The 66,567-nt window shown below is 41.5% G+C and overlaps 2 protein-coding genes across 2 annotated transcripts in view; both read right to left on the bottom strand.

Moving 5' to 3' along the window:
* Positions 1-6,114: 6,114 nt before the first annotated feature.
* LOC108697373 (carbohydrate sulfotransferase 15) lies at positions 6,115-41,946 on the bottom strand. The gene is made up of 8 exons (XM_018227346.2): positions 41,801-41,946; positions 18,591-19,142; positions 17,320-17,653; positions 15,403-15,549; positions 15,119-15,275; positions 13,550-13,706; positions 10,671-10,818; positions 6,115-6,574 (listed from the first exon to the last, which is right to left on the bottom strand). Exons 2-8 carry the CDS (start codon positions 18,888-18,890, stop codon positions 6,375-6,377), a joined length of 1,443 nt encoding a protein of 480 aa, XP_018082835.1. The 5' UTR covers positions 18,891-19,142; positions 41,801-41,946; the 3' UTR covers positions 6,115-6,374.
* A 13,296-nt stretch (positions 41,947-55,242) lies between these two features.
* Positions 55,243-66,567, bottom strand: part of oat.S (ornithine aminotransferase S homeolog) — an 18,656-nt gene continuing 7,331 nt past the window's right edge. The window contains 9 exon segments of the mRNA NM_001093221.1: positions 55,243-55,903; positions 57,280-57,424; positions 57,946-58,059; positions 58,504-58,632; positions 61,083-61,205; positions 62,372-62,499; positions 62,780-62,875; positions 64,025-64,249; positions 66,363-66,567. The exon segment at positions 66,363-66,567 is cut by the window's right edge and continues 24 nt beyond it. Coding sequence (NP_001086690.1) covers positions 55,743-55,903; positions 57,280-57,424; positions 57,946-58,059; positions 58,504-58,632; positions 61,083-61,205; positions 62,372-62,499; positions 62,780-62,875; positions 64,025-64,249; positions 66,363-66,561 — 1,320 coding nt within the window. The 5' untranslated portion in view covers positions 66,562-66,567 and the 3' untranslated portion in view covers positions 55,243-55,742.

Here is a 66,567-nt window from a genome sequence, read left to right as displayed (position 1 = left end):
CTGACAAAAGATAACAGCTGCCTGGTAGATCTTAGAACAGCACTCAATAGTAAAATCCAGGTCCCACTGAGACACATTCAGTTACATTGAGTAGGAGAAACAACAGCCTGCCAGAAAGCAGTTCCATCCTAAAGTGCTGGCTCTTTCTGAAAGCACCTGACCAGGCAAAATAACCTGAGATGCACCTACACACCAATATTACAACTAAAAAAAAATACACTTGCTGGTTCAGGAATTACATTTTATATCGTAGAGTGAATTATTTGCAGTGTAAACAGTGTAATTTAGAAATAAAAACGACATCATAAAAATTATAACAGAATCCCTTTAAGAATTCAGTTTTTTTTTTTTTGCTTTACCTGCAACGTGTTTTATTTCAAGGTTGAAACTCCCAAATGGTCAACCTTTTTATTGGCCACCACTGGGATCACCTGCCTGTAGCTGGGAATACATTACTCCTAGCAACCATACATTGATTTGAATGAGAGACTGGAATATGAATAGGAGAGGCCCCAAATAGAAAGAGGGGTAATGAAAAGTAGCAGTAACAATACAGTAACGGAGCCAATTTCCTAATGTACTGGGAAAAGTGATCCAACAACAGACAATGGGATTTCCTATGACATTCATTGAGAGCTGCTGCTTTGCTCAGTGTTGCCGGTATCTGAATGAATACAGAGACATCTAGTGGGCATATAATGAACTGCAGCAACTAGGAAAAAAACCCCATCTGATAGTTGTGCAATTCTACTAATTAAAACGAGTATCCCACTTCTTCAAGTGGTCTTAACACCTACACCAAATTTTTCCCCAGCGAGCAGCACGCTAATAATGTACAGGCCCATAAAATGATGGCAGTTTCCAGTTACACCGGTGGAAAACAAGTGAATGTCATTAATAAACGGCGGTACTTACTGGGAATAATGGCGAGGAACAGGAAAAATAAAACCCATCGAAATTCCCTTTACATTAGATTTCATGAAAATAACATTCTGTGACATCACATTCAGGGGCTGATTTATCAGAACTATAAAACTCTTCTGGATTTTTTCTCTGAAAATCTTGTGCGGGAGATGATGTTTTTCAGGTATGAACAGGTACTGCCCCACACCTGGGCATTTTGTTGTGTTACAGTCTGGATTTAATTGTGATTTTGTAACATTCAGAAAGGTGAGCTAACAGAACAAATGTAACTATTTGAAAGTGTGAAATAGTTATGTCAATAAAACAAACAAACCCCCCAGACATTTTTTTTGTTTGTTTTGGGGTAAGTACATACCAGCTTTGCACACTTTTCTACCACTTCTTCACCTTCATTTTCAAGGGGTGCCCCAGATTTTCGGCTGCATTGAGATCAGGCAACCAGTGCAAGGATTGACACAGGGCTAATGGGCAATGGGTATTGATTAGGGATGCACCGAATCCAGGATTCGGTTCGGGATTCGGCCAGGATTCGGCCTTTTTCAGCAGGATTCGGATTCGGCCGAATCCTTCTGCCCGGACGAACTGAATCCGAATCCTAATTTGCATATGCAAATTAGGGGCGGGGAGGGAAATCTCGTGACTTTTTGTCACAAAACAAGGAAGTAAAAAATATTTTCCCCTTTCAACCCCTAATTTGCATATGCAAATTAGGGTTCGGATTCGGTATTCAGCCGAATCTTTCACGAAGGATTCGGGGGTTCGGCCGAATCCAAAATAGTAGATTCGGTGCATCCCTAGTATTGATGTCCACCAGCCGTCTCCATTATTGTGAAGTTGTCTCTCCTACCAGGCCACTTACCTATACTTGATATTCCACTGCTGACTTTTGCCTGGTTTCTACCACTCAAGTCATGTTGCCTGCCCTGAACCATGTCCTGAAATTATATAATTCCTTGATTTCTGACTATATCTCGTCTCCTGTTTGTACTTTACTTGGCTCTCCTGCCATTCCTCCCCAACTCTGTATCATCTTCAGGTATCTGTCTAGCAAGTCCAGACTGAGAATTAAAATAGGCCCTGGCATTTCAGGTACACAGAGGCCCAATCAGCCCACAAAGAGGCCCAAACAGCTCCCACCAGCCCACTAAATACTGACTTTCTATATGGGACCTTATAGCAGCCCCTCTGGCATTTGCCAGAACCCACAGATTGCCAGTCTGGGCCTGGTGTCTAGTGCAGGAACCTTTTTACCTGTGAGCCACATTCAAATGTTAAAAAAAAGTTGGAGAGCGACACAAGCATGAAAAAAGTTCCTGGAGGAGCCAAATAAGGGCTGTGATTGGCTATTAGGCCCTATGTGGACTGGCAGCCTACGGGAGGTTCTATTTGGCAGTACACATGGTTTTTATGCAACTAAAGCTTTCCTTCTAATCAGGAATTAAAAAATAATCACCTGCTTTGAGACCAATGGGGGCAACACCCAAGGGGTTGGTGAGAAACATGTTGCTTAGGAGTCACTGGTTGAGGATCACTGGTCTTGTGGGAGGTGTAGGGGAAGTTAATGTTCTTCATGTGACTCCATCCAGCCTCCTTATAATGCCATTTACCTTTTTGTTCCTTAACTAACCAAGAGTTAATGAATCAGGTTTCCTCGCAGTATTTCTCTGTATTTTGCCCTATCCCTACTTCCTTCTGTAATAACAAAATGCCCAGGCACAGAAGATGTGGTATTTTTGTTTAGGTGTGGGTAGTACATTTGCACTACACATATTGCTTTTAACTGGAATGTGAATGTGTTAAAGGAGGGCTAAAGCCTGATTATGGCTAGTTACCCTGTATTTTCTATATAGGTATGGGATCTGTAACCCAGAAATGTCCGAATTACAGAAAGGCGTATAGACTCCAAATAATCCAATTTTTTAAAAATGATTTCCATTTTCTCTGTAAACGTAAAACAGTAGCTTGATCCATTATCCAGAAAACTCCAGGTCCCAGGCATTCTGGATAACAGGTCCCATATCTGTATTGAACTTCACTATACCAGCCCAGAGGTTCAATCGCCCAACAATAGTAATGATCCAGACCTTCAAATCTGTCCACAGCAGCTTCCCATTTTGGATCTTGCTAAACCACCTTTTGAGTGTCAGTGGCACTGCACATGCTCAGTTTGGTCTGAGCTGTTGTTGAGAAGCTAAGCTTAGGGGATGTTGGAAATCATCAAGCAGAAACTGTGGTTCATCTCTCATAGAAGCTGATGCTGCAGGGATGATTCTTAATCAATTCTGGTGCAGAATGTATTGGTTTTGGAGCTTACATATAATACAAATCTGAATTAATTACTAATCAGCCTTGTTTTGTGACATTTAAATTCTGTATTTACAGTATATTGTGAGTGGGTCCCTAAGCTCAGTAAGTGACAGCAGCACAGAGCATGTGCAGTGAATCAGGAGAAAAGAAGATGGGGAGCTACTGGGGCATCTTTGGAGACACAGATCTTTACTGCTAAAGGGCTGTGGTTGCCTTGGGCTGGTACAGAAACACAAAACATAATGTACAACATTTCTAGCTACTTCTTTAATAAGATTTAGTTTTCCTTTACGTATGTTGTTAAAGGGCATGTAAAGGCAAAAAAATAAAATCCCATTTTTACTTTCTTTAATGAAAAAGAAACCTATCTCCAATATACTTTAATTAAAAAATGTGCATTGTTTTTATAAGAAACCTGACTGTATGCAGTGAAATTCTCTCTTCATTTACTGCTGTGGATAGTCAGACGGTCCCTAACCGCTGAGAAGGGAAACAATCATACTTATGAACAGCAGGGGGAGCCCCCGCCTTACTTCCCAGCCATGCAGAACTCAAGCAGCTTTGTTTATGACGATCCCTAAGCAGCCCAGACCACACTGAGCATGTGCACAGTCTTAGTCTTGCAAAGATGTTTAACAAAGTTACAAGATGGTGACCCCCTGAAGCCAACTTTGAAAGCATAAATTATTTGTTTGATTAGGCTTGTGGTGCAGTAAGTTCATGTTTATATTTAGTATACAAAATACAGCATTTCTAGCCTTATTCTATTTTAGACTTTACATGCCCTTTAAATTAAATTGTAAAAATCCCAATTAAATCCATTTTACTTCCAAGTTGCAACAAAACTTGGAAATATCCAATCGAAAAAAAATACCCAAGCCAGGGGCAAATATTTATGCGTTTGCCTCATGGGTGAAGGAGGTTAATTTTTTCCCCTCAAATTGCACAAGGCTCCCATAGACGTTAATGATAAAAGGCAGTAAGTGGAATGATAAAAGATTTCCATTCACACACACTCTGATGTGTCCATTCATTTAAATGACGCTCAACAAAACTGAGCTAATTCATTCGCTGAGGAAACACTGGTAAGGTTCATGAAAAATTGATAAACAGCTACAAAAAAAAATATTGATCTGGAGGAAAAAGACAATGAAAATAATTTTTCATCTTGCTCTTTGATAAGTCTGTTCTTTAAATTTGAATGACGAGCCACTAATCAGCCAGGGCAAGGTCACTTCTATGTCTGCAGTCAATACTGTGGGCTCAATTCCAAGAAAGATGATTGGTGGGCAGCTCCTGGTTCCACTGTAAGCAGGTTACTGTGGTGTAGTTAATGTAGTGGAGCTGTTAAAGGAGAAACAAACCCTTAACATAAAAAAACCCTACCCTCTGTTTACCCCCCTCCCTCCTTCCCCCAGCATAGGTTGTACCCGGGGCAAATGTCCCTAACTTTTTACTTACCCCTTGGTGCAGATTCTGTCCCCCGCAGTTCACAGCAGCCATCTCCTTTTTATTCATTAAACTTTGGAAGCAGACCTTCGTTTCCGGCTTATGCGCAGTTGGAGTCATTTTCCAGTCCCAAACTAATTTTCGTGACTTTCGGCACATGCACTGTCGTTCGGGACAAGTAAATTACTCAAACTGCACATGCGCAGAAAGTCCCCAAAATTTGTTCGGGACCAGAAAATTACTCCAACTGCGCATGCGCCAAAAGTCACGAAAATTTGTTCGGGACCGGAAAATTACTCCAACTGCGCATGCGCCGAAAGTCACGAAAATTTCTTCAGGACTGGAAAATTACTCCAACTGCGCATACGCTGAAAGTCACGAAAATTTGTTGGGGACCAGAAAATTACTCCAACTGCGCATGCGCCAAAAGTCACAAAGATTTTTTCAGGACTGGAAAATGACTCCAACTGCGCATGTGCCGAAAACAAATCTGCTTCCGAAGTTTAACGAAGAAAAGAAGATGGCTGCCTTGAACTGCGGGGGACAGAATCTGCACCAAGGGATAAGTAAAAAGTTAGGGGCATTGGTCCCGGGTACCACCTAGGCTGGGGGGGGGAGGAGGATCTGCACAGGGTAGGGTTTTTTTCATGTTATGGGTTTGTTTCTCCTTTAAGGGAGCAGCACAGAGATGGAGAGTTTTATGGCAGAAGAAAACAGTGGGTGTGACAAGCATAACCGTGAAACAGTCAGCTGTGTGTTCATATCCTTACTATTACCCTAAATGTGCCCTATGATTGGTTGAATTATCCCAACTTTCTACTCCCCACCTTCTCTCCTGAGAGGCAATTCCATGCAACTCTGACATTTTCTGCTGTAAAGTAATACTTCCTCCTGTCCTGAGAAATGCCTTCACTTTACATATTACTAACTGAGGCGGCAGAATATTTATTTCCCTGGGCACTGCAAAACAGCAATTTCCAGGCCGAAAACCCTTCCTTGGCTTGCTGCTCTGTTCTGCACTAAATTTGTTAATTACCCCTTTGGCTTCTGTCTCCCAATTAGATCAGCAGGTGACAATAAATATATTTTAGCTGCTGTGCGACTCTAAATCAGTCCTTAAAGGGGAACTATCAGGAAAATTAAAATGTAATATAAGCTTCAGCATACTGAAATAAGAAACTTTCTAAATACAATCAATTAAAAATTCTGTACTGTTTCTGAAATAATCAAGTTTATCTTCACTATCCCTCTCTCAGCATCTGTTTCTCCTCATTGTGTCTTCATTTGGGTGTCAGATATTGATTGACAGTTAGACCCAATATATCTTATAGGGGGGCTCCTTTTGCCTAGAAGATGTATTAGAGTTCACTCTATTAATATCACCAGACATCATGTCTCTCTACATGCAGGATTTGTGCAAAAGGCAGTTATTTTGTTAGATTTTGTTTGTACTGGAATCAGTTATTTGAGTGAGCTCTGATATATCTGCTAGGAAAGGAGCCCCCCTATAAGATATATTGGATCATTCATCTGACGCCCAAGAAAGTTTCTTATCTCAGTAAGAGGAAGCTTATAATAAATTCTAATTTTCGCCATAGTTCCTCGTTAATGTTGGTTCTCAGCTTTTACAGTGCTTGCCCACTAGATGTCAGCACTCTCATTCAGTGCATTTTATCATGCAAAACTGATATTGGTTAGACAGCTGATTGTGGCTCCCATAGAAAGGCATCATCCCTCAGTAAGTGGGAAAGTCTTTGGTTGAAGGGACGGTAAAAATCCCTAAGAAGCCGTTGGGTTTGAGGGTTCATGGGTCCAAGGCTGCAGTCTTCAGGGCGACGGCTGTTGGAAGCTGGGCTTTGTGTTATTGTTGCCTCCTGCTCAACACTCAAAGGCTCTGCAAATAAAATGGTATCCAAAGTTAGTGTACAGTCGGCAGGGTTGCCGTTAGAAATCACGGGGTCCCGTACAACAAAATTTTTGGGGCCCACCCCAACCCCAGATCCCGCCCACCCCAGCCCCAGATCCCGCCCACTCCACATCAGCGCTAAAAAGGTAACCTCCCCCCGCACATACAAGTTATAAAAAGCTATTGGGGACCAGGGACCCCCTATAAGTTAAAAAAAAATATTGCCGCCAGGGGCCCCATAAAAGTTATTTTTTAAAAAGCATTGGTGTCAGAGCCCCCCTTACAAGTTAAAAAAAATTGGGGCCCCAAAGAACATTTTTTTAAAAAAACTTTGGTGCCAGGGCCGCCTTACAAGTTAAAAAAAAATTGGGACCGCCAAAGAACATTTTTTGAAAAAACATTGGCGCCAGGGGACCCCTTACAAGTTTAAAAAAAATTGGGGCCCCAAAAAATATTTTTCTTCGGGTCTTTTCGGGACTTCCGCATTTCGGCTGTTCGGGACTTCGAAAGGAGACGGCACGGCTTCAGCGCTGTCAAGGGGGGCCCAGCTCTTTCAAAAAGTTCAGCACTGCCGACCCCCCTCCATGCCTGGGCCTGGTACACTTGTACCCCCTGTGCCCCCCCTGATGGCGGCCCTGAAGGTCAGTGGCAAATGCAGACTGATAGTCTGTGTCTCTGGCCCTTCAGTTCTCCACAAATAGGCCCTGGCATTTTAAGTACACAAAGGCTCAAGCAACATCCATACAGACCCCATATAAAGCACCAGTCTATGGCAGATAACAGAAGGGATTTGACAGTTTTCAGAGTGCCAGACCAGATCTGCAGTTGGGTTTCATCCGTAGCTGAACTAAACCCCATTGGACGGATTATGGTCGTCTGCAGGTCAGGAAATTTCCAAACTGCTCAACGACTGTGCGTGTGATGTAACAGGAATTCCCAGGCACCAGCTGTAAAGGTCTATGGTGAATAGGGGGTGTCAGTGAATTGTTTAAAATACTCCCAATATACTTAATTCCTCTAGGGCATGGTGGGAAGGTATCACTGCTGATAAGTCCCGTTAAAGGAACAGTAATCCCAAAAAAATTAAGTATTCTAAATTAATGAAAATATAACGTACTGTTGTGCTGCACTGGGAAAACTGATGTGTTTGCTTCAGAAACACTACTATAGTTTATATAAACAAGCCACTGTGTAGCCATGGGGGCAGCCATTCAAGCACAGGATACACAGTAGATAACAGATAAGTACTACTATAGTTTATATAAACAAGCTGCTGTGTAGCCATGGGGGCAGCCATTCAAGCACAGGATACACAGTAGATAACAGATAAGTACTACTATAGTTTATATAAACAAGCTGCTGTGTAGCCATGGGGGCAGCCATTCAAGCACAGGATACACAGTAGATAACAGATAAGTACTACTATAGTTTATATAAACAAGCTGCTGTGTAGCCATGGGGGCAGCCATTCAAGCACAGGATACACAGTAGATAACAGATAAGTACTACTATAGTTTATATAAACAAGCTGCTGTGTAGCCATGGGGGCAGCCATTCAAGCACAGGATACACAGTAGATAACAGATAAGTACTACTATAGTTTATATAAACAAGCTGCTGTGTAGCCATGGGGGCAGCCATTCAAGCACAGGATACACAGTAGATAACAGATAAGTACTACTATAGTTTATATAAACAAGCTGCTGTGTAGCCATGGGGGCAGCCATTCAAGCACAGGATACACAGTAGATAACAGATAAGTACTACTATAGTTTATATAAACAAGCTGCTGTGTAGCCATGGGGGCAGCCATTCAAGCACAGGATACACAGTAGATAACAGATAAGTACTACTATAGTTTATATAAACAAGCTGCTGTGTAGCCACGGGGGCAGCCATTCAAGCACAGGATACACAGTAGATAACAGATAAGTACTACTATAGTTTATATAAACAAGCTGCTGTGCAGCCATGGGGGCAACCATTCAAGCACAGGATACACAGTAGATAACAGATAAGTACATTTCTGTTATCTGCTGTGAGGGGGGTGACATAATCTTGCCATCATAAAACAGACGTTTATATAATTTACTTTCAAAGGACTGGAACATAATCCAGCTCATTTGTGAACATGGGGCAAATTTGCCCTTTATTAGCATAAAAAAACCTTGTCCTTGAAGTAACAAGACTCTCTGTTTGTAACGTACGATTTCAGCTCTCGTTTGCTGATCACATGGGTGCAGGACGCACAGCGTTAGCACTAGAATGCAATGTCTCTTTCAGTCTATAATCAGAACCTGCAACTCACACATCCACCTAAAAACAATGTAAACTGTGAAGATGCAGAATAGATGCAATTGCATCTTGCTGGAAGCGCAAAATGTGAATCTAAACACAATTATCATTAATACAGACTCAGCGTGAAGTCCATTTTAGTGAGCCACTACTTGGAGTTTCAAAATGAAGCTTCTTAGGCAGCTTTTTCACTGGTTTGGCACAGCAGTTCTGTCGGCAGCCCAGGGGGTGGTACCCACACTGCTTCCCCAATAAGAAAGTCAGAAAAAACCAGATGTGAATTCTTCCCACAGCCACAAAATGACAGAGGGAAAAGTGCTGAACATGCACAGTGGCCTCCAAGTGATTATTAACCCCCAACTTGCTGCCAATGTGCTTTATGGCAGCAACATAACCGAATGAAGACTTTGGGGCAGATTCCTTAAAGGGCAAAGTGACTAACGCTGGCAAAAATTCACCAGCTTGACGTCATTTTGGAACTTCGCCGATTTCCTAACGGGCGCAGGCGTCACTTTGCTAGCGAAGGAGACAGACGCTAGCGTTGCTTTGCCCTCTAACGCCAGGCGACTTTTCCCTCTGGCGAACGGACGTAACTCTGCAAATTCACTAAGATGCAGATTTTACTGAACGTTACCTCATTCACCAGACTTGCCTTTGCCAGCTCAGACCAGGCCAAGTGCAATGGAGGGCATAGGACTTCCTCAATTCTTAGTGCAAAAAAGTCCCAAAAAACGCTGGCGTCTTTTCCTTTTTTCAGAGTGATAGCCTGCAAAGGTCCGTAAAAATGTTTTTTGGTAACTGGGTTCCCCCCTCCATTTTCTAACATATGGAACATAAACTATACCAGGGGTTTACCTGTAAACCACATTCAAATATAAAAAGAGTTGGGGAGCAACACAAACATGAAAAAGTCCCTTGGGATACCAAATAAGGGCTGTGATTGGCAATTTGGTAGCCCCTATGTGGACTGGCAGCCTACAGGAGACTCTACTTGGCACTATACTTCGTTTTTATTCAATTAAAACTTGCTTCCAAGCCTGGAATTCAAAAATAGGCATCTGCTTTGAGTACCCCAAGAGCAACATCCAAGGTTGGAGAGCAACATGTTGCTCATGAGCTACTGGTTGGGGATCACTGAACTATACACTGGGCTCATGTGTAGGGCATTATATTATATTCCCTGGTAGAGTCCTGCGCGGAACCAATTTCTAAGACCTGGAACCGACCCGAACCGAAACCCGCATATTTACACACTTTGATCCGCTACCCAACCCGGACCTGCAACTGCCTTATCCGCAACCCAACCCGCCGACCACCATCAAACAGGAAGTGATGGTGCTGCAACCCGGAAGTGGTCATTAAAAGTGGGCGGGACAGAAACAAGTTTTGTAAAACTTTAAAAGAAGTAAAATATAGACTATATTACATAAGATAAGAAATTTAGATGAGATCCGCGGGTATACCTGCACAGGGTGCCTGCTTTTTTTGCGGGTAACCCGAGGGTACCCGACCTGCTGCAGGACTTGTGTAATGTAATGTATTTGCTGCAACATATACGTCCATTCAACTTTATCATTTCCCGCCTTATGCAAATTAGGCAACGCTAGCGCATCTTCGCTTTGATTGCCGAAGTAACGATAGCGAAAATTTGTCAGCGTTCGGCACCCTGGACGCAACTTCGCACTTTAGGGAATTGGCGTTGTCCTAGCAAATTTACCCTATGCCCCCTTGTTTCTCTCATCAATAACTCACAGACGTGCCCCCCAGACGCAGCCCAGTCTGCACATACCCAGCTCCAGGAAGCTGAAGACCCTCCTCATGCTTTGCAAGACCCTAACAGAGTAATCTTCCAGTCTCAGAATGAGAAACTCTTCCATCTTGTAGAGTGACAGCCAGTCCCACAAGAAAACCACATAGAGCCCCACTTGTAGTCGCACCTGAAAAAACAACCCAGGAATATGTGATTTATTCATTGAACCCACATAGTGATAACATTGCATTTCCCTGAAGCAAACTCGCCCTCCGGTTTTGCCTTGTCTGAGGTTTGCAGAAAGAATGTGCAAAAATATAAATAGGAACTACAATCCATCATTAACTTCTATTTCTATTTTGTTCTGGGCAAATGTTTTTCTCTTTCATGATTTCATGTTTTTGTTGGTTGCTCTATTATGCCCTGGGAGAGGCCTAAAGCCAGCGTTTTGGCTGGATAATCACAGCTGAGTTTCCCTGTGGGCTCCCACTTATTTATATCACATGGAAATTGCCTGGAAATTCATGGCCTATCTTGACAAACAGAAGACATGTAAGTTATTGTCTGCTTATTTGTTATTATCAGCCATCTGATTATGTTCATTAGCTGTACAAGTTGGATGCCAGAACAGCAAATTGAATGAAATACAGGTATGGGATCCGTTATCCGGAAACCCCTTATCCAGAAAGCTTAGCATAACAGAAAGTCTGTCTCCCATAGACTCCATTATAATCAAATAAGCCAAAATTTCCTTTTTCTCTGTAATAATAAAACAGTAGCTTGTACTTGATCCAAACTAAGATATAATTAATCCTTATTGGAAACAAAACCAGCCTATTGGGTTTATTTAATGTTCACATGATTTTCTAGTAGACTTAAGGTATGAAGATCCAAATTACAGAAAGATCTGTTTTCCAGAAAACCCAAGGTCCCGAGCATTCTGGATAACAGGTCCCATTCCTGTATAACATTGATTTTATGACTTTCTGCTGTGCCCTCAACAAAGACTCCTTTTATTAGTGGATGCCTGAGTCCCCTACAAAGACCACTTTATGGACATGATGGGCTTTAGTTTTGAAGTTCAAGTTTCACTTGTAGTATTGAAGACTTCAATAATTGGGTTTCAAAGAGAGCCCAGTGTTCTGTGGTTTATGTACAGTTAAGTCTGTTCCAAGCATCTGACTTTCTGCACCAAAACCCCTATTTTGGGATTTGGCCAAATCCTTGCTCTTTCATAAAGGATTCGGCCGCATCAATAACCAATTGTAACCCTAATTTGCATATGCAAATATTTATATGTAAATTAGGGCAAAGAAGGGTTAAAGGAACAGTTCAGTGTAAAAATAAAAACTGGGTAAATAGTATAAATTAGGCTGTGCAAAACATAATGTTTCTAATATAGTTAACCAAAAATGTAAACTATAAAAGCTGGAGTGACTGGATGTGTAACATAATAGCCAGAACACTACTTCCTGCTTTTCAGCTCTCTAACTCTGAGTTAGTCAGTGACTATAAGGGGGGCCACATAGGAAATAACTGTTCAGTGAGTTTGCAATTGATCCTCAGCATTCAGCTCAGATTCAAAATCAACAGTTATGACCCATGTGGCCCCCCTCCAGTCACTGATTGGTTACTGCCTGGTAACCAATCAGTGGAAACGAAGAGAGTTGAAGAGCAGGAAGTAGTGTTCTGGCTATTATGTTACACATCCAGTCACGCCAGCCTTTATACATTACATTTTTGCCTAACTAACTATATAAGAAAACATGTTTTATATTGCACAGCCTATTTACCCAGTTTTTATTTTTACACTAAACAATTCCTTTAAAAAAACTGTGTGCACAAGAATCACAGCTTTCCTGTTTGTGTGACGAAAAGACACATGATTTTAAGGATTAGGCCAGAATAAAAAAGTTGAATCCAGTGTAAAGGAGCCATAATAGCACTTTGTAGTGCTTTCTCACAGTACTTTTGTAAGGCTCTATCACTCTCACATTCATACCTGTGTTCCCCTAGTAAATCTTTCGTAAATTGAACCACAAGAAAAAGCAGGAAGAAGTGCAGCCCATTCTTCTGGACCACAGGTACATGTGAGTTGCATACAAGCACTGAGTACAGGTGGAACGCAAATTGATATAGGGGAATGCAGGCTGAAACGCACATGTAAGAACCCTTAGCTACAGCACAGCTTGTGAGTTTCACCAGATTAGATATATACAGATCACAGCATCATACTAAAAGCAATTTGGGGAGATTAGTCGCCCGGCGACAAATCTACTCTTCTTCGGGGCGACTAATCTCCCTGAACTGCCAGAATGAAAATCACTGGCGGGATGGCACTGTGTGTGATTTGTTTTCTGAAGTCGCCCGAAGTTGCCTCACTTCGGACGACTTCGGTAAAAGAAGTGATTCGAGTGCCATCTAGCCGGAGATTTTCATTAGGGATACACCAAATCTACTATTTTGGATTCGGCCAAACCCCTGAATACTTCATGAAAGATTTGGCCGAATACCGAACCAAATCCAAATTTGCATATGTAAATTAAGGGATGGGAAGGGAAAACATTTTTTACTTCCTTTTTTGTTACAAAAAGTCATGTGATTTCCCTCCACACCCCTAATTTACATATGCAAATTAGGATTCGGTTCGGCCAGGCACAAGGATTCGGCCGAATCCGAAACCTGCTGAAAAAGGCCGACTCCTGGCCGAATCCCGAACTGAATCCTGGATTCGGTGCATCCCCAATTTTCATTCTAGCCGGTGGGAAGGCAGGGGAGGCAGTTCGGGGAGATTAGTCGCCCCGAAGAAGAGGACATTTGTTGCCAAGCGACTAATCTCCCCGAAACGCATCATGTGTGACTGTGGGAAGTGCAGAATGTTTGTATGCTAGTTCCCATTCCCTGTTTATTATACTTACTGTCAGGAGGTTGTTTAACGTTGTGTTGTAGACACAGGAACGCAGAGTAAAAGTTTGCAGGCAGCTGTTGAACATCTGCAGAGACTCATTCACCTTGTCATGGAACTCCTCCACCGACTTGTTGGCGATGGCGAAGTATAAGTAGTCAGAGTACAGTCTGGGAGAAATACAATGTTATACAATGTGAGTAAGGCCGACACTTATTTGTCACGATAGATGCTCACCAGTTCCTTCAGGGACTTTGTATTCTTTGCTTCAGGGTCACAAAAAAATCAATGGGCGATATAATATGTCTCTAATAGAAATTTTATTATAGAACACTACATTGCACTGCAAATTACTGAGGGAAAGGACTAAAAAGGAGATTGTCCTATGATTTTAAAAAATCCCTAAAATGTCTACAGTAGTACCCTGCAGGGCTCACCTCTCTCAAGATAAAACTCACTGGAGAATGCAGCAGGTGGCATCTCCAGAGTCATTCTGGGAACAGTAGTTCTTGTGCCAACCAGAATGGTGACATGCAGCAATAGAATGATGCTTTGTAGTAACAGCCAGTGTGAGGGAGTCTTCCTGAAATGAATACTACCAAAACCTGTTGCTTCTTCCTCCACAATATAGCCAAGATACGGCAGTTTCTTTCACAAACAACAGCCAAAACACTAATCCATGCCCTTATCTTATCCATATACTGCAATCTCCTACTAACCGGTCTTCCTAACTCCAATCCTTCTCCCCTCCAATCAATCTTTAACTCTGCTACCAGGATCCTTCTGCTTTTTCTTAAAAGGGAACCTGCTCAACCCCATCTAAAATCCTGGCTGCCTGTAAAGCAAAGGATAGAATATAAACTCCTTCTATTAACATTCAAAGCCATTCACTCCTCTGCTCCTCACTACATTTCTTCTCATGTCTCACTGTATGTTCTTGGTCATCTTCTCCGCTCCTCTTGACACCATCCACATCCACTGCCACCTCTCCTCTCAAACCCTTCGATCTTGCTGCTCCTTACCTCTGGAATTCCATCCCTGAATTTCTCATATATATACATACAAACACTTCTGGGTACTGGGACATTATAGCGGCTTGCCAACTAGTGCTGTTCATGTCTCCACGGGGCCTACATGTCACCAACAGTTACATTCTATGTTGACCGGCTGAAAGTAGTTCATAAGAACTAGGTTGTGTTAACAAACTGTTCTCAGACTTCATCGTATCATAGTTGTCTAAGAAAACCTAGTCTACCCATATCACCCACCATCACCTATAAAGATCATGCCCTCCGTCCTGCTTCTCTTACCAGCCACTAGCTTGGTCCCTGGACCTTTGTAGAGCTCAGGAACCACACTAATAACTGGCAAGGGGAGCAGAAGGGACTATAATTTAGCCAGGTCATGCAATATCCAACTAATTAATATTTTGATCCAGAAGAATTCAAAGATACCTTACCCCTCACGCCCATTCCCAGACAAAAAATGGCTTTGAGAAAATGCCACATGATTGTATCTATTAACTCATAACCTCAAGCATCACTTGTTGCTGAAATGCCAGCCCCCCTTATTTTCCACTTACCTCTCCACAGGATCCCGGAGCATTACAATAAATTTGGCATTAGGCTGAAAGGTGCGGATGAAGTCCTGGGTCAGGTGTGGAGGCTCTGTGTTGGTTGTGTTATCATAGACATACATCCAAGAGTTGTTGTCCCACATTGTTGACGCACTGGCTTCTCCTAGCGCAAACCGGCAAAAGACTTTACTTTCTGGTAGCCCATATACCATATAAAGGGACTTTTAGATCCCCCAATAAGAGATAATCTGTATGGCTTTTCGGCTGAGTTGGTAGACTGGTTTACTTACCTATAACCAGAGGGCTGGTAACCGTATCTTCTGTATCTTTGGCTGCGTTGTACAGAGCCTGGATCTCTTGTGCAGTCGAGTCAAATAAATCCAAGTAATCCTCGACCGGGAAGGGACTCTGCAGCGCTTCTTTTAGCCTCATGATTCCTTAAGAATACAAGAGAATAAATAGAAGATATTTATCAATATCGGTGCTTACTTCCTGTTTTATAAATACTGAAAGAGCTGAGAACCGGGCAAAGCTTTAAGGATAACAAGGAGTGCCAAGCTGGGTAACATTGTGAATATTGACTGTTTATTGGGAAGTATTGGGAAGGATTCCCTGCCCCAATGACATTTCACACAATAAAAGATATTTATTCACATATTCAAGCATTCAGACAACATGCCACTATTTGTCAGAGACAGAGCTGGCAATGACCAAAGGCACTTGTTAGTGACTATATTTATAGAGAGAGAATGTTCCATTGATTCCTATGAAATGTTTCCCAAGAATAATAATACAGCATTCACTCCATTCCAGAACTGCTTCAATTATGTCTGGATAAACATGGGCTGGTGCAATGCGGGAATGTGCCCGTGCCTAGAGGAATATAAAAGGACAATTCTGCACACAATGTGGGAGACTGGAAACACAGCTACTGAACATTCCACAGTTAATGGGCAGATTAATGTTGCACAGTAAATGGTCACAATCAGGTTCAGAGAGCCAGGTACCCACAGCCGCTAAATGAGCTCCACCTGACTCCTCTCTGGACTGACTTTTATTTATATATACTGTATGTATATGCATAAAGGCTCTGCCCCTCTGGCTCTTAAAATAAATGTCTGACTCCTAAAAATATATGCCTGGGTCTTAGGTTTTCATACATTATGCTGCCCCTGGTCATAAAAACAAAGGCTATTTATAGGATAAATAGGGTACATCGGGCCAGTTACTGAGCTAGTACTTTAGCCAATTTGCTACACTGCAGTCAATGTTTTTCTTTCTTTGATACTGTGCTGCAACTCATGCAATGCACACTGTCTATGATCCCAATGGAATGCAAAGTGACTTACTGCAGAGCGTGAAGTCTATTCTACTATAAAGTCGCAGCTAAAAAAAAATAAAGCTTAAAAGTGTATTTGTGCCAACAGGCTGCTGTACAAATTCAAGGATGCAACAGTCCTTCGTGGTTTATGAGGCTATATCATTACATTTCAGACTAATATCATGACTGTACCTGGCTCTGTATTACTGGCACCTGCTGGGCTGGAGTAAACAAAAAAGTAAAGGCAAAACCAGTATAAGAGCATGCTAAGTATCTAAATAGCATTATTAGTCTGTCTAATCTGCCTCTAGGTGGGCCATGGAGTGGAAATGATTAGTATAATAGAACTGCTGGCTAAGATCTAAGAATCAGTGATACCAGCCCTAACACTATCACTACCTTCTCTAGATAATCACTTGGAAGTCACTGCAGACTCTTTAGGGTCAGGGCACACGCTCAGATTCGGAGGGATTCGTCACCCAGCAACAAATCTCCTCTTCTTCAGGGCGACTAATCTCCCGAACTGCCTCCTGCCGGCTAGAATGTAAATCACCGGCAGGATGGAACTCGGAACGCTTCATTTCCGAAGTTGTGTCACGGAAAAACTTTGGCTACTTCGGAAAACGAAGATAGTGGTCCCCAGCAAAACCTAAGATCTCCACAGACCATTATATAACATCACTCTGATATACTATTAACACAGTGAAGTCAAAAATGTTTGGCCAGATATTCGTCGGACAGCTCCATTGGTGGGTTCCATATACAGGCCAATAAACTGTCTGAATCAGCTCCCTTTATAGGCCCAAGTACCTTTACATTTTTCACTATTACAACATAAGCCATAAGGAAGCTCCTTATTATCAGTAAAATATCACTAGACACATACCAAATCTTTTCCTTGTCCACCACTGTGGTTCTTTGTTGGCCGAGAATCGAACACTAGGATGAAGGCGCATACGGTTGTATAAATCAGTGGTGCCGCATTTGGGCTGCCCAATGATGTAGAAGTATGGGAGGCAGCGCAATCGGTATCGAGAGTCCCCTTTAACCAGCAGCCTCTTCCAGAAATTCTGGCGCATCTCTTCGAAGACAGCACGAAACCGCTTGGAATACAGGACATATGCATTGCCGCTGTATGGGTCTTTCTTTTCCTCATACTTCTGGTACCAGCAGGGGCTTCGGCTGATGGAGAGGAACTTTTGTGGAATCACGGCAAACAGCTAGGGATTGTCAGAAAATATGTTACTAGATAAATAACTAAACAGACACGTGGAGGCACATTAATCAAAGGTCAAATTTCAAATTCACGTGAGTTTTTAAAACCTCCCATGAACTTGAAATTTATATATAAAATCGAATTTCGTCAACTCAGATGAATAGAATCGACCCGAAAAATGTTTTCCAAAAAAAAAAAACTAGAATGTCAGGAAGCCTGCAAACAACTCCAAATTGATCCCAGGATATTTGCCATTGACTAAAACAGCAATTCAGCAGGTTTTAGTTAAATTTGAGTTCTTAAAGGGCCAGAGTATGATAAATCCCGAAAATCTCATTCAAACTTTTTTAAAAAAAACCTCAAATTTAAACAATTTCCTAGTCGAATTGGACAGTTTTGGCCATACAAAAATTTGAAAATTCGAATTTTCAATTCCACCCTTGATAAATCTGCCCCATAAAGATGTAAGAGTTACTCTATGATCACATATAAAAAAAAAAAACTGGTGCAGAACCAGTAACATACTTCATTTCAATCACTATATACCATAATTAAATGGGATTTTGGGACACAGCATAGGTCGTGACTAGTGATGGGAAAATCTGACTCAATTAGGTTTTCTGAAAACTTTCTGTGCTTTAGGAGGCAACTGCAGAACCCTCAAGATGCTTAGTCAAGGAGCAAAATGGTGCAATATAAGAATGGACTTCACTGCTATCTATGTCCACTGAAGGACACTGGAGTTTCTGGAAGTCTATGGTTCTAGTGACCATGTCATAGCAGAGTTGCAAGGTACCAATTTGGAACTACTTGCTTTTAAGACATTACATGCAACATTATTTTATAATCCAACTGCTACTGAATAGTAGGAATCTGTTATCTGAGAGTGTCCAATGGGAAAATTCACTTCATTATAGTGGTGCACCTTGGGCGTTACTCACGTGTGGTTCATACTGCTTCAGTTCCTCAATGTCAGGGATTCTGCGGTCAGTTAGCCGAACTACTGAATAATCTGAAAGTCTAATGTCCTTCTGTCTCCTGCCTTCTGACTGGTTGTAACTTGAGGAATAGTCTCTTGAATCAGGAGGGAATGGCTGGAACAGATGGTCTTGCTTGCCTCCAGCGAGCATGTAAGATGCCACCACCAAAGATGCGATCACCAAAGCAAACACTAAGCTGCATAGTATTCTCCTGCCAAGGCCTTTGCTGAAACCTAGGCTGGAGCCCTGTAATATTGTCATTCCTAAGAAAGGCACAGGCCGCCTTTGACCAACTTGGGATAGGATGGTGCCCCCTTGACATCAGGTTAAAGGCGACTGTAGATCTACTCAGGAATCCAAGTTGAAACAAATACCATCTTGCAGCTTCCAAAAGCCCATTTGTTGTTATAGATTTTAAAGAATGGTGAAGTTAAGATGAATTCATGCATTCATGGATCATGCATCTGAACCTATGCATTCTGTATCCACCAAGTAGAAAGAATGTGCTGCTGCCTACAAATAAATTAAAGAAGGGTTCTGTTTAAATGATCAAACTTGATGAAGCAAGTTAGTGAGATTCCAGAATCACCAATAACAACAATGCAGTGGAAATGTAAACCTTGAAAACAATTTTTTTTTCTAATTTTCAAGATATTACTAGATGGTACACTGCTAATATAATGAATTTGAAGCAACAGTGCAGTCTTGTTGCCCTAGCGATTGTGAGGAGATACGATGCTAAATATTTGGAAGGGGATTTTTGAAAGTGAGAGCTGTGAAGATGTGGAATTCTCTCCCTGAGTCAGTTGTACTGGCTGATACATTGGAAAGCTTTAAGAAGGAGTTGAATGGCTTTTTAGCAAGGGACGGAATACAGGGTTATGGGAGATAGCTCATAGTACAAGTTGATCCAGGGACTAGTTTGAAGTTTTGGAGTCAGGAAGGAATTTCCCCCCCTCTGAGGCAAATTGGAGAGGCTTCAGATGGGTTTTTTGCTTTCCTCTGGATCAACTGGCAGTTAGGCAGGTTAAAAAAAAAGTTAAAAGGTTGAACTTGATGGAGGTGTGTCTTTTTTTCAACCTAACTTACTATGTTACTATGTATGCTGCTGTTTAGTTTAAACTAGTTGCTGGCAGCTTTCAAACCTTTAATTAAACCAAGTTAATTCGAGGTATACCAGCTTAGGTTGTGCTGAAAAGATTCCATGCTGGAGGGGGTGATGGGATCATAAAAAACAAAACCAAAAAGAGTTAAAATGACAGGACTGAAAGGGCCCTTATTGATAACTGGGGAAGCCTTGCGACTCTCATTTCATACAGGTTTTACTGTGTAACCTCATCCTATTCATTACTTGAAGCAAGTAACAGGTGTGGCTTGAATATAGAGCTCATTTTTTCATTTACTTTGGAACACTGTTGGCAACAAAGTGGTGGCAATTGAGATCGGGGCATGCATAACCCCAGCCAAAAGCCTCTGCCCCTGCTGTTTATTGAATAGGAGGGTCATTACTTAGTCTAAATCAATTCTTAATCAACTGTACTCCTGTGCAATCTATTTTAGTAAACTAGTACTCCCCTCTACACCCAGCTGGGCAGAAGTAAAATGAATGTATGGTACAGATCTCGCCACAGTGGTTGACCATGATGTGTTCAAATATATTAGCTACTGGGTACAGTATGTATGCCTCAATAAATACCTTCTGCTTGCCTATAAGGCTCCTACATTTCCTATCTCTTTAATTCCCTGGCGTGCACTTTGGCCTTCTTCTTCTTCTTCTTAGCCTCGATCCATTTCTGCTAACCCGAGGCTTGTTTTTGACCATTCTCCTGCATTTTTATTAGGTTGTTCCATTCTCGTTGGTGCTACTCTCTACACTGAACATTTGCAAAGTTGCTTGACTTTACAGGAGTGTGCTATATCAGGATACCTAGGATTTCCTTGGATTTGGCTAAACAAGCATGGGACCAATGAGCATTCTGATACAAACGTACAATAAACGAGTGGGTAAGGAGGTCCTCAAAAGATTTAGCATTTTATGGGCCAGAAAGAACTGATTTTTGAGCTTTATATTTTTATGACAATTATAAAATGCTTACCTATCTCCCCCGGGCCTCATCCTTAAGGAGTTCTAAAGCTGGCCATAGACGCAAAGATCCGATCTTACGAAATATCACACGATCGGACTTACCCATCTCCCGACCTGCCACTAACTATTCCGATCAAATAAAGTAGAAAAGAACAGATCAGCCGATGTTCTGCCCCTGACAGGGGCAGTTATGTCCGACAAAAGCTGGTGACAGTCTCCCACTGAAAATCGTACGATCGGCAATACACGCAGAAATATTATCAGCAGCCGACAGAAATCTTTTAACCTGTCCGATCGACCAAACGACCGATCTCCGCCAGAAGAAAAATGTTGTGACTTTCCACACACAGTCCAAAAATCGTACGAATCCTCGATTTGTACAATCAGATTTTTGCGTCTATGGCCAGCTTTAGACCGTTTAGACTGACTATAAGTCGGATTGAAAGTCCAAAGCAAATGTCTGGCTGATAGAGTAAAGTAGTAGTTGCACCAGAGCTTTTCGGTAATCGGAAATGGTTCTGTTTGGGAAAGAATATGAGTGGGTACTATTCAGCCACTTTACTTCTCATGCTTAGTGTCTAGCTAACTAACTGATTTATGGGAATTCATTAGGGAGGAATTTACAAGGTTCTGTTTCAGTTTAAAAGACAACAAAAAGAGTTTTATGTTGTGTGCAGACAGGAGTCCTGGGGTTCAGATGAACTGAAGGCATAATTGCTAGTAGCTGTGTCAGATTGCTTTGTGTGTGTTGCAGTTACTAGTGATGATGAGTAAAAAAATGCAACCAAACCCTAACCCATTAACAGCCCTAAATGAACTGTATGGTACAACCATTTTTCTGACCTCAAACAACTCAGTGATATCACTGGTAAGCTTTAGCAGAAGCAGAAACCATTTCTGCTAACCCAAGTCCACTCTTGTTTTGACCATTCTCCTGCTTCTCATTTTGGTTCCATTCTCATTAGAGCTTCAATCTACATCGGATTTATGCTTGACGTTGAATAGCTTATAGTCAGACTCAAGAACATATGGCTCAGTTATACACAGGAGAGTGTGTTATGTCAGGGTATCTAGAATGTCTCCGGATAAATATATTTACATGATTTTGACATGAGATCCTCAGCCTTAAGACGTTTATTAAAAATGTTTAATAACAATGCAATGAATGCAATGTCCAATGTTGACTCTGGGAAGCAAAATGAGAGAGTTAAGTAGCAGATGAACAAATGCTTTTTGGGAATCTGAAAGGTTTATGTCCAGCAGGCGCTTATGTCTTCCCGCTACACGGGTCAAAAGTGCGACATTCCCCAAACTGATCTGAGATAAAACTTGTATTCCCAGGCCCCAGCCAAAAAGATGAGAGTGAGTAGGAGCAGAAAATATGAGTGGGCCGGAGTCGATAAAATTCAGCTGCTATCCTTCAGTGTCTCATTTGGTTTAATTAACAGATCCTGGCAGGGTGCAGAAGCAAGTAAATGTTTCTATTATCACTCATTAATTAACGCTGACAGTCCAGCCACTGAATGCTATCTTAGATTAAATTAACTAATTTATGGGAATTCATCAGAGAGGATTTTATAAGGTTCTGTTTCAGTTTAAGGGACAACAAAAACAGTTTTATGGTGTGTGCAGATAGGCATTCTGTGGTCCAGAAGAAGTGAAGCGTATTTGGGACAGGCTTAACAAGAAGAAGGTATAAATGCTAGTAGCTGTGTCAGATACAGGCCGATTTGATTGCTCCGTGTGTGCTGCAGATGCAAAAAAATGCAACCAACCCCTACTGAACTTAAAGCCACAGCCATTTTTCTAATCCAAACACACTCAATGAATTCACAGAAGCTGAACCCATGGAGATGCACAATGGTTAAAGTAGTACTTTTCAGACCCTGTCTGTGGTCCGACATTTGGTCAGGGCCCCCAATCTGTCACGTTACAGATACTGTTTATGAAATACTGTAATATTGGTCTCCCTGCGATTTTATCATATACCATGGACAAAACAAGAACAGAAAAGTATGCAAATTGCAATTCTGGATTCCATGTTTCCCACCATAATTCCAGCATCATTATGGTTGCCGGCAGAGTGTTCCAGAAGTAGTTGCAGCCGATGTGTCAGAATTCCAGCAGTTGATTCCAAGCACTCTGCTTCCCAAGTGATTTCCAGGTTGGTGGAAGAGCAATGTTGTGATTAGACGCCACTTCGTTCACTTTAATGGAGGTGCACTTGCGGGTCAGACGTTTACATGCTTAATGCCAAGTTATATAGTGATAATTCCCTAATCAGCGATAATCACCTGAAATGCTTAAGGTGGCCATACGCGAGGTCACCAAACAAGCGGATCTTTCCCTGGTATGCCCACCAACGGCAGGGTGATATTGGATTACAAAAAAGAGAATGGGCCCTGACGGGATAAGGATTGCATCAACTGCACGATGTGGTCCTCCATTGCCTTTTTTGGCCAGATATCGATCAGGGAGACCTGTCGGAAGCCCCATACTTGATCTAAAGGACCTATATCGGCAGCTTTAATCTGCCTGTGTATGGCCACCTTTAGGCAGCAACGTTTGCGACTCTCCCCATGTGCGACTGCCCTTAAAGCAAAAAAACCTGATTGGCTGCAAAGGTTGCAATTATCAGCAACAGACAATGAAGACACAACATTTTTCAACCTGTGACCCTCCAATTGAAGTCAAACTTGACTCCTTGAATTCGCAGTCATTCAAAGATCTGCAAAGGATGATGGAAATGAATTCCTTTATCTTTGTTCTAGAGGTGTTCCTCAGAAATTGTAAATCATAATCTTGTAGATAAATCTAAAAATCCTTTTCTCCCCTAACTTGAGATGTTCTAAACAAAGGAGGTCAATCCTACATAGCCAAGTTGTAGCAATGGAAGGTATCCCATTATATCCCTCTATATTAGTACAGCATATATTAGTCTTACTACATAAGAGCACATTATAGACTGGTAGCAGGGGATCTTTTTTCCCATAGAAAATACTGACAAACCAAACTTCATGAACAAGCATACTATTCTAGGCTATTTTGATCTTAAAGGGATACTGTCTCAGGTTTCAAAACTGTTCTGACTCCAGCAGCAGCGTCAGTGACCTCAGATCATTTCCTTTTTTAATTCCCACCACAGGGAAATAAACAAATCCGCCCAGTGGGAAAACGCGAAAAAAAAAATACACTTGTAATTACTTTAATGCCATGGCTCATTTGTTCCCAGGGAGGGTGAGGGAACTCCACAGGGGCAGTTTAATGGACCAAAACTGGTCTATTAAAGGATGGTTCAGAGCAAAACTTATGGCATGGGAGCCCAATGTCTCTCTAGAGGAAGGCGGTGAGACTCGTTGGCACAGAAGTTGCCTAATATCCTCTGCAAGCTGGGTTTAATTATTTACATGTTCCTCTGGAACTGTGATGTGTTGACGGTTTATTTATAACCGACTTCTGGGCGTAAAACCACAACAAATTTAACAAGAAAGTGTACCGGTCCATTCATTAAAGACAGATATTTACTATTGCTTGGTTTATTCTGCATCATTATTACTTGGTTCTGGTTGCCATGTTGCGGAATTTAATAAACAGACTTCTAATGTTGATATTTTTCCATAGGTTTGAAAGGCTACGTCACATCAGCAGAAAGTGTTCAGTAAACTCTAGTAATAATGCGAGTTATTCCTGGAGGTTAAAAAGGCATGTTTAGTTAACCCTAAATTAACATCAGCTTTTATAATAAGTACCAGGTAAAAGCGGTCCAGAAAAAGGCCTCAAGTCAGATGCTGCCCTCCTTGAGATTCTTATGGCCCCCCAAAAATGTACTTCTAACAGTATTTGCATGCGCCTATATAATAATGTGGATTGGTCAAGACCTGGACAGACACTAGGGGGAAGATGTATGAAGGGTCGAATATCGAGGGTTAATTAACCCTCGATATTCGACTAGGAACTAAAATCCTTCGACTTCGAATATCGAAGTCGAAGGATTTAGCGCAAATCCTACGACCTAGGATTATTCCTTCGATCGAACGATTAAATCCTTCGAATCGAACGATTCGAAGGATTTTAATTCAACGATCGAAGGAATATCCTTCGATCAAAAAAACTTAGGCAAGCCTATGGGGACCTTCCCCATAGGCTAACATTGAGTTCGGTAGCTTTTAGCTGCCGAACTAGGGGGTCGAAGTTTTTTTTAAAGAGACAGTACTTCGACTATCGAATGGTCGAATAGTCGAACGATTTATAGTTCGATTCGTAGTCGTAGTCGAAGGTCGAAGTAGCCCATTCGATGGTCGAAGTAGCCCAAAAAACACTTAGAAATTCGAAGTTTTTTTAATTCGAATCCTTCACTCGAGCTTCATGAATCGGCCCCTAGAAGTAGCGAGAAACGTATCCCCAGTCCTGTCTTTACTTTGGTTTCATGGGAGTATAAAGTTTCTAGCACCCACGGGGGAAATGTATGCATTCCCCCCCACGGTCAGCAGAATGGCTTAAATTTGCCCCTGTTTAGAAACCAGTGCAGTCTGCAGAATGCATTTGCGAGATTACTATTCAGCTTAAAGGGCATGTAAATCTAAAATAGAATAAGGCTAGAAATGCTGTATTTTGTATACTAAACATAAACATGAACTTTCAATAAAGAAAGTAAAAACGGGATTTTATTTTTTTTGCCCTTACATGCCCTTTAAAATCTTGTGTATCACTATCACCCAATCGATATTTGACCAGGCCACAGAGTGGATCCTAAAGGTGGCCATACATGGGCCGATAAAAGCTGCTGACAGATGTCGGAAGCTTATTGGCCTGTGTATAGGGCCAATGGGCATCCCTACTGATATCTGGCCAAAAATTGGGCAGATATCAATCGGACAGGTCTAAAATGAATGAGGACCTCCTTTATTCTAGTCATTGAGAACTGATCACTGGGCTCTAGGGCCAACGATTGGATCAGCCCAATATCGCCCACCTCAAGATGAACATATCAGGAATATCACTGCTTGTTGGTGACCTTGTGTGAATTGCCATTTTTATACTCAGACCTGTTGGAAAAGGAATGTATCAACGCAATGCAGTCCTTACCTAAATGATTTTTGGAACCTGCTCAACTAGATATCGGTCAGGAAGGCTGTCTAGAAGTCCCTAATCACAGTCCAATATACTGCTGACTTGGTCTGACAGGGCCAAGCTAGCATCTTTTATTGACATGTGTATGGACAAATTCAGAGGTTTGTTATTTGACAATAGCCCAAGGTCTTCTTTTTAGCACATGGAGTTATAGTTATAAAGCAGCTGAGCTTTATCTCCTAATTACACCCCTTGTATCAGAAAAATGGCTGCTGTCCAACTACAACCCAATGTCACAAGATGATCAGAGTTATAGTTCAATAGCCGAGAGAAAGCAGATATCCCTGCTGTAAACATAAGGACATGAGAAAATGCTCTTTTGTATGCAGACATTTATCTATAGCATTTAGCTGAAATGTTCCATATGGAACTCATTCTGTATGTTCAGGGAAATGAGCAGAGAATATTAAGGCAGGGAGGGAAGTAGAAAAGAGTGGAAGAAAGGAAAAATGTGATCAGGCTCTGTGGGGACATCCTTGGCACTGACATGTGGATATTACTGTCCCAGCCATAAGTGGAATGATTATATGGTATGTGCTTGGAAAGCAGAGACACAGTCAGGTTAAACCATCACAGCAATGGAATGTGAGGGGCCTTCAGTATACAAACTGGGCTTTCCCAAGCAAAACTCTGCTCAAACAGACTGTCTCTATTCCGCTAGTGAGATAGTTCTCAACCCGGTATCAAGAAATACCACAGCTGTATGTAAACCAACTGTCATGGTGAAGTTTATTTTGTGCCAACAGTTCTGTGTAAACGCCACAGGGAGAAGAGCAAACGAGAGCCCATCCGACTGATCTTGTGACCTTTGTTGCCTGTAGGACACCACCTTTCCCACGGCTGACAAAATACCTTTTTTAATGCGCATGAATTTATATTGCTGCACATACAGCAAAACAGTTCACATACAGAAAACTGTCATAATCGCATGAAGATGCAAACTAGGGGGATACTAGGGAATCCTTCTCCAAAAAATGAGTCTACTGAAACAAGGTTGATCTGCCCAACACATAAGTGTAGGGGCCCACGTGACCAGAAAATCCTATAGTTCAGTAAGAAATTAGCTGAAGTTTATGCAGTCACCTATGCCAATACATTTCCATATGGTCTCTCTTACTGAATATAATACTTTCAGTATTGGCCATATGCTTGGCCAAACAGGCACAAAATCCTATTTTACCACATTAGTCAAGCAAAATGAACTTTAATTACACTATATAAATTATTTGAATCTTGTTTCCTTCAGTCTGGGAATTTATAATTATAACAAGCAGGCAGGAGCCATTTTTGTGGACACCGTTATTAAGACAAGTCTTGTATCATCTTAGAATTTTATTTGTGCACCAGAATGGGGGACCTGATGTCCATCCCCATGTCCTGGCTACACAATTAAATGGTGAAGAGAGAGGGGAACGTGGGGAGAGCAGTGACATTTAAGCTGGCCATAGACGCAAAGATCCGATCGTACAAATCGAGAATTCATACGATTTTCAGTCCCAACATTTTTCGTCCGGCAGAGATCGTTCGTTTGGTCGATCGGACAGGTTTAAAGATTTCTGTCGGCTGCTGATAATATATCTGCGTGTATTGCCGATCGGACGATTTTCAGTGGGAGACTGTCACCAGCTTTTGTCGGACATAACTTTCGTACGATTGCTGTCAGGGGCAGAACATCGGCTGATCTGTTCTTTTTCTTCTTTATTTGATCGGAATGGTCATTGGCAGGTCGGGAGATGGGGACGTCCGATCATACGAGGATTGGAACGATCAGATCTTTGCATCTATGGCCAGCTTTAGGAAGTGCTGAATGGAAAGTGAAAGTAATTGTCTGACCCGCCTCTATGCCTAGGCATAGAGGCGGGGCAGACAATATTTGATTGACAGCTGAGAATTTTAAATGAGTTTACAACAGCTATGAATGCTTTAATAAAAAATAGAAATTGGATTTCATGTTTAATTTGAAAAGGACTTTTATTATACAGATTTTTGTGTCTGGGTGACGGGTCCACTTTAATGCTATGGCAGTCTGGGCAATAGGTGCTATAAAACTAAGCAAGATTATGCCAAATGCTCCTGGTTGTGCCAATTTTGTTACATGTGCATTTTTACAGGTCTGGTAACCTATTAGGGTGATGGCATGCAGAGCTCTTTGTCATGGTGGTAAATTGTGCTCCCTGTGGGCACAAAACCCCCGAACATAACTTTTCATAGCACGGAAGTGAAACCGCCTTATAAGACATTTTTGTGCAATTACACAAAGTAAATGTTTAACCCATGGTCATTCTTGTTTACTGTCACAAAAAGGCAAAAAAAGCAGAAGAGCAATTTGCCATGGGACCCTGGGCTATTAACCTAAGGGATGCACAGAATCTGTTTTTTTTTTTTTTGTTTACATTCGCCTGAATACCAAATATGTATCTCAATTTGCAAATGCAAATGATTTAAATCACAAAATAAAAAACCAGTGCGCGAAGGCACTACATTTGTCCAGGAGCAGTAACCAATAGCAACCAATAACATTTTTGCTTTTAAATGGGTGACCAGTAAATGTTTACTGCTGATTGGTTGCTATAGGTTACTGCACCTGGGCAAACTCAGTGCCTTTTATTACATAGCCGCAATGATGATTAAAAAAGTACAAGCATCTGTATCAAGTAATGTATTTATAGTAGTGTTGTTTGGGTCCACAAAAGAAAAATTGCCCTCTGTCAACCTGACCTTTTGTTGGCACTTGTATACTCACCGTGACCACCCTTCTCAGACATCACCAGAGGGAGCAAGGCAGGGGCAAGTATATAAATAAGTATAACTAGAAATAAGTATTACTAGAAAATTGCCATTTTGAGAAATAATTACCGCCCCTGGGATCCTACGACTCAAATGGGCCAATTAACAGACAGAGTTCTGTCTTTTGCTTCTACATTACTTCCTGTTACAATTAGAGTTGCAGTATTTCTGGTCAGGTGATCTCTGAGGCAGCACACAGACCATCATTAAATGGTGGTTCAAGGCAAAAGATGTAAAAGGGCAAGATTTACTTCAATATATATGTATATATATATATATATTCTTTAATATGCCACTTAATTTGATAATCTGTTGCTTTAGAATGCATTGGTGATCGTCACCTCAGATACCTTACCCGTCTGCTGCGCTCCTTCAGCGGGTAGTATTATAGTGTCAGAAGATGGGTAGGTTTAGCCTGCCATGGAATAGGGGAGCGTTTAGACCCAGAATAGATACAAGGGTGACAGACAGTGCATACAGGTAACACATCTGGAGGGAGCAGGGCTGAACCCGAAGACCTATGGCATGAAACAAGTCAGGCAGAATATGGAAGCACTGATGATTCACCCAGTTGATGATGAGATACTGGGTATTTAGATTGGCATGTGAAGACCATATCCATTAATTGTATGTCCAGTTAGTGCAGGAGAAGGAGAAGAAGCTGCTGCCCAGGCAGGACAAACTAAAACTGAGGAAGTGGTGGAGACAGCAGGAAGGAGATTCAGAAGGATCAATAAGTTTGATTAAGGGTGGTGGCAGACAGGGAGATTAGTTGCCAAGCGACAAATCTTCTATACTGCGGGCGAATAATCTCCCCGAAATGTCTTCCTGCCGGCAAGAATACGATTCGCCGGCGGGATGGCAACATCGGAAATCCGATGAGCTTCTTATGCCATCGATTCATATTCTTGCTGGCAGGAAGGCATTTTGGGGAGATTAGTCACCTGAAGTAGAGAAGATGTGTCTGCCACCTCCCTTAGAATGACTGAGCAACCCCAGTCGTCCTGCACTGACGGGTAGGACCGTATGTAGAAAATATAAATCTACGGCATCACAAGTATTACAGGTACTAAAAACAGGAGAAGTCTATCATGGAAGGGGGTGGAATGTAAACCCCCCAGGCCCCCAAATCCCCAGCCCTGTTAATAAAAGATCTAAAGCAGAGTAAATAGGAACAACAGCTTAGTTGATAAATCCTGTTACGCCACTAAGTACAAACAAGGTTTCAACTAAGCCTCCTGTGTATTTTATTTCCTTAATAACGGATCCTATCATTTGTTTTGATTATAACAGGAATGAGACCATCCTAATGAAAAACCCTAAGCCCAATAGATACCAGGGATAAAAGTGCAGAGCAGGCTTTATTTCCTCGGAATATGAGAATCCACAGCGCCAATGAATCACGCAACCCAAAATTAGATGCATCAGTTCTCACAGAACACAAGGAAATACGACGAATAAAAGAACTGGCATTGGTAAGAAAAATAAGGGGAATATCCAGTATACAGGTCAGTCTTTAGAGTGCTCTAATTAGAGTCCTGCGCGGAACCAATTTGTTAAACCCATAACCGACCAGCGACCTGCACCTGCAACCCGCATACTTACCCGCTTGGACCTACTACCGGACCCGCAAATACCTTATCAGCAACCCGATCCACTGACCATCGAGAAACAGGACGTGCTGTCATTGTAAACCGGAAGTGACATCATTAAAAGTAGGAGAGATCAGAAAAAAAGGAGGAAAACTCGCTATTGAGAAGACCTGCAACCTGACCAGCGACCCCGGAGAACCGCGACCCGCGTCTATATCCGCTCCCGAAACTTCTACCTGCAACCCGCAAGGTACCGCAGGTTTTTGCAGGAAATTGCGGGTACCCGACCTGCTGCAGGACTCTAGCTCTGATTCCTCCTCTTTCTGTCCTTGCTCCCTTCTCTGGTAACCACAGGTTGGTTGGGTTTATAAGTAATAACACCCCAAGTTGGGTTGAGAGAAGTGTCGTTGTCACAAAAATTCTACCGTTGCCTCATGGCAGAAGCGACCTTGGTTGGGAGGGGGCAGTTTAGGGGCTGGTGCATAAACTCACAGTGGCACAGAGTTTCCTTTGATAGATCTCTAGGACAGCTAATTTTTCCAAAAAGTAGCACCATGTAAGATGAAAGACTATTAAAGGGGGTCGTGAAGACCGCCCCAAACAACACGGGTTCTACTTGCATCATTTTAGGCACAGATAAATAATACATAAACCACATTTTTGAGTACATTGTAAAAACCTACCTGTCCCAATCCCTCAGTAATGCCAACCCCTCATTTTAACCAGCCGACATATCTAAAAATAAATTGGTCAATTTTCATTAAATTTCCCTTGTAAGTGATAACACAGCCACCTTTAATGGAATCACTCTGAATTACTCAGCTTTTAACATGAATCCTTTAATAAAATGACAGTTAATAGGAGCAGCTGAATTACCATTTCTCTCTCTAGCAGATATTTATCTTGCAAAGTTCTCCCATGAGAATAATCACATAATAATTTCTGAATATATTTTGGAAACCAGAATGTATATATTGTTTATATACATTCTAAATGTATATACCGTACAACCCCCATTTTGTGTTTTTCAAGGGATCAGAAAACATGTTTTAAAATCCACGAAAATGTAAAATCAGGCAAATGTGTTATGTATTATATATTGGTGGGACCACAAAAACCCATGTAAAATGAGGGAAAATGAGGGATGCTGTGGCTGCTGACTATAAGAGTTTCTGTATGAAGATCGAAAAGGGCAAATTCACTAAAGAGCGAATTATCACCAGCGAAGGCTTTGGCACACTTTGCGTCACTTCAACAGGTGTAAATTCATTACAACTACGCTAATTCACTAAAATTCAAAGTTGCATCTCTGTAGCCGAATGCTGGAGTAGTTTCGTTAGCATAAATTTTGTCAGCGCAAGCATTTAATAGCGATTTTTTGCTAGCGTTCATTTCTGCCTAGCAAAACGTCGTTAGTACTCTTACACTTAGGTCTATTTGAATAGGATGGGTACATATAGGTCATATAGACGTCTTTATTAGAGATGTTAGGGCAAATGCTTAAAGGGATACTGTCATGGGAAAAAAACATTTTTTCAAAATGAATCAGTTAATAGTGCTGCTCCAGCAGAATTCTGCACTGAAATCCATTTCTCAAAAGAGCAAACAGATTTTTTTATATTCAATTTTGAAATCTGACATGGGGCTAGACATTTTGTCAATTTCCCAGATGCCCCTGGTCATGTGACTTGTGCCTGCACTTTAGGAGAGAAATGCTTTCTGGCAGGCTGCTGTTTTTCCTTCTCAATGTAACTGAATGTATCTGTCAGGATCAGCCCGGGACTTGAACTCTGGTGGTGCTGTTCAATTTGCAATTTGCAGCACTTACCTCATGAGCCACTGGGGGCTCTCGGGACTGGTTCTGAACTCTTGTGTTTAGTGTTTCTGTTATCTGCTTGTTCACTGTATGTTTTCCACCCACCTCGTTTACCCTAATGTGTTTCCCATTCCTAATCACCTTCCCTTTATAAACCCCGTCCTGAGCTTTGCTTTGTGTTCTGACAATAAACCTACTATTACTTTCATCATCATCATCATGTCTTTGCCTCCAATCACCTATGGCTACACCCCTGGGCTCCCACCATATCCACTCCCCTTGGAGTGGCTATCCTCGGTTACAGCGGTTCCTCGCTGTGAACGTTACAGTGTCTCAGTGAGACATGGGTTTTTACTATTGAGTGTTGTTCTTAGATCTACCAGGCAGCTGTTATCTTGTGTTAGGGAGCTGTTATCTGGTTACCTTCCCATTGTTCTTTTGTTTGGCTGCTGGGGGGGAAAAGGGAGGGGGTGATATCACTCCGACTTGCAATACAGCAGTAAAGAGTGATTGAAGTTTATTAGAGCACAAGTCACATGACTTGGGGCAGCTGGGAAATTGACAATATGTCTAGCCCCATGTCAGATTTCAAAATTGAATATAAAAAAATCTGTTTGCTCTTTTGAGAATTGGATTTCAGTGCAGAATTCTGCTGGAGTAGCACTATTAACGGATTCATTTTATTATTTTATTTATTATATTAACTGATGCGTTTTGAAAAAAACATGTTTTCCGATGACAGGATCCCTTTAAGGAAAAAACATGCAGAGAGTCAACTGAGGGCTTGTTCATGCTGGGATATAAAAATAACTGGACATAGCTCCAACCAGGTGAAGGAAAATAATCCAGTTGCGGTAACAAGAAATGCCTTTGATAGCCAAAGAGCCAGGGTGCTATGGAATTTGTTCATGTAGGAAAGAGTTATGACAAATTCACTAATGGAATTTTACTTTCTTGGAAACCAGGCCAAGACAAACAGACTTTACAGAAATCCTCTGACACCACCCATTGCAATGTGCTTCGGTCATTAATTTAATGGCTGCAGATTTTAGTGCTTGTGTCATGTTGCGAGCCATTAACCAATGTCCATGGTTAAATAATAAGTAAAACTGAATTACGACTAAATGAACCCAAATCCAGTTTATGCAAAACAGCCCTCTCCCCCAGAAAGACAAACAGAACCTCCCCACTTTAAGGTGCCATCCCAAAACCGCTACTGAGTTCACAAGCAAATACCTTTAAGTTGTTAGGAACTCCCCGAGGTTCATAGAGATTACCTGATAAACTGGGCCAGTGCTCCTGTTAGCAGAAACCAGTATGGGGTACTTCTGTAGGAATACCACTGAGCGATTTTATTCTTAGGCTTTTTCTTTCTTTTGTTGCCCCAGGCCAGTGCATGTGCAGTGCAGTGAAAAAGTCACCCTTTTGCTTAAAGGGATACTGTCATGGGAAAACATTTTTTTTCCAAAACACATAAGTTAATAGTGTTGTTCCAGCAGAATTCTGCACTGAAACTAGACATATTGTCAGTTTCCCAGCTGCCCCCAGTCATGTGACTTGTGCTCTGATAAACTTCAGTCACTCTTCACTGCTGCACTGCAAGTTGGAATGATATCACTATCCCCCCACCAGCAGCCTAAAGATGGCCATACACGGGCCGATAAAAGCTGCCGACAGACCAAGTCGGCAGCTTATTGGCCCATGTATGGGGCCCCCCGACGGGCTTCCCCGATCGAGATCTGGCCGAAAGTTGGATGGGACAAAAAATCCTGTCGGATCACGGCCGCTGTTCGTTGTTGCGGTCCCGCGATCCGATACCCATTCCCATTCGTTAGGATCTGATCGTTGGGCCCTAGGGCCCACGATCGGATCAGCCCGATATTGCCCACCTCAAGGTGAGCGATGTCGCCAAACGAGCGGATCTCTCCCTGTATGGCCACCTTAACAAAACAACAATGGGAAGGTAACCAGATAGCAGCTCCCTAACACAAGATAATAGCTCCCTAAGAACAGCACTTAATAGTAAAAGCCAAGTCCCACTGAGACTAATTCAGTTACATTAAAGTGATACTCACACTAAAAAACTACTTTTTAAAATATGAATGTACATGTAGGGGCTGATTCACTAAGGGTCGAATATCGAGGGTTAATTAATCCTCGATATTCGACTAGGAATTAAAATCCTTCGACTTAGAATATCGAAGTCGAAGGATTTAGCACAAATACTGCGATCGTACGATCGAAGGATTATTCCTTAGATCGAACGATTAAATCCTTCGAATCGATTTTAATCCAATGATTGCAGGAATATCCTTCGATCAAAAAAACTTCGACGAACTAGGGGGTCGAAGTTTTTTTTTAAAGAGACAGTACTTCTACTATCGAATGGTCGAATAGTCAAACGATTTTTAGTTCGAATCCTTCGATTCGAAGTCGTAGTCGAAGGTCGAAGTAGCCCATTCGATGGTCGAAGTAGCCCAAAAAATACTTCGAAATTCTAAGTTTTTTTTACTTCGAATCCTTCACTCCACCCCTAAAAGTTACTTATAGGTCACGCTGGCCATGCCAGTTTTCTGCTAATAGCACTGACCTGGAGTAACAGTTAAGCTATAATAATCACAAGGGGGTCTAAGATTTAGCACACCACCCTTAAACCATATCCTTTAATGCTGCCCATACACAAATAGATCATTCAGTGAGGTTGTCAATGAGCAGATAAGTGCCCAATAAGGTCACTAATTTGCAGGGCCACACTTACAGAGTGAACATTAACTTGGGTGCTTTATAGAACTCAGCATAAACACTTCAGCTTAACATGTCTGCAACAGGAACTTTTCATAGAGAGCATACACAGGAAGAGGAAGAAGAAAATCACACAGGGTTACAGGTTAAACATGACATCACATTACTAAGCAACTATAGACCCTCCCTGCATTAAAGGAAAACTATACCCCCCAAATGAACACTTGAGCAACAGATCGTTTACATCATATTAAATTAAATATTAAAGAATCTTACCAAACTGGAATATATATTTAAGTAAATCTTGCCCTTTTACATCTCTTGCCTTGAACCCCCATTCTGTGATGGTCTGTGTGCTGCCTCAGAGATCACCTGTCCAGAAATTCTGCAGCTCTAACTGTAACAGGAAGAAGTGTTGAAGCAAAATACAGAATTCTGTCTGTTAATTGGCTCATGTGACCTAACAAGTATGGTTTGTTGGTATGTTTGTGTGCGCAGTGAATTGTACGAACCCAGGGGGCGGCCCTTATTTTTTAAAATGGCAATTTTCTATTTATGATTACCCAATGGCACATACTACTAAAAAAGTATAATATTATGAAAATGGTTTATTTACATGAATCAGGGTTTTACATATGAGCTGTTTTATGCAATATCTTTTTATAGAGACCTACATTGTTTGGGGGGTATAGTTTTCCTTTAAGTAACATGCACTGGAACAATCTCTGTCTGTTGTTTTCCAATAAATGCATGTATTTTACAAGATTTATTACAGAAACTGGAACTGATATAAATTGCCGGCATAAACTCACCAGAATAAATGTTGACATTAGCTATTAAGCCTGTTTTAATAACACCAGCTCTCTAAAGAAAACTTGGGCACATTGCACTTTAGTAAACATGAATTCTACGTTATTTTTAGCAGGAAAAAATTTGGAGGGTTAGTGGGTGGTGAGTTGTAGGCCATTTAGCTAATATTACATTTGTGGAAAATCTGCCATCAAAGAAAATGTCCAAACCCTCTAATTATACCCGTGCTTGCAGTCAGTGATATGAATGGCATAATGGTGTAGCAGGCCTATGTTGTCTAAAAGACCAGCCCCCTAAAACTCCCTCTTATCTTACTGAAGGGTCTGGAAAATCTGGGAACTGGGCTGGGGAAGAAGGACATGCATTCCTATAGGCCAAAGAAGGAAGTCCATAGAGCTCTTCTGAAATAATAGGGCTAAAGTGCCTCTTTAAAAATGAAGTTTGGTCCTTAAAGTTACATGCACTCCATGGTAAGTCTCTGCAGCATTGAGGAAAAAAACGTATCTAGCCTCAAGACAGGCCTTCTGTCATTGATGGTTCTGAAACATATACACTTGAAAAGGACTTCACATTTAGGGGCCCATTCACTACGTTCGAGTGAAGGAATAGAAGAAAAAAACTTCGAATTTCGAAGTGTTTTTTTGGCTACTTCGACCATCGAATGGGCTACTTCGACCTTCACCTACGACTTTGACTTCGATTCGAACTAAAAATCGTTCGACTATTCGACCATTCGATAGTCGAAGTACTGTCTCTTTAAGAAAAAACTTCGACCCCCTAGTTCGCCACCTAAAAGCTACCGAAGCCCATGTTAGCCTATGAGGAAGGTCCCCATAGACTTTCCAAGTTTTTTCTGATCGAAGGATAATCCTTCGATCGATGGATTAAAATCCATCGAATTGTTCGATTCGAAGGATTTAATCGTTCGATCGAACGATTATTCCTTCGATCGTTCGAACGAACGAATTGTGCAAAATCCTTCGACTTCGATATTCGAAGGATTTTAATTCGCCAGTCGAATAGCGAGGGTTAATTAACCCTCGATATTCGACCCTTAATACATCTGCCCCTTAATTTCCCTGGTTCTCTTAACCTTGCTAATCTTGTATAGGTGGCCATAGATAATATCGTACAAAAACAATTTTTCGTACGATATACGGTGCGTGTATGGTGGAAAAACAGCAGATATCGATATCGGCAGAAGACTTGGATATTGGTCGGCTCGTTGATCGGGCTGGATGGGAAATTTTGATCGGTTGCCTTTGAAGGCGCCCAAACATCTGCCATTGTTAGTGCTGAATCGTCAGATACAGGTAGAATTCTATTGTTTCCCTCTGTATATCTGATGATTCAGCTCTACACGTGTGTATTGAAACAAACGATCTTTCTTGGAAACGTCTTTTCCAAAAAATATCGTAATTGTTACGTCTATGGCCACCTTAATTCAGACACTGTGCCTCCAGATGTGGCACCTGCACAATGGCCACCTGCAATTTCAGGCAACTTTCTTGTTCCAAAATGTGCTGGAGGGGGGCGATTCCAAAACCTTCGCAACGGAAAATGATTACTGGCAGCATGGCACGTTTCTGTCACCAATCACTTTCTGGAGAAAAGCATCTGCGCTAAAATGCTGACGAACCTTTTGGCACGACATTACGCTACAGCATGGCAGAACTGCTGCACTTTTCCCAAGAAAGAAACAGACTCAACCACTTAAAAGCTTGAAAACTCAATTCCTTGTTCAAGTGCAAGTCACAGTAAGATTCTCAACACAAGAAAGGTGAAAATGATTCCTTTGCATGTGCTTAGCCACTTATTCCTCTTTGGTAAGTATCCAGCCCAAGACCATCTGTATTGGTATCTGTACCAGCCTGGGGCAACCACAGTTCTTTAGCAGTAAAAATCTGTGCCTTCAAAGCAGGTCCGGACTGAGAATTAAAATAGGCCCTGGCATTTCAGTTACACAGAGGCCCAATCAGCCCACATAGAGGCCCAACCAGCCTCCACCAGCCCACTAAATACTGACTTTCTATGGGACCTTATAGCAGCCCCTCTGACATTTGCCAGAACTCACAGATTGCCAGTCCGGGCCTGCTTCGAAGATACCACTAGTAGGTGCCCATTGTCTTTTCTGCTTATTCACATGCTCTGGGCTGCTGCCAGTCTCAATATAATATAAATATAGAATATAAACAACACAACACAAGGCTGATTAGCAATATAGTCATAGTCACGTTACATGGCAGCTCAGGAACAAGTGTATACTGCAACGGAATTTAATAATCAACGCTACAGTTTCTAAGACGAATTAATCTCATATGAGGTTTGATAAATTGAACCGACTTCTAAGCTTAGCTTCCCAACAACAGACAGGAGCTCACTGAGCATGTGCAGTGCCACTGACACTCCTACCAGAATCCAAGAGAGCCATAACGCTCTCCCTCTTCATGTTCGTGAGGATTAGTGAAAAGATTTTCGAGAGTAAACTATTAAGAAAAGGCTGTGACTTTTGCATATCAGATCATCTGTACCTGAAACTTAGAGCCAAAAATAGTTTGGTAAAAAGCCATATGCTTTACATTCCCAAACAGCTGGGGGCTTTAGGCCAAAGGCTTTTCTATTGCTTCCCATTATTATCAATGGGAAGTGCTCAGCGTATGGTTCACATGCAGGACAGCTGATGGCTTCACATACAAACTTCACATTTTTAATGGATCTACTGCAGTTGGGCTCTATGGACATTGCTAGAAATCACCAGACTGCTCTTGGGATATAAAATCAACTCCTGAAACATAGGGATGTAGCGAACTGCCGATTTGGTGTTCGCGAACGCCGTTCGCGAACACCGGCAAAAAATGCGAACGTTCGCGAACTTCGAACACCACTAAAATCGTTCGATTCGAACGATCGAAGGATTTTAATCGTTCGATCGAAGGATTTTCATTCGAATCGAACGATCGAAGCCATTCGATCGAATGCTTTTCATTGGATCCAATGCTTACAATCGTTCGAACGAATGGAAATCGTTCGATTTTTAGCGGTCGAAGGAATTCGAATGGTCGAACGATCGAACGCGAACTCAAACTGCGAACATTCCCAAACGTTCGCGAACATTCGGCGGACGCGAACGGTCGAAGTTCGCGCGAACTAGTTCGCGGGCGAACAGTTCGCTACATCCCTACATCTGTATTAGTCACATGAGCTATGAGCTGAATAAGAGGGTTTTTTCTCTGTGAACATCTTCTTCTCGGTATAAGGTACCAGGTACCCACACCCACCCTCTCATTTATTTCACTAAAGGGAAAACCTGAGTCACAAATGATTAGGGATGTAGCGAACTGTTCGCGCGAACTTCGACCGTTCGCGTCCGCCGAATGTTCGCGAACGTTTGGGAACGCTCGCAGTTTGAGTTCGCGTTTGATCGTTCGACCATTCGAATTCCTTCGACCGATAAAAATCGAACGATTTCCATTCGTTCGAACGATTGTAAGCATTGGATCCAATGAAAAGCATTCGATCGAATGGCTTCGATCGTTCGATTTGAATGAAAATCCTTCGATCGAACGATTAAAATCCTTCGATCGTTCGAATCGAACGATTTTAGCGGTGTTCGAAGTTCGCAAACGTTCGCATTTTTTGCCGGTGTTCGCGAACGGCGTTCGCGAACACCAAATCGGCAGTTCGCTACATCCCTACAAATGATAAAAGAACGTCCTAATCAATATGTCTCTAATCTGATTTCAACTGCTAGAAGGCCTCATTTATCACTAGGGATGCACCAAATCCACTATTTAGGACTGAACCCACGAATCCTTTGCAAAAGATTTGGTTGAATACCGAACCGAACCCTAATTTGCATATGCAAATTAGGGGTGGGAAGGGGAAAGCATTTTTACTTGCTGAAGAAGGCCACATCCTGGCCGACATCAACACCAAAGAATTGGACGGCACTCCGATCAAAAGGAATACAGGTTTATTGCATACTCCTACGTCCTACCCGTTTCGGGAATCAATCCCTTAATCATAGGCACATCCTGGCCGAATCCTGGATCCCTATTTATCACTGCACCTAATGGAACATTAATCTACTTCCCTTTCCTCCACCAGAATCAGAATAGATGGACTCACTGACAATCATCAGGCACCAGAGAAATTGTTGTGACAAACCAAATACCAAGAAGTTTTGGTGTCCCAAAAACAATAATTAATATAGACAGAACATCCAGGTATGATATAGTGAAGGTGATAATACTATAAATATTAAACCAACCAGTCCTTATAGGATGCTGTTCCGCAAGTTTGAAATAATGTAATATATAGGGAGTATAAGGTAAAGAGTCTGATAACAGGAGACAATAGAGAAATGTATCCTTCAGTCTCTTACAAGCAAACCAGTTCGGTCAGCAGCCTCGCAAATGTGATTGTTAAAAATTTAACTTTTATTTAGATCTAATAAAAGTTACAAAATATTCAAAATAGTTGGATTTTCGCGTAATACCAGTGCAGACCACAGAAACTTCCAAATAGGACAGGGACCTCTCCCACTGACTTATATAAAAATTCCGTAGGTCTGAGATGGTGGATTTTTAGGATACAGTCTTTTTGCAGCCCTGGGGTATAATAAATCTCTAAAAATGTTAGGCTTTTTTTCCCACAAAAAATTCAGATTTCGAGTTTAATAAATATTTCCGCCTACATGTCCAGTTGGCTTTGACTTATTCTACTAGATACTGTATTCTCTATTGCATTCTCTAATACTGAGTCCCGACCCGCAGGTTAATGATCCCTGGTTGAAGTGGAATTCCAAAGCATTGGTTCGTCTGAATTACTGAGCTGCCAGACTGAAACACCAGAGACACGAACATTCAACATTTACTGGAAAAACAGTAAAAAAAATAAATAAATAATGGAAAGTAATTGAAAAAAGTCTTTAATTCTTGGGAACAATCTAAAAATTTAAAAAAACTGAAATGAGAAAAGTGTTTGGAAGGTGAACAACCCCTTTAATTTCAGACAATTTGGGGGCACCAAAGTGTCCAGAGGTTGAGCTGTTTTACCAATATTTGTTGAAATTGTATTTGTATTAGGCCTTATGGGGTCCCTATATCTCCTCTGTAATTAAGCCCCTGGTGACGGCCGAATCTCTCCCATTTTGCTTCATGGAAAATTATGCAAAACAGTGAAAATGATAAAAAGGTGTATTTTCACATATATTCATTTATTTTTTTAGACTATTTTTTTCACTGCACATATTGTACTTTTTTTGGGCTACTTTTGAAGTGCCTCTCGGCTCGTTTTGGGCTGATTTTGTAGCCGACTTTGGCAGGTTTCGAAAATAAGACCTGGTAACCCTGATGATTTCTTTGGTCCGTGTATTATTGGGTAGTAGAAATCGACTGGGTATGTCACTGTGCCCTAATGAATTAATAATATATATAGTGAATAAAGTACCCCTCTTGTAAATTATAAGGATATTATAAGTTACTGAGGAGTTTCATGAACATATAAAAACACGAGGCCGAAGGTAACTTCTAATATCCTCCTATTTTGCAGCTGGGGGTACTTTACTATAATACACAAAAGCCATGAATATCCTGTAAATGATATCCTTATAAACGGTGAGTTCTGATGTCATCAGTTATAAACGGTGAGTTCTGATGTCATTTCTGTCACATGACTCACTGAAATTTGTGTATTATAATAAATAAAGTACCCCCAGTTGTAAAATATGAGTATATTAGAAGTTACCTCGGAGTTCCATGACCTGTATAAAAACACTCGGCCTTCGGTAACTTATAATATCTTTGTATTTTACAAGAGGGGGTACTTTATTCACTATATAATACACAGGTTTCAGTGAGTCATGTGACAGAAATGACATCAGAACTCACCGTTTATAACCGATGACATCAGAACTCACCATTTATAAGGACAAAATTTACAAGACATTGTATTGTGTGTGACCCCATTCCCTACTGCACAATATAAACTTTTGAGTTAGTCCCTGTATTTATAGGAGCATAAATATTCCTCCGCACACAAACCAACCAGCCTGCACAAACCTGTGGGCAAAGAGCATCAGTATTAAGCGCCCTGAGAATACTGATCAGTCGAGCAAGAAAAGTACCAGCGCCGTCGTCAGCGAAGAGATCAGCTGTGAAGTTGCCCAACCTGGTCCCAGCAACATCGCCCTCACGTCCTGACTTACCTGAAAATGAAGGGGTCTCCTCATCCTGAATGCATGAGTCCAAAGCCTGCGTTCCAACAAATAAACGAGCGGCTCCCCCTGTGCACCGGCATCAATGGGATGTGCCAACATCTGCCCGGCTACACTGGAGATGCTTATACCAGCGCCTACAATGAGACAGGCAGGCCCCGCCCCAACACGCGTCACTACTGCCGCTCACCCATTGGCCGTAATGTGTAGAGTATAGGCGTCCCTTTGCTATACATTTCTATAATAGATAAAAGCGCCCTGTTCTTCTGTGAACAAGTTCCTCAGTTTGCATTTACCCTCTTCTGTAATAAAGATTTACATCTCCAAACACTACTGGGTATAGAGAGACAAGAGTGTAGGATCCTTTCCAGTCATGGAGCTTGTGTGGTTCATGTGTGGGAACTCAAGTTACCTCACGTTATGAAACTATTCTGCTTCCTGGTACAACTGGCCATAATGTGTCAGTGAATATTAGGGACCTTAGATTGTAAGCTCCACTAGGATAGGGAAATGTGGAATTTGTTGGCAATGTGGGATTGGCCCACCGGTAGCCCTGGCCGGTAAAAATGATGCTTGATGCCAATGTTATTAATAGGAAAAAATGGCAAGAATATAGGAAGGCCGGTATTTTTTTCCAGAAAAGGTGGCGACCCCTACCCACCGGGATACCAGGAAAACTCCCAGTGGACCCAGGTGTCAGTGGGCCCTTTTGCTTCTAACTATGTGGCCAATTTCATGGTCATTCCTTACTTCTTTATGGAAAAAAAGGCTTAATAATGAAAGAATAGACTAAGTAAATATAAAAGACTAGGAGAATAAAGATGTTGAGTGAGGAGAGGAGGAATAATAGTTTGGAAAGTGGGCCCACGGTCTAAGGTTTTCTGGTGGGCCCCTGGCATCCCAGTCCGAACTGTTTCTTGGTGCTATATAAATGACAATTATAATACAGATAATCATGTGGTGGCCATGGGCCCCAGTCTGGCTATACCCCAGCGCCGTTTCTGATGAAGGAGCAGCCACCCTCCCTCGCCGACTTTCCTGTCAGGAGGGGAGGCAGGAACACTATTGCGGAGAGTGCAATTGCGCTCTCTCGCAACAGTACAGCCGAATTTCCGGTTTAAGAACCGGAAATTCGTCTCTTAAAGGTGCAGGAGCGGCTTTTTGCCACCCCTGGAATCCCTTCTGGCGCTGCCGCCTGAGGCGAGCGGCTCAGCTCGCCTCATTGGCGGAGCGCCCTTCTGCTATACCCTATAGACTTCCTTATATTCCATTTATCCTACAGAGCATCATGGAGTGGTTCTTAACCTTTTCATACCACGGCCTCACACATTTAACACAGTCGGTCTCCAAAACTCGTCCACTGGACAATGCAGTTACAGATAAAGTGATGGGTGTCGGCAAAATATCACATTACCACCCCAGAACAAGTACCTACAACTAGAGTCCTGTGCAGAACCAATTTCTAGGACCCGGACCTAACCCGCAACTCGCGACCCGCAGCCCGCATATTTACCCACTTTGTTCCTGCTACCCAACCCAGACCCGCAACTGCCTTATCCGCAACCTGACCCGTAACCCGCTGACAACCATCAAACAGGAAGTGACATGATCTGCAAACCAGAAGTGACATGATCAAAAGTAGACAGAAACAGAAACATGGTTTGTAAAACTTTAAAAGGGGTAAAATATAGACAATATTACATAAGAAGAAATTTAGATGAGACCCACAACCCGACCCGCAAACCGCAGACCCGCATCTATAACAGCACCTGAAAATCCTTTCTTCATTCCGCAGGGTGCCCACTTTTTTTGAGGGTAACTGGCGGGTACCCGTGGGTACCCGACCCGCTGCAGAAATGTACCTAGAACGTATTCAATGCTATGGTAGGGTCGCAAAAAGAAAACCATTTAAACCATTAAATGCTGGCAAACATAGGCCATATGGCTCCACCATGTAAAAGTTGATGACAAATTTCTGGTTTTGATCAATGGGACACGCCATGTATTTCAGTAAATATGTGGCATAAATAAGTGATGTGTGGGCCAGCAAAATACCCGCAGGACCCGTTGGTTTACCCCGCGGGTCGAGTGGGTTCGGCCTGACCTCCCGCTCTTCCTCGCGGGTGGTGGGCAGGTGCGGGTTGAACTCTTCTTCTGCTCTCCCCGCCCACCACCATCAAATAGCAGCTTCCAACTTCCGGGTTCCTCTTTTATAGACGCTGCGCCTGCTTGCCCTGCCCCTTTTGTGATGTCATCGGTAAGGCAGCACGGGTCTATAAAAGTAACGCACAAGGTGCAAGATAGAAAGGGAAACACTCCAAGGGATCAATTCAAAATAGGCTTTGGCATTTCAGGTACACAAATGCCCAAACAGCCTCACTACAGGTTGAATAAATGCTGACAGTCTATTACATTTTACAGCAGTTCCTTCAGCATTTGCCAAAGTCTACAGATTGCTACTCTAGGCCTGCAGTTTGCCCCCTATGCTGCACTTTAATTGCTTATTGCATGATTTGGGTCTGGCTGAATGCTTAGTATGTATCCAAACCAAACACAGACGTCAGCCCTCTGGAGCACATTTCTAAAAGGTTGTTAGTCATGCCAAATTACCCTTGGCTGTGTCCCAATCAAGACCTAAACACTAATGTACATACTAAACACTGTTATAACATATGAGAGCCATTCAAGCAATTTACCATGCCAGTGATTACGTTTATTGCAGAAGAAAACTATGGGAAGTAGGACATTAATGGGAACAATGTTCAGTGTTATTTTTGTCATAAGGCAAAAACGGCACTGAATGTCCCAATAAGCTGCACCGTGTCTGCTGCACCCAGAACAAGTACCCTGTACTTATCACATCTTATCATGTATAGGGCCAGATTCAATATGATTAGTCTTATACAGAAAAGGACTAATTGGCTGGTTTCGGTTACTGCATTTGTGCAACGTTTCACTTCTTCAAATCGCATATTTTGCTTAGGTAGGAATATTTTGCCTTCATTTTGCCAACCTTTTTTTTCACTGATTTATCAAGGTGCCTTTACCTTGAACAACATTTGGAATAACTAAATGTCTCCCTTGAGTCACTTTACAAAGCAAGGAACTGATTACCAGTGCAGAGACAAATAGGGTCATTATGGGATCTTTTCCCATATTACAGTGTGTGTGGGATATAGTATCTCCTGCTGTGCATAATAAGGCGATTACTATACACTACAGAGAACTGTGTGTACAGCTACATGAGCCTGCAGCCAATTTGTAACTAAACATAACTCTAGAAAAGCCTATAGTAAACAAACATTAAAACTGATAAGTGTTTGGCACTATTCAATCGAATTTCCAGGTTTGGAATGAGAGACCAAAGGGGTCAATCAAATGGCAGGAAGGTTGGGCCCTGATCTGAGGTGGGAAAACCCCAGGTCCCAAGCATTCTGGATAACAGGTTCAATACCTATATATCATGGGTGTCCAAGCTTTACCCCTTTAGCTGTTATTAAAAATCCACAGTATACATGCTAAAAATATGTGTTTTTAATTGATCTCCTTTTCTTCAAGGCCCCCTGTAATACAACAAGAATGCAATTTATCCTTTGTACTCTTACCAAACTGCTTTCACTCTATGGGGTACAAGCCCAGGGCAAATATCCTTTCTGTCTTATTGTTATATGTTCACTCCAGATCTCCCACGTCCACACATTTATTTAATCATCTTCAGAATATACAACAAGCCATGATCGTAGAGTAATAGTTTATGATTAGAATTTACAGATAAATCATTTGCTGTCTTGTATGGTCAGATCCTTGTATTTATATCAAGATAGGATCAGAGGCTGATAATCTGCTCAGAAAAGCTCTCTGCAATGTTCACTAACATGATCTCACCATCAGAGTTGCTTATATTATGTCACATTGGCTTAATAAACACATAAATAAAGATAGCCCCTGGGAAGGAACTGTTGTTGTTGGAAAGCAGTTATAGTAATCTTTAGAATTATATTTATAATTATATTTCATCCATGTAACAACACTTTATATACATTGTACATCAATGACATCAGTCCTCGTCTCAGTGAAAAACTAAGGTCCCTTCCATAGAACACTCAAATATGCTCAGTTTTAACAAGAGGCAGCTAATCTCATTTATGGATTGTGGAAAGAAACCAAAGTAACCTAAGGAAACCTACCTGGGCAGATGAGCAATATGGTAGTAAAAAAGATGAGCTTAATTGGTAGAAATTAAACCCAGAACCCCAGTGGAATAATAGTCTCTGGGAAGGGAGTGTGACTGTGGGATAGCAGGTATAGTAGGGAGAGATGGTGCCAAAAGTAACAGTGGATAATAGTCTCTGGGAAGGGAGTGTGACTGTGGGATAGCAGGTATAGTAGGGAGAGATGGTGCCTACAGTAACAGTGGATAATAGTCTCTGGGAAGGGAGTGTGACTGTGGGATAGCAGGTATAGTAGGGAGAGATGGTGTCTATAGTAACAGTGGATAATAGTCTCTGGGAAGGGAGTGTGACTGTGGGATAGCAGGTATAGTAGGGAGAGATGGTGCCTATAGTAACAGTGGGATAATAGTCTCTGGGAAGGGAGTGTGACTGTGGGATAGCAGGTATAGTAGGGAGAGATGGTGCCTATAGTAACAGTGGGATAATAGTCTCTGGGAAGGGAGTGTGACTGTGGGATAGCAGGTATAGTAGGGAGAGATGGTGCCTATAGTAACAGTGGGATAATAGTGTCTGGGAAGGGAGTGTGACTGTGGGATAGCAGGTATAGTAGGGAGAGATGGTGCCTATAGTAACAGTGGATAATAGTCTCTGGGAAGGGAGTGTGACTGTGGGATAGCAGGTATAGTAGGGAGAGATGGTGCCTATAGTAACAGTGGGATAATAGTGTCTGGGAAGGGAGTGTGACTGTGGTATAGCAGGTATAGTAGGGAGAGATGGTGCCTATAGTAACAGTGGGATAATAGTGTCTGGGAAGGGAGTGTGACTGTGGGATAGCAGGTATAGTAGGGAGAGATGGTGCCTATAGTAACAGTGGGATAATAGTCGCTGGGAAGGGAGTGTGACTGTGGCATAGCAGGTATAGTAGGGAGAGATGGTGCCTATAGTAACAGTGGGATAATAGTCTCTGGGAAGGGAGTGTGACTGTGGGATAGTAGGTATAGTAGGGAGAGATGGTGCCTATAGTAGCAGTGGGATAATAGTCTCTGGGAAGGGAGTGTGACTGTGGGATAGCAGGTATAGTAGGGAGAGATGGTGCCTATAGTAACAGTGGGATAATAGTCTCTGTGAAAGGACTGTGGCTGTGGTATAGCAATAGTAGTGAGAGATGGTGCCTGTAGTAACAGTGGGATAATAGTCTCTGGGAAGGGAGTGTGGCTGTGGGATAGCAGGTATAGTAGGGAGAGATGGTGTCTATAGTAACAGTGGGATAATAGTCTCTGGGAAGGGAGTGTGGCTGTGGGATAGCAGGTATAGTAGGGAGAGATGGTGTCTATAGTAACAGTGGATAATAGTCTCTGGGAAGGGAGTGTGACTGTGGGATAGCAGGTATAGTAGGGAGAGATGGTGCCTGTAGTAACAGTGGGATAATAGTCTCTGGGAAGGGAGTGTGGCTGTGGGATAGCAGGTATAGTAGGGAGAGATGGTGTCTATAGTAACAGTGGGATAATAGTCTCTGGGAAGGGAGTGTGACTGTGGGATAGCAGGTATAGTAGGGAGAGATGGTGTCTATAGTAACAGTGGGATAATAGTCTCTGGGAAGGGAGTGTGACTGTGGGATAGCAGGTATAGTAGGGAGAGATGGTGCCTATAGTAACAGTGGGATAATAGTCTCTGGGAAGGGAGTGTGGCTGTGGGATAGCTGTGTTCATTTACAAGGAAAGACTATGTTGGCTTCAGCTTTATGATATATGTGTGCCAGAAAGTCTATTGTCATTACTCATCTGGCCGCAACCTTGTTGAAGGGATGGTTCACCTTTAAGTTAACTTTTCTTATGTTATAGAATGGCCAGTTCTAAGCAACCTTTCAATTGGTCTTCATTATTTATTTTTTTTTTGTATTTTTTCAATTATTTGTCACCTTCTTCTGCATGTTTCCAGCTTTCAAATTGGGGACACTGACCCCATCTAAAATCAAATGCTCTGTCAATGTAGACAAACAAGTTTATCAAGCCCCTTTACAATGTGCATCCTCTTTCAAGTATCTTGGAGTTCAAATCCATAGAGACCTGGATCCATTTATAGAACTCAATCTCACCTCACTATTTTCACTGCTAGAAACCACAACCAGGTTGTGGAACTCTCTTCCATTAACCCTACTGGATAGAATCAATATCTTCAAAATGATTTTACTCCCTAAATTCACATACTTGTTCAGCCAAGCCCCTCTTCCCCTATCTAGTAAATATTTCCGTAAGCTGAAGCCAACGCTTTCTACAATGTACTGGGCCTCCTCACCATCCCGTTCATCTCTCAAATTTTTAGAATGTCCTACCAGTCCTCCTGCAGGGAGGCCTGGCGGCTCCTAACCTGTTTCTTTATTACCTAGCCACTAAGGTAGTAAAAACTGTGTGGTGGGCAGCCCCGACACTCCAAAATGCGATTCTAATGTGCAGGCACAAGTTACATGACCGGGGGGGAAACTGACAATATGTCTAGCCCCATGTCAGATTTCAAAACTGAATATTAAAAAATCTGCTCTTTTGTGAAATTGATTTCAGTGCAGAATTCTGCTGGAGCAGCACTATTAACTGATGCGTTTTGAAAAAAAAAAAACGTTTTCCCATGACAGTATCCCTTTAGCATGCAGTGATGTTAGGCATTTTGTGCAGCTGCTCACCCATTAATGATATGTGTGTTAACAAATAATTCCTCTGCTTTGGAACGCGCCAATGAGTATTCCAACTTTGGACGTAATTTTAAACAGAGTATCTGGATACTAATGCCTATACAGTGCATATATTAAACAAAGAGTAAATATTTTGGCAGTTTAAATGAATGAGAGTGGAACAGCTGCATAAAGAAATCCAAAGAGATCATGTAAGTTTATTGCCTTTTGATTGGGTTGGTCGATGTATGTTTCAAGTGCGGTGCCTCAGCAGTGCAAAGCTGGCGAAGTAGCAGATCACTAATTACTAGATCTTTGACCTTCCCATTGATGGGCCCAGATTGTGCTGATCTAATTGCTTGGTATGGAGGGCAACAATCCGACCACATAATAGGCATTCTGATTTGCCTAACTACCTGAATGAAATCCGAACAAGCCATTATGAGATATAAATGACATTTAGCCCATATACATGTCAAAAGGCTCATGAAAAACCATGGAGTTGTATCTTACATTATTTTACAGAATTTATAACTTTGGTTTAACATGGAAGAAAGGAAAAACAGTGTTGCTTAGTCACTGATTTATAGAGCAAGAGTCTGGAAATTAGTAGAAGGTACTTAATAAGGAGCTCTGAGAGCCAAATGTCTATTCTTCATGCTTTATCTTCGTCTATTCATCCATTATCCAGAAACCCGTTATCCAGAAAGCTCCCAATTATGGAAAGGCCATCTCCCATAGACTCCATTTTATCCAAATAATCCAAATTTTTTAGAAATTATTTCATTTTTCTCTGTAATAATTCTCTGTTATAGTATCTTGTACTGTATCCAAACAAATCTATGGTTCTCTGCACTGTATCTGGCTGCCCACATCTCCACTGATGTCATATCTTCTACTTAGGCAAGGCTGAAACTGCAGGCTGAGATAGTAATACAAGTATGGGACCTGGGGGTTTCCTGATAATGGATCTTTCCAAAATTGGATCATTAAGTCTTCTCCAGGAGAACTAAACCCTCAAAACTAATAGGGCTAAATTGCCATATTTTATATAGTGAACTTATTGCACCAGCCTAAAGTTTCAGCTTGTCAATAGCAGCAATGATCCAGGACTAGTGATGGGCAAATTTCGGGCATTTTGCTTAGCCGAAAAATTCCAGAATTTCCCGTGAAATTCTCGAAACGGCGAAAAATTTGCTAAACGGCGCTGGCGTCTCGTTTTTGACGCCGGCTTCCGTTTTTTTTTACACCAGCGTACGTTTTTTTTATCCAGGCACAAATTTGCTGGCAAATTTTCACTGCGGTTTCGTGAATCGCGGGAATTCACCGCAAATTCACACCTGACGAATAAATTCGTCCATCACTATCCAGGACTTCAAACTTGTCACAGGGTCACCATCTTGGAAAGTGTCTGTGACACTCACATGCTCAGTGGGCTCTGATTGACTGTTGAGAAGCTAAGCTTAGGGCTCGTCACTAATTATCCAGCAGAAAATGAGCTTCCCTGGCTGTAATATAAGCTGATGCTACAGGTTTGCTGATTATTCAATTCTGATGCTAATTGCACTGGTTTCTGTGCTGCCATGTAGTAATTATCTGTATTAATGACTAATCAGCCTTATATTGTGACATTTCTATTCTATGTGTACTGTATATTGTGAGTGGCTCCCTAAGCTCAGTAAGTGACAGCAGCACAGAGCATGTGCAGTGAATCAGCAGAAAAGAAGATGGGGAGCTACTGGGGCATCTTTGGAGACACAGATCTTTACTGCTAAAGGGCTGTGGTTGCCTTGGGCTGGTTCAGAAGCACAAAACATAATGTACATTTCTGCTTACTTCATTACCGGTAGTTAAGCTTTAGTTCTCCTTTAAACAATATTTGTCTTGACAATGTCCAATTTTGGTGCATGTTGTTGCTGTTTAGTCTAATTGTGTTGTACAGATTCAGGCTTCTCATATGTATTTATTGATGAGCCACAGATTATTTATCAGTCATGTCTAGAAGCCATAAATTATTCAGCAGTGCTGAGCTCACAGCCCAGTCTGGCAGTGCAAAATCATAATTAGATATAGATTCCAGCACTAACTCATCCAAGTAGCGACGTATTGGGCAGTGGTTGTCGGCTGCTTTCAGTTCATCCCCCACCTCTAGAGGTCCAACCTGTGGTCAAGCCCCCCTTAGCTAATAACTGAAAAATAAAACAAATCTCAGTGTAATTCAGTTCAATTAACATGTAGCACTGCAAATAAGTGCTCACCCCAAACCTCATTCTAATTTGCCTGCAAGTTGGGCTTTCACATATATCTAGGAAAGCAAATAGGTCCCTAAGCCCCTCCCCTAGTTGGGTCAGACCCACTGTTTGGGAACCAATCATACAGGGGCAACCTTATGAAGGTGCAATATTTTACCCACAAATGTGAAATAACACTACGCATCAAAAACAAATGCATTAACAACAATAATAAGGTAATGGCAGGGTCAGACTGGGTTTCATGGACACTAGGAAAAAAAAACCTGTTGGGTCACAGCCCTCATGGCCACTGCCGGCCCAGGCTCACTCCCCTGATTGACGGCCTCCTGTTAAAAGAAAGTTATACCCCCAAAATGAAAACTTAAGCAACAGATAGTTCATATCAAATTAAGTGGCATATGCAAGACTCTTACCAAACTGAAATATATATTTAAGTAAATATTGTCCTTTTACATCTCTTGCCTTGAACCACCATCTTGTGATGGTCCGTGTGCTGCCTCTGAGATCACCTGACCAGAAATACTGCAGCTCTAACAGGAAGAAGTGTGGAAGCAAAATACAGAACTCTCTGTTAATTGGCTCATGTGACCTAACAAGTATGGTTTATTAGGTATGTTTGTGTGCACAGTGAGTCATACGATCCCAGGGGGCGGCCCTTTTTTTTTTTTTTTTTAAATGGCAATTTTCTATTTAGGATTACCCAATGGCACATACTACTAGAAAAGTATATTATGAAAATGGTTTGTTTACATGAAGCAGGGGTTTACATGTGAGCTGTTTTATGCTACATTGTTTGGGAGGGGTTATACTTTTCCTTTAAAGAGAAGGAAGGAGATGAGCTGTTCATGATGCATCATCCTGAAGCAGCATGGAAGGCAGTTTAGATGTTGGGAGGAGGTCTCTGGTGGCTGTGAGAAGGACCAATAGTGTTGCAGCTCCAGTATGACCCTGGGTACGGGGAGCCCTGTACTTAAAGCAGTTTACAGCAGGTGTTACATTTAGGGTTCCCTTGTGCCTGACAGTTAGGGTTGCCACTTTTTTGGGAAAAAAAAAACCCCGGCCTTCCTATTTAATTTAGATTATTTCCCTATTAACATTGGGGTCAACCATCATTTTTACCAGTCAGGCTGGTAAAATACTGGCAAGGTGGCATTCCTACTGACTGGACTTCTAATCTAGATTTGCACCAATCCTTGGGCTATAAGGGGCTCTTAGCAATTTGTTAAGCCATGGTTACACCTGTACTGGGGGTGGGTAGGGGTTGATGGGGGTCCATTTATTACTAGCCATAATAGTGACGCATCAGTAAAGGTCACATTTATTAAGCTGGATTTTAAAATTCTTAGGCAGCCCAATGTTAACAGGGACAGCCGACTCCTACTAGACATTCCCAGGAACAGCAGAAGCAATGGCAGCTGTAGCCTCAGTCTGTCTAGTCCACTGCCTCCCCTGCTGGACAAGAGTTGCAGCAGCTAAAGAAACCGCCATAAACCAGCCAGGTTTGCATGACTCCTCTCTCTTTACCTGTGTCTCCTGTTTACAGACAAGGAAGAGTTAATTATATAGGGATTTTTATTTGGGGGGAAAAAAAAATTGCTCTGAACGGCCCAAATGCTCTGAAAAAGTAATTTGGTGGGAACAAATATAACATGAATGTGTTACATGGCAAAATAGCCATTGGCATAGGGTTGTTCACCCTTTTGAGTTACCTTTTAGTATGACTTAGAGAGGGATATTCTTAAAGGGGTTGTCCACTTTGAAACAACTAGTTGGTTTCAGATAGATCACCAGAAATAACAACTTTTTCCAATGACTTTCTATTTTCTATATGTGACGGTTTTTCTAATATTGAAGGGTAAAGTGTCATTTCTCTCCTTCTGAAGCAGCTCTGGGAGGGGGGGGTCGCCGATCCTGTAAACTGTTCTAAATGGATACATTTAGTTGATACATTTCTTATCTTTGTCCCTGCTGAGCAGAATCTCTGGGTTTCATTACAGGCAGCTGTTAGAATTGATACAATTGTTGCTAATACTCCAGAGATGCTGCTGAGAAATGGATCAACTCAATGTTGCAAAATAATAACAGTTTAGAGTCTGCACCTGAATTACTGAGCTGCCAGACTGAAACACCAGAGACAGGGACATTCAACTTTAAACTTAGATTTTGGAAAAAACGTAAACAATAAATAATGGAAAGTATTTGAAAAAAGTCTTATTTTCTGGGGAACAATCTAAAAACTGAATTGGAAAAAGTGTTTGGAAGGTGAACAACCCCTTTAAACAATTTGCAGTTGGTTTTCATTTTGATAAGAGGAAAATAATGTAAATTTTCCCGATACTAGAAACCTTCTGGACCAAATTTTGTTGAATCAGGATTTGAGTAAAATAAAAAAAAAAGTGCAAGTGGATTTTTAAAAAAAAAAAGTGGATGTTCAGTTTTGTTTTTTTTAACTTCCCTTAATAGCTCCATTTTAAGACTGGCCACTAGATGGTACTACAAGTACATTTTAAATGTCAATGTAAAATCAACTTAAAAGGAACAGTAACAAAAATTAAAAAAAAAAAAGTAAGTGTTTTAAAGGAATGACCATATGTACTACTGCACTGGCAAAACTGGTGTTTGTGCTTTAGATACACAACAAGCTGATGTATAGCCATGGGAGCAGCCAATAAAGCACAGGTTACACAGTAAATAACAGATAAGTACTACTATAGTTTATATAAAAAAGCTTCTGTGTAGCCATGGGGGCAGCCATTCAAACACAGGAGACAGCAGATAAGTTCTGAAGAATCCCATTGTATACTACAGAGCTTATCTGTAGTGTATCCTTTTCAGCTTTGAATGGCTGCCCCCATGGCTACACAGCAGCTTCTTTATATAAACTATAATAGTACTTATCTGTTATCTACTGTGTATCCTGTGCTTGAATGGCTGCTCCCATGGCAGCTTGTTTATATAAACTATAGTAGTACTTATCTGTTATCTACTGTGTATCCTGTGCTTGAATGGCTGCCCCCATGGCCACACGGCAGCTTGTTTATATAAACTATAGTAGTACTTATCATTAACTACTGTGTATCCTGTGCTTGAATGGCTGCCCCCATGGCTACACAGCAGCTTCTTTATATAAACTATAATAGTACTTATCTGTTATCTACTGTGTATCCTGTGCTTGAATGGCTGCTCCCATGGCAGCTTGTTTATATAAACTATAGTAGTACTTATCTGTTATCTACTGTGTATCCTGTGCTTGAATGGCTGCCCCCATGGGCACACGGCAGCTTGTTTATATAAACTATAGTAGTAATTATCATTAACTACTGTGTATCCTGTGCTTGAATGGCTGCCCCCATGGCTACACAGCAGCTTCTTTATATAAACTATAATAGTACTTATCTGTTATCTACTGTGTATCCTGTGCTTGAATGGCTGCTCCCATGGCAGCTTGTTTATATAAACTATAGTAGTACTTATCTGTTATCTACTGTGTATCCTGTGCTTGAATGGCTGCCCCCATGGCCACACGGCAGCTTGTTTATATAAACTATAGTAGTACTTATCATTAACTACTGTGTATCCTGTGCTTGAATGGCTGCCCCCATGGCTACACAGCAGCTTCTTTATATAAACTATAATAGTACTTATCTGTTATCTACTGTGTATCCTGTGCTTGAATGGCTGCTCCCATGGCAGCTTGTTTATATAAACTATAGTAGTACTTATCTGTTATCTACTGTGTATCCTGTGCTTGAATGGCTGCCCCCATGGCTACACAGCAGCTTGTTTATATAAACTATAGTAGTACTTATCTGTTATCTACTGTGTATCCTGTGCTTGAATGGCTGCCCCCATGGCTACACAGCAGCTTGTTTATATAAACTATAGTAGTACTTATCATTAACTACTGTGTATCCTGTGCTTGAATGGCTGCCCCATGGCTACACAGCAGCTTTATATAAAACTAGTATTTCTTAAGCAAACACCAGTTTTACCAGTGCAGGGCAACACTATTATATTTTAATTTAAATACAATTCCATTTTTGGTGTTACGGTTTCTTTAAAGGGATTGACAGGATTTTCTTTTGAAATCTGACATGGGACTAGACGGCTGAACTAAAGTTAGAGTGGTACAACCCCTTTCCCATGCTCCTCCTAGTAGTACATGTGAGAATAGCACTTTCCAAACAGGAGTCATTCCAAGGAGCCAAATAATTCATTGCTCTGTGAGTTTTAATTGTATGGTTGATATTTGGTTGGTACACATGAACAGTGTGTAGGACCGTCTTATTCATTTTACGCCTGAGCAACTACTACAGCAATGATGTATTGATATAACACAGGAAATTAGCGAACTCAGCTTTTATTTTTCCATAATTACAAAGCAATAAAATATAACTTATATCATTGAACTAAATATTAAATACATTAAGTGCTATTAATCTAAATGCACAGAGACCGGCACCATATTTAAACTATACACTAATTCAGTGTGGGGGGGGGGCAAGCCACGGTCCCACAGACATAGAAGTAGGCTGTCCACCTCTGCACTACATACAAACACTATCATGCTCGCTAAGCACATCAGGATCAGTAACTTTGCAGGGAATTTGGAAAAAGACAAAAAGCCAGTGATACGGTTGTATCTGCAGAATGATTGCACTACTGTACAGAAGTTTGCACCAAAGCATCAGAGAAGCAGCACAGCACAGGCTGATCTCTTAAGTGACCTTTAGTTCCAATAGAACAGATTCCAGGAAGTCCCAGAATAGTCTCAGTAACAGCACACCATCCAACCAAAGACATGAGCGACAGAACGTGCAACACAAGACAACAGGACATGCTGCTTAGAAAGACAACAGGGTTTTGTGGAGGATTTCAGAGCATTCTCTAATCTCATCTTCCTTGATTGTGAGTGGAGGAGCCAGTCTGATAATATCACCATGGGTGGGTTTGGCCAAGAGCCCGTTGTCACGTAGCCGAAGGCAGACCTTCCATGCGTCGCAGTCTGGAAAAAGTACAATTTTAAACAGTGTTAAGCCTCTATGAATCCTAGCATGCTTCACCTTTATAGGCTTAAAGGGAAAACTATACCCCCAAAATGAATACTTAAGCAACAGGTTTATATCAAATTAAGTGGCATATGAAAGAATCTTACCAAACTGGAATATATATTTAAGTAAATATTGCCCTATTACATTCTTGCCTTGAACCAACATTTCGTGATGGTCTGTGTGTTGCCTCAGAGATCACCTGACCAGAAATACTTCAACTCTAACTGTAACAGGAAGAAGAGTGGAAGCAAAAGACACAACTTTGTCTGTTAATTGGCTCATGTGACCCAACATGTATGGTTTGTTGGTATGTGTGTGCACCGTGAATTATACGATCCCAGGGGGCGGCCCTTATTTTTTTAAAATGGCAATTTACTATTTAGGATTACCCAATGGCACGTACTACTAAAAAAAAAAATATATTATGAAAATGGTTTATTTACATGAAGCAGCGTTTTACATATGAGCTGCTTTGTGCAATATCTTTTTATAGAGACCTACATTGTTTGGGGGTATAGTTTTCCTTTAAGGAACAGTTACACCAAAAAATGAAAGCGTTAAAGTAATGAAGATATCATGCACTATTGCGTTTTCTTCAGAAACACCAACTATAGTTCATATAAACAAGCTGCTGTGTAGCCATGGTGGAAATTGAAAAAGTCTACTGTATATGGCACATGTTAAATAGTGGATAACAGATAACACCATTATGTTGTACAGAGCTTATCTGCTGTGTAACCTGAGCCTTTTCTCCTTTGAATGGCTGCCCCCATTGCTACAGAGCATCTTTATATAAACAATAGTAGTGTTTCTGAAGCAAACACACAAAAATTTGCCAAACACAGAAGGCTAGTGTAGCGGGGATATCCCCTGCACGTTTATTTTGTCAAGTGATGCAACGTTTCGGGGGCGTGCCCCTTCCTCAGACATCCTCATGTCTGAGGAAGGGGCACGCCCCCGAAACATTACATCACTTGACAAAATAAACGTGCAGGGGATATCCCCGCTACACTAGCCTTCTGTGTTTGGCAAATTTTTGTGCTGATACTATTGGGAGAGGTGCCGACCCCTCCAGCCAACACTAGGCAACCATTACAGGAGAGTACCTAGGGGAAATAGGGATTTTTTTCTGAAGCAAACACCAGTTTTACTAGTACAGGACAACACTGCATTATATTTTGTATTACTTTAAAACAATTTTTTTGTGGTTACTGTTCCTTTAATGATTGTGCAAGTTTTAGTTCAGCAATATATATTAGCTGAATGAATATATACAGATTGCATACATCTAATCACCAAAGCTAAACATTGCTGATACAGAATGCGGTACCTTTGCTTTGCTTTATGACAACGGCATTCAGTAGGCCCTTCCCTCTTACAGCTGTCACGATGTCAGATGGAGTCTTCATCAGCTCTGCTCTCAACAGCTCTCCCATTGCAGACGCATTTTCTGCAAGCTTCTCCTCTTCAATGACCTGGAACCCAAAGGGTATAAATTTGGCAAGTTAACATCCAGTTATTAAACCATAGAATATATTATTTAGGGATTCACTGAATCAAGGATTTGATATGGGATTCCTTGTGTCTGGCCGAACCGAATCCTAATTAGGGACTTTGTCACAACACAAGGAAGTGAAATTTTTTAACTTTTTTCTTCCCTGCCCCTAAATTGCATTTGCAAATTAGGATTCAGATTTGGTTAGGTATTCGGGCCAAATCTTTCACAAAGGAATCAGAGATTCGGCCGAATACAAAATAGTGTATTTGGTGCATCCCTTATATTATTGGGATGAAGAGACAAAGTGGTCCCATTGCCAGATTAGAAATGCATCAAGCAGCATAGGCTTTACAGCCCACGTGTGCTACATAACCAATTCCCAGTGCTACACCTTGAACACAATTGTATTTGAATTCCGTCACCTACCTATAATCTCCTGCTATTACACTTTATAGCTACAAAACCCAAGAGATACTACTTGCATGGAATAGAATGTACCTCCAAAGAAGCCATTGCTACACGACAAGCCAAAGGATTTCCACCATAGGTGGACCCATGTTCTCCTGGTTTTATGGTGAGCATGACTTCATCATCACAGAGAACAGCAGACACCTAGAACAAACATCAAGCAGGAAGAAATAGTAAGAGTTCCTCTTCTGAATGGTCAGTGCTAGGCTCTAGTACAGGGATCCCCAACCTTTAGAACCCGTGAGCAACATTCAGAAGTTAAAGGAGATGGGGAGCAACACTAGCATGTAAAATGTTCTTGGAGTGCCAAATAAGTGCTGTGATTGGCCATTTAGTAGCCCCTATGTGGATTGTCAACCTACATTGAGGCTTTGTTTGGCAGTACACCTGGTTGTAATGCAGCCAAAACTTGCCTCCAAGCCTGGAATTCAAAAATAAGCACCTGCTTTGAGGCCACTGGGAGCAACATCCAAGGGGTTGGAGAGCATCATGTTGCTCACGAGCTACTGGTTGGGGATCCCTGCTCTAGTATATAGTGAGGATATGACAAAACCAGATACAAAAGATATGGGAAGTTTGAATACTCACTGGGTAAACTCCTCCAGATAATGCCTTTCCAAGTATCACAAGATCAGGACGAACATTTTCATGATCCACTGCAAGCATCTTCCCTGTTCTAGCCAGGCCTGTTTGTACTTCATCTGCAATGAATAGCACCTGCAAAAGCAAAATGCAAAGGCTTAACCCCAAATATCTTCACCGTTAGGCAATACACTAAATCTTATCCCTCATGTACCATACTAATCCTTAAATTGGACCCATCACCCAGACACAAAAATCTGTATAATAAGTCCTTTTCAAGTTAAATATGAAATCCAATTTCTATTTATTAGAAAAGCATTCATAGCTGTTGTAAACTCATTTGAAAAACTCAGCTGTCAATCAAATATTGTCTGCCCCTCCTCTATGCCTTAGGCCTAGAGGCGGGTCTGATAATTGCTTTCACTTTCCATTCAGCACTTCCTAGATGTCACCAACCTCCGCACATTCCCCCAGTTCTCTTTACCATTTAATTGTGTAACCAGGGCATGGGGATGGACATCAGGTCCCCCATTCTGGTGCACAAACAAGATTCTGAGATTATGCAAGACTTGTCTTAACAGTGTCCACAAAATGGCTCCTGCCTGCTTGTTATAATTATGAATTCCCAGACTGAAGGAAACAAGATTCAAATAATTTATATAGTGTAATTAAAGTTCATTTTGCTTGACTAATGTGATAAAATAGGATTATGAATTATTTTTTTGGGCGACGGGTCCCCTTTAATACTTATAAAGTGGCCCTAAAATGGTATACTGGGTAATCTGCACACAATGCCTTGCACAGCACTGTTTTGTATTTTAAGTTTACCCATAGTAAACTTACTCCAGACCTTAAAATTTTTTAAGTATTACAGATAGGTATGGAATCTGTTTTCTGGAAACCCCTTATCCAGAAAGCACCCAATTACAGGAAGGCCACCTCCCATAGACTCAATTTTAATCAAAGTCTTGTTAAAATAAATAAATCCTTTGCTTTAATAAAACAGTACCTTGTACTTGATACAAACCAACAAAATTAATCTGTAATAGAGGCAAAATAATTCTTTATTTAGAGTCAGATATATTAAGGGTGGAATTGAAAATTTGATTTAGAAATTTCACTTTTTTTATGGTCAAAACTGTGAAATTCGACTAGGGAATTATCCAAACTCAATTAGTTTTTTTTAAATTCAATTTTCAATATTTATCACACTCTGGCCCTTCGAATTAGACTATTCGCCACCTAAAACATGCCAAATTCCTGTAGAAGTCAATGGGAGATGTCCAGTGATGTTTTTCAGCCTTCCCGACAGTTTTCTTCGAGTTTGGTGAAATTCGATTAGAGAGTCTTCAGGTCAGTAAAATTTGACACACATTCGATTTTATATAATAAATTACCCCCCCCAATCAAATGTCGAGTGAAATCTAATTCATGCAAGTTAAAAAGAAAAACACACGAATACAACATTCGACCCTTGATAAATGTACCTCCCCAAGAATTTCTGGTTTACTTAAGGCATGGAGATTATGGACAGACTAGCTACCGTATATACTCGAGTATAAGCCGACGCGAGTATAAGCCGAGGTACCCTAATTTTACCTGGGAAAACTTATTGACTCTAGTATAAGCCTAGACACAACTACAGCCCTGTCTCCCAGCAGCGCACATTCTGCCAAAGCGACCCCCCCAGCGATCAACCGGACTTCTTTGCAAAGTTGATGGTGACAGAGAATTGCCAAATGGATTACTGTGTGCATTGTCCCACTACCATGTGCAGAGGGCGCTGTGTGATATTGCCATCACTGTTAATCTTTCATATAACCAACAGAGGGTGCTGTGTGATATTGCAGTCACTGTTATTCTTTCATACAACCAACAGAGGGCACTGTGTGATATTGCAGTCGCTGTTATTCTTTATATAACCAACAGAGGGCGCTGTGTGATATTGCAGTCACTGTTATTCTTTCATACAACCAACAGAGGGCGCTGTGTGATATTGCAGTCACTGTTATTCTTTATATAACCAACAGAGGGTGCGGTGTGATATTGCAGTCACTGTTATTCTTTCATATAACCAACAGAGGGCGCACTGTTATTCTTTCATATAACCAACAGAGGGCATTGTGGGATATTGTAGTCTCTCCCCAAGTGTACTGTTGGTATAGGAATGATTAAAAGTGACTGCAATCTCAGCTACTCGGGTCCGGTACCGCTGACCCGAGTATAAGCCGAGGTAGACTTTTTCAGCACATTTCGGATGCTGAAAAACTCGGCTTATACTCTGGTATATACGGTATCTGGAAAATCCCAGGTGCCAGGCATTCTGGATAACAGGTCCCATACCTATAATTTAAAATTCCACCCCTATATGCTGAAAAACTCGGCTTATACTCTGGTATATATGGTATCTGGAAAATCCCAGGTGCCAGACATTCTGGATAACAGGTCCCATACCTATAATTTAAAATTCCACCCCTATAGGCAGAGCAGGTAAAAGAAATGGATTGTTGGTAATATCCATTTTACTTCTCACTTTTATTTGCCCCTGAATTTAACACGTTTGGTTTTTCCCAATAGAGACTCACATTGTGTGCTGTGCACAGCTGCCTCACTCCTGTCAGGTAGCCTTCGTCTGGAACAAGAACACCGGCCTCCCCCTGGATTGGCTCAACCATGAAAGCAGCAACATTGGGGTCTTGTAGTGCTCTCTGCAAGAGACCAGTTCTAGTTAATGTATGCAAAGATTTGACTTGGTTCTCAATTATATTATAATATATAGTTATCACATTACTGGTATCAAGCTTGTATTCACTTCTACACTACCTTCTATTCTGGGCCTTTTGGCAAACTATTTTATGACTGATAGACTACAATAACAAAGGATTCATATCCTGGGAACACAATCTGTAATAGCAACACCGTTGTGCAGATGCATGTGGGGTGGGAACATTTAATGCAAGAAATCAGATTTCTTTCAAAAAGAAAAAAAAATTCAGTCTATCTTCTGAAAAAAATAATAAATTGGGGATGCACCAAACACCATTTTAGATTCAGTCGAATCCCCAAATCTTTCATGAAAGATTCTGCCGAATTCCAAACCGAATCCTAATTTGCATATGTGACAGTCACGGGCCAAATTCTGAACCCCGCCCCTAATTTGCATATGCAAATTCAAATTCAGTTAGGTTGGCAGAAGGATTCGGCCGAATCCTGCGGGAAAAGGGTGAATCCCGAACAGAATCCTGGATTCGGTGCATCCCTAGTTTACATTAAAGGGATTCTGTCAAAAAAAAAAAAAAAAAAAAAAAAATTCCAAAATGCACTCGTTAATAGTGCTGGTCCAGCAGAAATCTGCACTGAAATCAGTTTTTCAAAAGAGCAAATGTATTTTTTTTTTACATTTAATTTTGAAATTTGAGCTAAGGCTAGACATATTGTCAGTTTCCCAGGTGCCACCAGTCATGTCACTTGTGCTCTGTTAAAGTCAGTCACTCTTTACTGCAAGTTGGAGTGATATCACCTCCTCATTTCCCCTCCGGCAGCTCATCAGCAGAACAATGGGAGGGTAACCAGATAATCTAATTTGCATATGTAAATTAGGGGCGGGTAGGGAGATCGCATGACTTTTCGTCAAAAAAGTAGAATTTTTTCCCCCACTTTCCTACCCCTAATTTACATATGCAAATTAGGGTTCAGCAGAATCTTTCATGAAGGATTCGCCGAATCCCAAAAAGTGGACTCAGTGCATCCCTAATGTAACCAGTCAAGATGCATTTCACTGCAATTACATGATACATATTATACTGGAGTGAAATTTATTATATTTTGAATTTGGGCAGGGAACCCTTTTAAAGGAGAAAAAGCAACATTTTACCTCAAGAGCAGGAAGGTCATTGTAAGGAATAATTTTAAATCCTGGCATAAACGGTCCAAAACCCTCATAGCTAGATGGGTCTGTAGAGCTTGAGATTGCAGACATTGTCCTGCCCCAGAAGTTGCCAGCTAAAAATTAGAAAAAAAAAAAAAGTTGGAATGAAGCATGACCTTTGTTGAAGGTTCTGGAATTTCTAGCAGAGGGTTGTAGGACAGTGGGACTGGGGTGAACTAAGCTTTGAAATACAGTAATTAAGGCGGAACACAAATGAGCAAGAGAAACGTGATCACTACCTGGTAGCCGACAGGCATTTTAGAAGTTGCATTTAAACAAAAATCAATCAAGTGGTAGTGTCCATATGGAGGGTTGTTGCAGATGCAGAGAGTTCCCCTGCCTGGTGTGACTTACCTGCAAAGATAATCTGGGCCTTGTACTTGGGGACCCCTTTCACAGTGTACGCCCACTTCCTGGCTAACTTGCATGCCGTTTCCCCACCTTCAACACCTTAAAAAACAAAAAAAAACACAAAACAAATTTAACAGTCTTCAAAAGGGGCAAACATGCCTAAAGTTTCAGCTTGTCTACAGTAGCAATGATCCAGGACTTCAAACTTATCACCATCTTGGAAAGTGTCTGTGACACTCACATGCTCAGTGGGCTCTGAGCAGCTGTTGAGAAGCTAAGCTTAGGGCTCGTCACTAATTATCCATCAGAAAATGAGCTTCCCTGGCTGTAATATAAGCTGATGCTACAGGTTTGCTGATTATTAAATTCTGATGCTAATTGCACTGGTTTCTGTGCTGCCATGTAGTAATTATGTGTATTAATTACCAATCAGCCTTATATAGTGACATTTCTATTCTATGTGTACTGTATATTGTGAGTGGGTCCCTAAGCTCAGTAAGTGACAGCAGCACAGAGCATGTGCAGTGAATCAGCAGAAAAGAAGATGGGGAGCTACTGGGGCATCTTTGGAGACACCGATCTTTACTGCTAAACTGCTGTTGTTGCCTTGGGCTGGTACAGAAGCCCAAATCATCATGTACAACATTTCTACCCTACTTCTTGAGTTAGGCTTTAGTTCTCCTTTAAGGGCAGTGGCTGAAAGATGTGTCCAGCAAAACGCACGACTATGGGCAACAAATCTTCCGAATACGACTGTCCATTGGAAAAAATAACAAAAAAAGAAAAAAAAAAAAAGAAATTGCCGGCGGTAAAACCAACGCATCGCTTCATTCGTCCAAAGTTGCCTCAGATGGAAGCTTTGGACGACTTTGTGATGGGTTTGTTTTACTGCAGGCAATCTCAAATAATTCCAATAGAGAAGCATTTTCGGTAGATTTGTTGCCTGCAGTTGTACATAAATAATCGCAACAAATCTCTGTTGGCCACTGCCCATAAAGGGATGAAATTAAACAGATTAGCTGCTGCCTTAACATTTAATTTGAGAAAGCTCAACAAATCACAGCTGTGAACATGGCAACTTTTTTGTTCAGTTGATGCAGAGTAATGCAGCTTTAAAGGTTCCATTTGGCTGAATATTAAGAATTTGCCTAAATCCTTCAAAAAAAATGTGCAAGAGATTTGGACTAATCCTGAACCAGATCCTGGATAAGATGCATCTCTAATTTTACATGAGCCGTTGTGCCATACCTGTGTTCATGGGCAGTACTTTGTTGTAACCGAAGAGCTTTGTAACATATTCCTCATATTCACCAAGCACATCATTGTAGAAAGCTCTGGATGTGAGAGTCAGTTTGTCAGCCTGAGCCTTCAGTGCATTGAGGATCTTTGGATGGCAGTGCCCCTGATTCACAGCACTGTAGGCACTGAGGAAATCAAAATAGCGTCTCCCTTCTACATCCCAAACATAAACCCCTGAAAAATAAACAAAAATTATAATCATATGCGTATTCAGAGCCACCATCAGGGGGGGGCAGGGGGAGTGTTGCCCTGAGGGTTTTAAGACTTAAGGGGGGCCCGGCCTTGCTGCTTGGTTAGCTGGTGACTTCGGAAGGGAGAGTGGGCAGGAGCCTGCTTCTTCTAACAGCTCTGATTTGTCAGCGACTTGTGAGTCACGTTTAAACCGCATAGTGATTGGATGGATGAAATTTGAACCCCCCCCCCTCCTGATTATCCAATCACCATACAAAATTAACGGGACTTACATTTCACGGACAAATTAGAGCACAGGAAAGCTGAAGACACAGACATCCCCAACTCTGCAGCTGAAGTAAACTTTTTTTTTTTTTTTTTTTTTTTTTAATAACTTACAGGAGCCATGGCCACCATTTTTATGTGACCCTGGCACCATTTTTTAAATATAATGAATGAACTGAAAAAATTGTGTTTTGAAGGTGAACAATCCCTTTAAGTAGGTACTGAGAGGTAGGGGTACTAATCGGGTTGTGTTCTTCAACCTGTAGCACAAAATAAACTGTGTGCGGTTGGAACAAGTAGATCTAAGTAAACGAGCAAACAGAAATAACTTAAAGGGATACTGTCATGGGAAAAAAAATTTTCAAAATGAATCAGTTAATAGTGCTGCTCCAGCAAAATTCTGCACTGAAATCCATTTCTCAAAAGAGCAAACAGATTTTTTTATATTCAATTTTGAAATCTGACATGGGGCTAGACATTTTGTCAATTTCCCAGCTGCCCCCAGTCATGTGACTTGTGCTCTGATAAACTTCAATCACTCTTTACTGCTGTACTGCAAGTAAGAGTGATATCACCCCCTTCCTTCCCCCCCCAGCAGCCAAACAAAAGAACAATGGGAAGGTAACCAGATAACAGCTCCCTAACACAAGATAACAGCTGCCTGGTAGAACAGCACTCAATAGTAAAAACCCATGTCCCACTGAGACACATTCAGTTACATTGAGAAGGAAAAACAGCAGCCTGCCAGAAAGCATTTCTCTCCTAAAGTGCAGACACAAGTCACATGACATGGGGCACCTGGGAAATTGACAAAATGTCTAGCCCCATGTCAGATTTCAAAATTGAATATAAAAAAATCTGTTTGCTCTTTTGAGAAATAGATTTCAGTACAGAATTCTGCTGGAGCAGCACTATTAACTGATGCGTTTTGAAAAAAAATGTTTTCCTATGACAGTATCCCTTTAAGGATTCCGTCATGATTTTTTATGGCGTAGTTTTTACTTCTAAGTGACACTGTTTACACTGCAAATAATTCATTCTACCATGTAAAATTTTATTCCTAACCCAACAAGTGTATTTTTTTTTAGTTGTTATATTGGTGTGTAGGTGCATCTCAGGTAATTTTGCCTGGTCATGCACTTTCAGAAAGAGCCAGCACTTAAGGATGGAACTGCTTTCTGGCAGACTGTTTCTCCTACTCTGGGGATTGCTTATAGGAGAAGGAAACCCCCTGGGCACAAAAATCCCTCCCCTGTGTTGCCCCCCTCCCCACCTGTCCCACCAGGCATAAGCCCCTAACTTGTTACTCACCCCTCTGCGCAGGTCCACTCCATGGAGTTCACAGGCGCCATCTTCTCCCAAGCTGTCCTGACCAGCGTTTTTGGCGCATGCGCTGTAGGAGCATTTCACCGGTCCGGATCTACTGCGCATGCACCAAAAGACACGAAGTTTTGCGATTTCAGACTTTTGGCACATGCGCAGTAGATCCGTACTGGTGAAATGCTCCTACTGCGCATGCGCAGTAGATCCGTACTGGTGAAATGCTCCTACTGCGCATGCGCCGAAACGCCAGTCAAGGCAGGAAGAAACCGGCGTCTGAACTCCATGGACTGGACCTGCGCAGAGGGGTGAGTAACACGTTCGGGGCATTTGCCTGGTGGGACAGGTAGACAGGGGGAGGAGGGTTTTTGCGCCCAGGGAATTTCCTTCTCCTTTAAGGTTCAGTAGCCTGTGCAAAATGCAGCCCCAGTCTGCTTACTGGAGAGGGAATGACACTGGATTTAGCTGTGACTTGTCTAGTTTGTTGGTCTTATAAATAGTGAAAACAAACCTTTTCCCCTTTCAAGTGCCACAGGCAAAGGATGGTAGTTGTGTGCCCCGTATTTGGATTCCCTTTCAAATACATATTCAGAGGATAAAGCCTCCTCCACTGGTTTCTCTGTGGCAGCGGAAGAGGCAGAGCTCATAGATACTTTGACGTTGCCGTATAAAGCACCCAAGGTGCGTCTCTGGATTAGTTTGGAAAGCATTCTGGA

This window comes from Xenopus laevis, chromosome 7S (assembly GCF_017654675.1).
Source record: "Xenopus laevis strain J_2021 chromosome 7S, Xenopus_laevis_v10.1, whole genome shotgun sequence".
Lineage (NCBI taxonomy): Eukaryota > Metazoa > Chordata > Amphibia > Anura > Pipidae > Xenopus > Xenopus laevis.
Note: the sequence above shows the minus strand (reverse complement) of the source record. Positions and strands in the feature narration are given on the sequence as shown.

Excerpts from the sequence above, each read along its gene's own strand:
- LOC108697373 (XM_018227346.2), bottom strand. The coding sequence starts at position 18,890 with ATGACAATATTACAGGGCTCCAGCCTAGGTTTCAGCAAAGGCCTTGGC. Across the intron at positions 17,654-18,590 it reads TGAAGCAGTATGAACCACAC|CTGTTTGCCGTGATTCCACA; the intron begins GTGAGTAACGCC and ends GACAATCCCTAG. Across the intron at positions 6,575-10,670 it reads CTTCAGCTTCCTGGAGCTGG|AGCCTTTGAGTGTTGAGCAG; the intron begins GTATGTGCAGAC and ends TTTTATTTGCAG.